General features: G+C 38.6%; 2 protein-coding genes across 8 annotated transcripts; one reads left to right on the top strand and one right to left on the bottom strand.

Moving 5' to 3' along the window:
* The first annotated feature begins 34,465 nt into the window (after window positions 1-34,465).
* Window positions 34,466-50,071, top strand: LOC104101772 (uncharacterized). 7 transcript variants are annotated; one of them, XM_033657526.2, is made up of 3 exons: window positions 34,466-34,592; window positions 35,087-35,413; window positions 49,760-50,071. In XM_033657526.2, exon 2 carries the CDS (start codon window positions 35,109-35,111, stop codon window positions 35,385-35,387), a length of 279 nt encoding a protein of 92 aa, XP_033513417.1. In that variant the 5' UTR covers window positions 34,466-34,592; window positions 35,087-35,108; the 3' UTR covers window positions 35,388-35,413; window positions 49,760-50,071. The 7 variants fall into 7 exon arrangements, with proteins under 7 accessions (XP_033513417.1, XP_018628144.1, XP_033513419.1 ...); XM_018772628.3 differs by having other exon boundaries at window positions 49,755-50,071; XM_033657528.2 differs by lacking the exon at window positions 49,760-50,071 and adding an exon at window positions 48,758-49,174.
* A 217-nt stretch (window positions 50,072-50,288) lies between these two features.
* On the bottom strand, window positions 50,289-52,815 carry LOC104101773 (REF/SRPP-like protein At1g67360). The gene is made up of 3 exons (XM_009609282.4): window positions 52,624-52,815; window positions 52,270-52,500; window positions 50,289-50,983 (listed from the first exon to the last, which is right to left on the bottom strand). Exons 1-3 carry the CDS (start codon window positions 52,636-52,638, stop codon window positions 50,534-50,536), a joined length of 696 nt encoding a protein of 231 aa, XP_009607577.1. The 5' UTR covers window positions 52,639-52,815; the 3' UTR covers window positions 50,289-50,533.
* Between the last annotated feature and the right edge of the window lie 19,274 nt (window positions 52,816-72,089).

The following is a 72,089-nucleotide window of genomic DNA, read 5'->3' as shown; positions in this document are numbered from 1 at the left end:
TTCCTTCCGCTCCTGTGACACTGCAAGTGCGAGTTTCCTTCCGCTCCTACGCCTTCTTTCGCTTCTGCGACCCACGTTTCGCTTTTGTGCTTGCGCAGATGCGGCCAAAACTCCGCACCTGCGGTCCTTCCTCTGGCTGACTTGCTCCACTTCTGCGACCCTTGGCCGCTTCTACGGCCCCACACCTGCGGCCAAAACACAGCAGTTGCGGTTACACCAGGTGACAGCAACTTCAGCATTTCATAAGGCCAAATTCGATCTGTTAAACAATCAGAATCCACCCGAGGCCCCCGGGACCTTAACCAATTATACCAACATGTCCCAAAACACATTACGAACTTAGTCGAGGCCTCAAATTATGATAAACAACATCAAAACTACGAATCACCCTCCAATTCAAACCTAATAAACTTTGAAGCTTCAAACTTCTACCTTCGATGACGAAACCTATCAAATCACGTCCGATTGACCTCAAATTTTGCACACAAGTCCTAATTGACATTATGGACCTACTCCAACTTCCAGAATTGGAATCCGACCCCGATATCAAAAAGTCCACTCCTAGTCAAACTTCTTAGAATTATCCAAATTTCCAACTTTCTCCCAAATGACCCCAAAATGACCTACGGACCTCCAAATCCACTTCAAGACGCGCTCCTAAGACCGCAATCATCAAATGGAGCTATTCCTAGACTCGGAATCTCAAACGGACGTCGATATCATTGAAATACACTTCAACTCAAATTTATGAAATTCTTCCAAAATGCCAACCTTCCACAATAGGTGCTGAAACGCTCCCGGGTCATCCAAAACCCGATTCGGACATACGCCTAAGTCCAAAATTATCATACGAACTTGTTGTAATCTTTAAATCCCGATTTCGAGGTCAAAAATCACACTTTAGTCAATTCCTCCAACTTATTTTCTTTCCAAATAAACTTTGTACTTCCCGAAATTAAATTTCGACCACGCGTATGAGTCATAACACCTAAAGTGAAGCTACTCAGGGTCTCAAGCTGCTGAATGACGTGCTAGAGCTCAAAATGACCGCTCGGGTCATTACATAATTAAGTGAATTTATAATTGAAATTGATTTGAAAATATATTAGGCCAAGCTTTATAACCTTGAATAGTTTGGCGATATATTTGATAAATCATAAAAGTCATGTTTACTTTATGCTCCTACACCTGTGTTGTAAGCACGTGACCCGTAATTCGATAAGTTTCTTCCTTTCCTGTGGATCGGGCTGAACACCTCGGCAGTATATTGAGATGCATCTCTGGTTTGCACCTGTCGACCCTCGACAGTGTACATACCTACGGAAATATTCCCCGCTTCTGCGATACTGCAGGTGCGAGTTTCCTTACGCTCCTGTGACACTGCAGGTGCGAGTTTCCTTCCACTCCTGCGACAAAGCAGGTGCGAGTTTCCTTCCACTCCTGCGACACTGCAGGTGCGAGTTTCCTTCTGCTCCTGCGCCTTCTTTCGCTTCTGCGCCCCACGTTTCGCTTTTGTGCTTGCGCAGATGCGGCCAAAACTCCGCACCTGCGGTCCTTCCCCTGGCTGACTTGCTCCACTTCTGCGACCCTTGGCCGCTTCTACGGCCCCACACCTACGGCCAAAACACAGCAGTTGCGGTTACACCAGGTGACAGCAACTTCAGCATTTCATAAGGCCAAATTCGATCTGTTAAACAATCAGAATCCACCCGAGGACCCCGGGACCTTAACCAATTATACCAACATGTCCCAAAACACATTACGAACTTAGTCGAGGCCTCAAATTATGATAAACAACATCAAAACTACGGATCACCCTCCAATTCAAACCTAATGAACTTTGAAGCTTCAAACTTCTACCTTCGATGACGAAACCTATCAAATCACGTCCGATTGACCTCAAATTTTGCACACAAGTCATAATTGACATTATGGACCTACTCCAACTTCCAGAATTGGAATCCGACCCCGATATCAAAAAGTCCACTCCTAGTCAAATTTCTTAGAATTATCCAAATTTCCAACTTTCTCCCAAATGACCCCAAAATGACCTACGGACCTCCAAATCCACTTCAAGATGCGCTCCTAAGACCGCAATCATCAAATGGAGCTATTCCTAGACTCTGAATCTCAAACGGACGTCAATATCATTGAAATACACTTCAACTCAAATTTATGAAATTCTTCCAAAATGCCAACCTATCCAAAACCTGATTCGGACGTATGCCTAAGTCCAAAATTATCATACGAACTTGTTTAATCTTTAAATCCCGATTTCGAGGTCAAAAATCACACTTTAGTCAATTCCTCCAACTTAAGGCTTCCGAAATTAGTATTTTCTTTTCAAATAAACTTTGTACTTCCCGAAATTAAATTTCGACCACGCGTACGAGTCATAACACCTAAAGTGAAGCTGCTCAGGGTCTTAAGCTGCTAAATGACGTGCTAGAGCTCAAAATGACCGCTTGGGTCGTTACATAATTAAGTGAATTTATAATTGAAATTGATTTGAAAATATATTAGACCAAGCTTTATAACCTTGAGTAGTTTGGCGATATATTTGATAAATCATAAAAGTCATGTTTACTTTATGCTCCTACACATGTGTTATAAGCACGTGACCCGTAATTCGATAAGTTTCTTCCTTTCCTGTGGATCGGGCTGAACACCTCGGCAGTATATTGAGATGCATCTCTGGTTTGCACCTGTCGACCCTCGACAGTGTACATACCACTCTAGATCAGGCAGTAGGACCTCGGCATAATCGTGCGTTATACCGCTAGCAGTCCGGATATTCATGAGATCCCCCTTCTATTGAGGCCTGGCATTTTATATGGTATTCCTTATCCATTTGAGATTGCACTTGATATTTAAGATTTGTTGAGATGGAACATGAGATTTGAGAGATTTATATCGTTAAAATAAATTTTTGGGGGATTATATTAGTTACAATGTTTATCGCACCACTACTTTTGTGCTTCATATCTGTTTTGAGTTATCATAATGATTTATTGGATCACTAGTAAGTGTCGATGTCGACCCCTCGTCACTACTTCTCTAGGGTTAGGCTATATACTTACTGGGTACACATTGATTTATGTACTCATGCTACACTTCTGCACTTAATGTGTAGGATATGACAGGTTCATTTGATGGCCATCTTGGCGCGTAGGCGCAACTGCTAATGAGAATTTGTGGTGATCTACTTTCTATGCTACGCACCGCAGCCCACAGAGTCTTCATCTTGTTTATTTACTTTGTCATGTCTATTGTATATTTCAGATAGATGTTGGATTATTATTGCAATCTTTAGTAGACATTCATGCACTTGTGACACCGGGTTTTAAGATGTTCTATAAGTTGTTTGTGGTTTTGCTTAGCATTTACACACTTTTATCATCTATTCTATTTAAATGGTAAGTTTCCATGATTTAATGCGTTGATTTCTTTGTCTAATAAAATTCATAATTTCAAAAATAATAAAATGCATAATAAAGTTGGTAGTTTACCGTTGGCTTGCCTAACGTCGACGTTGGGTGCCATCACGACCTATAATGGGTTTTGGGTCGTGACATCTTGGTATCAGAGAACTAGGTACACTTAGGTATCATGAGTCATGAGCAAGTCTAGTAGAGTGTTGCGGATCGATACGAAGACCTCTGTACTTATCTTTGAGAGGCTACATGGCTATTAGGAGAACTTCCCTTCCTTGATTCCTCATCGTGAGATATGATTTCGTTGAATATTATGCCTTTGGTTCCTTCATACTCATTCGTACGCGACGTCAAGCACTTTTTATCAGTTGGGCACCGACGAGTTATGAAAATTCTACTGATCCGGTGCAGGATGTTTTTCCCTAAGTATGCAAGCGGACTATTATCGTCACCTTGTGGAGGAGTGTTCTTTCATTTCAGCCTAGTATTGATGTTGCGTACGGTTTTGAGGCTATGCAAAGTGTATTGTGATGTTCATGCGTTGTTATTGTGTAGTGCAATTGTGAATTGTAGGATGCTTACTTATGTGTCACGACAGTGAATGATTTGGGGGGAGGATTAATCGGTTCAAGATTGGGAGATTCAACATTTAATTCCAGTGGAGGAGAGGCAATTAGACTATAGATGTTCAAGCGTTGGTTGATGTAATCACGATATTGGATATTTTCTAATTTAGCGGAACTCTTGTTAATATTGTAGTGTCGTCGTCCTTGTTTGAATATATTGAGGCTCGTTAGTGTGACGGTCTTCTTTGGTTTGCTTTGAGCAGGGTGTTATGGAATGGTACCTATTAGGCAATTATTAAAGATGGTGATGTGTTGCGGCTTCGGGGTCGTACCGGTGCTTCCGGTGTTGAATGGTTCAAGAGGGATGATCTTTATAGAGGCTCACGGTTGGTGGCATTTATCAGTTCGGGTGCTACAGAGATGGATTATGATTTGGGGCAGTATTTGGGCAGCAAAAGATGAGGAAGGACATGGTGGGAGGTGTCTCGCAGACGTTGAATTTCTAGAGGTCGAGTAGTTCGCTTCGAAAGATGGTTAACTTAGAGTGAGAATGTTAGCGTATCATATGGATTTCGTGGTAGGATGGCCATATGCTTCCAGAAAGCTTGGAGCGATTATGGCCATGTTAAACAAGGGACTAAATATGTGTATTTCGTTCGAGATGATGGCTTTGTGCTTCAGAAGTTTGAATATGATGGAAAGAGTTTGCTTGGGATGTAATATGACTTCGAGTTTTGGATGCATCGTTAGACCTTCATTTGATGTTGATAGAAAAGAGCAGGCGCTTGCGACTGCTGGGCAAGTGTGGGCTCACGAGGATTAACTGATGTTGTGATGGATGTAATTAGGGCAATGTCATTGGATGATGTCGACATGGGGTCACACAAGTGGGCTATCTCCTGTGAGGTGTTAGGAGTTGCGTGATTCCTAGTAAAGGTCCTTTGAAGAACTTTACTTTTTGTCCAACATGAAGTATGTACTACGATGTGAGCTGGGATCGCTTTAATAAGATAGTGTAATAGTCAGGAGGTCGAGTGTGTGTTTGGAGATGGTAATTCGAGTTATGTCGTGCAAGTTTAATGAAAGATTTGTGAGGAATTTGGAGGAGCGATGGTGAAAAATCATGGTAACCAAGGAAGAGGAGTCATTGTGAATTATGGATTTATGTATTTGTGGATTGAAGCTAAGTGGGGGAGCATATCGTCTATGGTTGGGTCACGTGATTGTGTTCCTTGGTAGTATCGGGTTATTGGTACATTGGTGGATTAGTTATGATTAAGGAAAGAAAGTCATTTGATTGCTTCTTGTGGGTTATTCGTGTGTTACCGGAGCACTGGTTTCTATCTATATATTCGGGACCAGGCCAAAGTGGGTGACTCTCAACAATGGTTCGAGTGGTTTCAAGAAGTAAAGTACGGTGCCTAAGGATTTTCGCGTTCGTCATATGACTAAGGAATTAGTTTTGCAGTGTAGTGTGAACGAGGCTTGGAGTATTTCGATGAATGTCACCGAGTCTGTGGTGTGATATTAGAGAGATGGAGGAAACAACTTCAGATTCGCAGGAGATCTTTCAGAACGGGTGTATCAGTTAGAGATACTATTGAGTGCATACGGAGGGTATGAGATGGCTGATGGGTATTGAGACGATATGGTCTCGTGATTTGGGTCAATCGAGATAAGTGTTATTTGAGGTCCGTTATGTGTTTGAGTAGAACTATTATTTTGAAGGCAAGTCAAGAGTAAATTGGGAGAAGCTGAGTAAGTTAGTAGAGCTTTGAATCCGTATGGTTGTGGAAATGATCGGTTCGTTCGGGGTAGTAAGGCTATATAGGTAATTTGTGGTTGTATGTGCGGGCTTGACAACTACCGTAATTTGATTGATTTGGAGGTATTTGATTCTGATGGCCTTGATATGTGTAAATGAATCCTAGAAAAGTTATGGCGATTTAGACAATGATTGAGGTTTGCATTTTCTGTGGTTATGGGAATTCGGTTGCGTGTTGCAATTGTTCCTATGAATTGTGTTGAGTGGAAGGGTTCTAGATGATGAAGTGTTTATTCTATTGGTGGTTCAGGAGTTATGATGAAATTCTTGTACTATCGTGTAGCGGCATAATAGGTGCAGTGAGCGGTATAGAAATTGGAAGTTGAGGATCAAGGTTGCGGTTCGGTGTTGATAAGAATGTCACGGGCTCGGAGGAGTGGGGGAGAATTTTAGATGTTCAGAATATGCGGGCACTATTTTCGGGCAGCATGAGGATGGTCCGTTTTGTGGTAGGAGTGTTGGGTATTGAAATGCGGATGCTTGGCTAGTATTATAGAAATAGCATTGTCGATGGCCATTAATGTTCAGATTTTACTACCTGGTGCGGAAGGTTGTGGGAGTATATCCCACCGGAAGATCGTATAAGTGTGACGTGTTAGTCATTCGATTGTTAGAGATTGAAATCAGGTATGGAGATTTTGGTACAATCGCCAATGGGAAAGGTTATGACTGAGAGGCGCTCTATTCCTTGGGTTATAGACTGTGGGAGTTTGTTCCGTATTTGACGACATCTCGTATGTTTCATGAATACGGTCATCATGTTTTATGACTGAGAGGCGCTCTAATGTGAATGTATGCTCTACGTCAGGTCAGATGGGTTCATTCAGCATAGCATTGCTTATGGAGGAGTATTCATGTGTTAGATGTTATTCGTGTCGTCAGCTATTCTATGTAAAACTCTATTATGCCATGTGGGTTGTGAGATGGCTTGATTCTTCCCACATGTGTTGTGATCCCGTGTAGCTTGTCGTGTTATATGAGCAAGATGGCTCTCTAGATCCAGGTCATTTATTGCACCTTAGTCGTGCTTGAGTTTTGTAGCGCATGGTGCTATCCGTCTCCATAGGTTTGTATTTATTCACTTGGTGTGCTTGTGGTCGATATTCGGGTATTTCGTAGGTATGATCATTATCGCCTAATTGGTATTTCCTTATTTATTGTTATGTGTGGATCGGGTGGCACGCCTCCACGGGAATGTTGTTTGGATCGTGTTGCATAACACAATAGTGTCATATTTGGATCGGATTGCACGCTGCAACAGTGTCATATTTGGAACGGGTTGCACGCCGCAACGGTGTCATGTTTGGATCGGGTTGCACGCTGCAACGTTGTCATGTGTGGATCCGGTTGCACGCCGTAATAGCGAGATGTTGAGTATGGTTCCTTATACTTATTTTGTGTTCCTTGCTTCTTATCTCTAATATAGGTTCATAGCATATGTCTGCCCATTTTATTCGTTACGCAGGTTGGATAGTTCTTTACCAGAGTGCGTTCTTCCTTATGGGTCACATTCGAGTTTGTAGCTTGTTGGCGCATTGCCTGGGCAGCTTTTACTGGGTGAGACGAGTTTATTGGACCTAAAATCAGTGCAATCGGATTTATATAAGGCATATTAGAGGGAAAATGTCACTATTCAGTTTCAAATGTGGCAAGAGTTCTTGTTGAGCGGAGGATTTTTGGCGGTCGTTTTCATCGTTGCAGTATCGTGAGGGTTGGATCAGAGCTTATGCACATATGAGGTATACTACGGGCATCAGGTTAGTGAATTTCCAGCTTCTGCGGTTGGAGGATGTTATTATAGGCATATGAATTATGCGGTGCATTGTTTGGTTTCAGCATGGGCGTATGTTCATATTTGGTATAGTGGGTTGATTGCATGGGCGCATGGGAGAATTCTGGATATTGGAATTTGGTTGTAAGGCTTGTGGGCTAAGGTAGCAGGAAGGATCTTCAGTCTGGCTCGAGCTAATGTATTCACATGGGTTGTGGTGGCACGGGTAGGTGCACGAGGTGTTAAATAGTGGTTTTGGGCAATTCCGGAGCGGTTCTTCGCAAGTTCGAGGAAGAACATATGTTTAAGTGGGGGGAATGTAATTAATCCACCGGTCATTTTGCGCTCTAGTGCATCGTTCGGCGGTTTGAGGCCTTGAGTAGCTTCACTTCATGTTTTATGACTTGTCCGCGTAGTTAGAATCAAATTTCGGGAAGTTCGGAGTTGATTCGAATTGAAATTTCTCAATTCGGAAGCTTTAAGTTGGAAGAGTTGACAAAAGATTTGACTTTTGAGTAAATGACCTCGGAATCAGGATTTGAAGGTTCAAATAGGTTCGTATGATAATTTTGGACTTTGGCATATGTTCGGGTTGAGTATCGGGTGGTCTGGAAGCAATTCAATGCTTATTGTGGAAATTTGGCATTTTGAAGGGTTTAGAATTTCTTAAGATTGATTTAAAGTGAACTTTGATTTTATTGATGTTCGTTTGGGATTCCGAGCCTTGGAATAGGTTTGTGATATGTGACTTGCACGTAATGTTTGGCATCATTCCGGAATGTTTAAGTGTAATTTGGACGCGTTCGGCAAAGTTTGAAATTTGAAAGAAGGGTTTTGATCGTCGATTCATAATTTCGATATTTTTTGGTCTGATTTGAGGCCTCGAGCAAGTTTGTATCATATTTTGGGAATGGTTGGTATGATTGGACGGGGTCCCGGGGGCCTAGGTTGTGTTTCGGATGGGCTACGGGTTATTTCTCCATGTTTGAGCTGTTGTTTTTGATATCTGGTGCCTCTTTCTTCGCGATCGCGAAGAAAGGGCCGCGATTGCAAAGAGAAAAGTGTTGTTCCAGGCCATGTGAATGAAGATCGCGGAAGGAAATTCGCGATCGGGTCAAAGGAATTTCTGCTCTCAGTAGTATGACTTTGGGCGCTTATATCTTTCAATCTATAAGGAATTTGGGGATGATTCAAAAACGAAGGTTGTAGCCTTATGAATCTAATATTCGGAAAATAAACCGCTTGTCATTCGGAATTTGGTACAAAAGGTTATTGCCATTATACCAAAGGGTGTTTGTGAAGAGGAAACATAATTTATACATCATGATCGCGAGGTTTTGGCCGCGATCGCGATAAAGGAAATGATGCTGGAGCTTTTGTTAATCGCGATCGCATGGATAATGTCCGCGATCGCGAAGAAGGAGGCATGGCAGGTGTATTAAACATTTAATTTCGGGATTTTGAGCTCATTTCATCACTTTTAAGTTCTTGCAGCTCATGTGAGGTGATTTCGGGTGATTCTTGAAGATCATTTTCGCCATATATCATAAGGTAAGTTATTCCTACTTGTTTCGTGTTAAATACATGGTTGTACATGGATTTTAACATGAACATTTTATAGAAATTATGGAATTTTTTGAAGAAAACCTAGAAATGGTAATTTTAGATTTTGACCACGAAATTCGACATGGAATTAGGAATAAATTATATATTTGAGTTCGTGTTATTATTGGTAATGTTTATCTTCAAAACATTTTGGAATCCGGGCACGTGGGCCCGAGGGTTGGCTTGCTTGACTTTTTGAGCGGAGTTGAAAATTATTATATATTGATTAATTATGAGTATGTGAGTATATGTTTATTGGTTTGAACATTGTTTGACTAGTTTCGGATCAATGGGAATTGGTTTGAGGTGTTAAAGAGGCATTGGAGCCGGTTATGGAACTTCGTTGCAAGGTATGGTTGAAAATTGTTATATGCTACTAGTTGTGGGTTCTACGTACGCACGAGGTAACGAGAGTCCGTATGTAGCTAAAATCATGTTTATATACGGGTAGACGTAGGACTTTATCATGTAATATTTGAATTATTTGAACTCATTTTACTATCTTAATTAAGTGAATTTATAATTAAAATTGATTTGGAAATATATTAGGCTGAGCTTTATCACCTTGAGTTCTTTCGCGAGATTTGAATTATTTGAACTCATTTGTTATGCGCCTGAACCTGTGTTGTAAGCACGTGACTAGTCATTCGATAAGTTTCTTCCTTTCTTGTGGATTGGCTGAACGCCTCAGCAGTATATTGAGATGCATCTCTGGTTTGCATCGGTCGACCCTCGGCAGTGTACACATCACTCTGGATCGGGCAATACGACCTTGGCATAATCGTGTGTTATACCACTAGCAGTCCGGCTGTTCATCAGATCCCCCTTCTATTGAGGCCTAGCATTTTATATGGTATTCCTTATCCGTTTGAGATTGTACTTGATATATCAGGTATGTTGAGATGGCAGATGATATTGGAGAGATTTATATCGTTAGAAGAAATTTTTGGAGGATTATGTTAGTTACAGTTTTTGTCTCACTACTACTGTTATGCTTCATATTTGTTATGAGTTATCATATTGATTTATTGGACCACTAGTAAGTGTCGATGTCGACCCCTCGTCACTACTTCTCTGGGGTTAGGCTAGATACTTACTGGGTATGCGTTGATTTACATACTCATGCTACACTTCTGTACTAAATGTGCAGGATCTGACAGGCTCATTTGGTGGCCATCTTGGCGAGTAGGCGCAACTACTGTGGGGACTTTAAGGTGAGTTTCTTTCTATGCTACGCACCGCAGCCCACAGAGTCTTCATCTTATTTATTTACATTATCCTGTCAAGTTTGTATTCCATACAGATGTTGTATTATTATTGCATTGTTTAGTTGACGCTCATGTACTTGTGACACCGGATTTTGGGATGTTCTAAAAGTTATTTGTGGTTTTGATTAGAATTTACAAACTTATATTATCTATTCTATTTAAATTGTAAATTTCCATGATTTTAATGCGTTGATTTCTTTATCTAATAAAATTCACAATTTCGAAAATAGTAAAATGCATAATTAAGTTGGTAGTTCACCATTGGCTTGCTTAACGGTTACGTTTGGTGACATCACGACCTATAGTGAATTTTGGGTCGTGACACAAAGTTTGCAAAAGGAATCAATACAACTATCCCCAGGACTAGTAGTATATGTAATGAGCCACTAAGATTATATTTAAAAGGAGTTATGAAGAATGTTTACAACATCTATTTGAAATTTACATAAATAGAAACGAAATCCTAAACTACCATTAACAAAAGGTAGCATGAATCCAGTACGCTGGTACCTCTCCAATGTAAGGCTTCGTCTTCCACATCTACTCAGCTCCAGAATCTGCACGTAAGGTGCAGTAGTATAGTACAACCGACCCCATGTACTCAGTAAGTGTCTTGACTAACCTCAGATAAATAATGATGAGGTTTTTAAGCCAAAGATACTCACTTTGCAGAACTTGTGCAGCTCAATAACATATATAATATAGAGAAACTATTCCCAAAAAAATAATTATAGAATAAAGAATATCAGCAGTGAAGATGCACAACTGGGATAGGGTAATAAACAAATTCTATCAATTAGATATGTTCAACAAATAGAAGTTGCACCAACCTCGCTCCCAAAGAGGTATGCACCTTAATATGTGTGCTCAATACTCATACATGGTTGTAAACCTATGCCAACATAATCCATCTGTATCAATTTCCAACTATCACGTTCAAGAGAACCTTTCAAGAATCAAATATATCAATGCATGATGACAACTTCCTTATCACATAAATCCGATATGCTACTGAAAACAGAACAGAACATGAGATTTCAACTCCACATAGGTAAATCTATCTTTACAACTAAATCATCAAATAATGAAAAAGGCATAGATTAGCATTTATATGTAACAATAAAACCATGTATAAATGCATGACAACATAAAAACTTCCACATGTATATTCAAGAATGTCACCCTCGTACCATCACACAGTCACCATCAAGAAAATACACTCAAACCAACACATAACATCATCAATAATGCCACTCTTATTTCGCTGCATGTGCAATATCAAGAAATTCCACCCTTAATGCCATAGGAATCAAACCCAAATGATAAAGATCAAATCTTTAATCAAATACATAAAGTCAACCCAGGTCTGTACCCCGGAACCCGAAATAACTAACAAATATCGAACACTTGTTCCATACGATTCCAAATATACAAGTTTCATCCAAAACCAACTCCAAATCAGGGTTTATATCTCCAATTTTTTCACTTTAGAAAAGTTTTGCCAAAACCCCAATTTTCTCACTTAGATTCAACAATCAAATGTCAAAATCAAACATAGAATCATGAATAATAATCATATCCGAGTCAAGAATACTTACCCAATCCAAGTGGGTGACAATAGACTCAATCTCAGCTCCCAATCTCAAAATATGATAAAATGAGTTCAATGTCCTGATAATTACAACTTAATACACTGCCTAGCAATACACTTCGCCAATGCGAAAGAAGCCTCGCGTTCGCAAAGAACAGGGCTTCCACTGACCAAAATCCTACTTCACGAATGCGTCCTCTCCCTCGCATTCACAATAGCCAATTGATCCCCTCCTTTGCGAACACGAGTTGCACCACTGCGAATGAGAAGGCAAAATTCCCCCTGCCATATCCACACGCGAACGTGATTCACCTGGAACCATAACTACGTGAACATGACTACATTCCGCGAACGCGAAGATAAAGCACCCCCAAAACACTCTTCACAAACGCGTAGGTCTGACCACGAATGCGAATAACACAGACACATGTTGGACACCAGCAACTCCAAACATTAAATTCAATCCAAATTCGTGTCTTGAGAGAGGAAGAAGTGAAGAAATCCTTGTGCTCGTGTTCTTACAATTCCTCCTTAGCCTCCTTAGGTCGAAAATGTATTAGAAAGTCTAGAAACTAATGTTTTTCCATGTATTTATACCAAGTAGGGTCGGGCCGAGACGAAACCACTATCTCTTACCCGAAATAGGACTTTCACTCTGTAAAATTTGCACAGGCGCATCGCATGGGGCGACGCGCCATGCGGGTCATTAGTGGAGAAATCTAGATAGCTAAGTTCTGACGAACAACAAGAAATTGCAAAAGCGCGGCGCTCCACGCACCGCCCCACGCACCTCGACAGTGGAGATTCTCATAGTACGAATCAAATCTCAATTTTTGACGTCCAGACTTGGTCCTTGAGCCCCGAATACCATCCCGGCTTAATTCTTTGGATTTTTACTCAAACTTCAAAGCTCCAAATATCTCGAATTCATTCTATAACATCTACATAGCTCGGAATCACTCCTACAAGGCATAAAACACATAATAAGTGTAAAACACTATCGATTAAAGCTGAAATATGAATAAAGTGTAGTGAATTAGAGTGTAATAAGAGACTAAAATACATAATTATAGCCTTCCTTCACATTGGGTGTGTCATGTCAGTTGAGCAGCTTGTACTGGGTGAGATGGGGTTACTGGACCAATAAATCACTCAAACGGATTGGGATAAGGTATGTTTGGAAGAATAATGTCATCAATCAGCTCAGAATTTTGCAATGGTTCTTTTCGAGCGAGAGTACTCCACGACTTATCGACCTGGAGAGTGGTTATGAGTTTCTACGTGTCTCTTTCATCATTATCTATGTTGTGACAGTTTGAGAACAATGTTTTGCATGATATAAGGTATGTTGTGGTACCGGATTTGGTAATAAGTAGCTATTACAGTCTGAAGATATCACTAAGAGTACATGAGTTATGTAGTACATCATGTGATTATATCTTGAAATATGGCCATGGATTGATACAACTTGTTTAGACTTATACAGTGTATATATGCGAGAATCAGGTCTTATAAGGAATTTCGGATGTTGAAGATTGAGTTCTAAGGTTTATGGACTAAGGTTGAAGAAAGAATCTTTAGTTGGGTTGTGTTGACGGGCTTATTTGAATTTATATAATGTGATATCACCCATAGGTATGCGTATGATTAGTTTATATAGTGATTTTATGACTTTGGAATGACTCTTGGCACGTTCAAGGACGAGCGTATATTTAAGTAGGAGAGAATGTAACAACCCTGCCGGTCCTTTTGGGCACTGGCATTTTGTTTGGTTGTTTGAGGTCTTCTGTAGCTTCATATGATGTATTACGATTTGTGTTCATGGTTGGTTTTTATTTTGGGAAGTTCGGGATTGATTCGGAAGAGTAATTCTCAATTTAGGAGCTTTAAGTTGGAAGAGTTGACCAATGTTTGACTTGAGATTAAACGACCTTGGATTCATGTTTTAATTGTTTCAATAGGTTCGTATGGTGATTTTGGATTTAGGTGTATGTCCAGTCCGGATGAACTCCCTGGGATCCCACCAGACAGGGAGATTGATTTTGGGATTGATGTGATGCCAGACATGCATCCTATATCTATTCCACCCTATAGAATGGCACCGGCAGAATTGAAGGAGGTGAAGGAACAATTGAGAGATTTGTTAGAAAAGGGTTTTATCCGGCCAAGTGTGTCGCCTTGGGGTGCACCGGTTCTTTTGGTAACAAAGAAATATGGGTCACTGAAAATGTGTATTGACTATCGGCAACTTAATAAGGTCACAATCAAGAATAAGTACCCACTGCCAAGGATAGATGATTTGTTTGATCAAAATTACAAGGTGTCAGGTACTTCTCCAAGATTGATTTAAGATCCGGGTATCACCAATTGAAGATCAGGGAGCGGGATATTTCGAAAACAGCTTTTAGAACCCGGTATGGGCACTTTGAATTTTTAGTGATGTCTTTTGGGCTAACGAATGCCCCAGCAGCCTTCATGAATCTTATGAATCAAGTTTTTAAGTTGTTCCTCGACTCTTTTGTGATAGTGTTTATTGACGATATTCTTGTATATTCACGAAGTCGAGAAGACCATGCCGATCATCTCAGGGTAGTTCTGCAAATTCTACATCAGCACCAGTTATATGCAAAGTTTTCAAAGTGTCAATTTTGGCTTGAATCGGTCATATTCTTGGGTCATGTAGTTTCTAGTGAGGGAATTAAGGTTGATCCTCAGAAAATTTTAGCAGTGAAGAATTGGCCGAGGCCTACGACTCTGATTCGCAGTTTCTTAGGCTTAGCTGGATATTACAGAAAGTTTTTGGAGGGGTTTTCTACTCTTGCCTCTCCATCTACTAACATGACGCAGAAGGCAATTAAGTTCCAATGGTCAGATGCTTGTGAAAAGAGTTTCTAGGAATTGAAAGCAAGACTGACTACGGCGCCGATGTTGACTCTACCAAAGGGTATGGATGGATTTTTGGTATATTGTGATGCTTCAAGAATCAGGCTTGGGTGTGTATTAATGCAACATGGGAAGGTGATAGCTTATGCTTCTAGGCAACTAAAGAATCATGAAAAGAACTATCCAACACATGATTTAGAACTTGCGGCAGTGGTATTTGCATTAAAAATTTGGCGTCATTATTTATATGGGGTCCATGTTGATGTATTCACGGACCATAAGAGCCTTCAATATATTTTCAAGCAGAAGGAATTGAATCTGAGGCAGAGAAGATGGCTTGAGTTACTCAAGGACTACGACATCTATATTCTATATCATCCGGGAAAGGCCAATGTTGTGGCTGATGCTCTTAGCCGAAAATCTATGGGTAGTTTGGCTCACTTGGAGGCATATCAGAGGCCATTAGCCAAGGAAGTTCACCAATTGGCTAGTTTGGGAATTCGTCTTGCAGACTCCAGTGAATAAGGGGTAATTATGCAAAATAGGGCTGAATCATCGCTTGTTGTGGAAGTCAAAGAGAAGCAATACAACGATCCATTGTTGGTGTAGTTGAAAGAGGGGATTCATAAACATAAGACCATGGCCTTTTCTCTTGGCATGGATGATGGTACACTAAGGTACCAAGGGTGACTCTATGTTCTAAATGTGGATGGTCTCCGGGAAAGAATTATGACTGAAGCTCACACTTCTAGGTATTCCATGCACCCAGGTTCTACGAAAATGTATCATGATCTTAAGAAAGTCTATTGGTAGAATGATATGAAGAGGAATGTGGTGGATTTTGTGGCAAGATGTCCAAATTGTCAGCAAGTGAAGGCCGAACACCAAAGGCCCTGTGGGTTGGCACAGAACATAGAAATTCCAATGTGGAAGTGGGAAATGATTAATATGGACTTTGTGGTAGGATTACCGCGCACTCCATGTTAGTTTGACTCAATTTGGGTGATTGTGGATCGACTCACGAAATCAGCACACGTTTTGCCGGTTAAGTCTACAAACACAGCAGAGCAGTATGCTCAGTTGTATATCAAAGAAATAGTCAGGTTGCATGGCACCCCAGTTTTCATCATTTCTGATCGGGGAGCACAATTCACTGCTAATTTTTGGAAGAAATTTCAGCAAGGTTTGGGTACTCAAGTGAATCTTAGTACATCCTTTCACTCGCAGACTGACGGGCAGGCAGAGCGGACTATTTAGACGCTTGAGGATATGTTGCGCGCTTGTGTTATAGACTTCAAAGGTAGTTGGGATGATCATTTACCACTCATAGAATTTGCATATAACAATAGCTATCATGCTAGCATTCAAATGGCATCGTTTGAGGCTTTATATGGTAGGAGATGTAGATCTCCCATTGGGTGGTTCAAAATTGGGGAAGCAGAGTTAATAGGGCCAGACCTCGTGCATCAGAATATGGAAAAAGTTAAAATCATTAAGGAGCGGTTGAAGACTGCTCAGAGTCATCAGAAATCCTATTCGGATGTTCGTCGTAGAGATTTGGAGTTCCAAGAAGATGATTGGGTATTCTTGAAAGTTTCTCCCATGAAGGGTATAATGCGATTTGGTAAGAAAGGGAAATTGGGTCCGAGGTATGTCGGATCGTACAAAATTATTCAGAGGATCCGTGAGGTGGCATACAAGCTTGAATTACCACCTGAGATGTCATTAGTACACCCGGTGTTTCATATGTCTATGTTGAAGAAAGTAGTTGGAGATCCGACACTCATTGTTCCGGTTGAGACTATTGAGGTAAATGAGAAATTGACTTACGAAGAGATTTCGGTTTTTATTATTGATCGGCAAGTCCAAAAGTTGAGAAACAAAGAAATTGCATCCGTGAAAGTGCTATGGCGAAATCAACAGGTTGAAGAGGCTACTTGGGAGGCCGAAGAAGAAATGAAGAAAAAATATCCTTATTTATTTGAATAACCATGTAATTATGAGTTGTGCCTTATGAAAATGCTAAGGGTATTCCTATGAAATATGTATGACTTGTACATTTGGTGTTAAGGGTGTTCCGTTCTGGTAATATAATTGCTTGTGAGGCCACAGTTGGTGTTGTTTTGTATCATGTTACGTTGTTGGATTATGTATATGTTGTTAGGATGTGTTTCTGGGGCTCTCTGACATGTGGATAGGCCTAATTACAAGGGAAACTCTGGCAAAAATTTTGGAAATTTAGGGAGTTAGTCAAATTTGGGGCTGCTAGTTTGTGGTATAAAACAAACTAAGTTGCATAAGATGCTAATGACGGATTTTTACCCTCATTCGAGGATGAATGATCCTAAGCGGGGGAGAATGTAATACCCCGGAAAATTTTGAAGTACTTAAGTGGTAAGCCCGGTAAATTTTGCAAAGAAAATAATGTTTCATGGTGTCGGACTAGGCTTACGTGTTTGAGGATTATAGAAATTCTTCGCGGTGAGCTTGCGAGCCATTATGCGGTCCAGAAAAATAATCCCATCATGCGTAATGTTTCATGGGTTGAACAATGCACATGAAAGTAAAGAAAGAATTTTGGCGGAAAAGTGCATTTCTGCGGTCTGTTATGCGACCACAAAATCACTCTGCGGACCGCATAATGGCCGCAGAGGGAGGCAGTTAATTTGGCCAATTGGAAGCAATTATGCGATCGACTATGCGACGGCATAACTGTTATGCGGTGCATTATGCAACCGCATAACGGTTATGCGGACCGCATAGTGACCGCATACACAGACAGTTCTTTTGGATATTTTGTAACCAACTATGCGACCGATATATGGTGCGGTTATGCGATCGCATACCTTGTTCTGGAGCTCCATTTTTGGGTTTTAAAAACCCGATCCTATTTCGTTAAATACACTCTTTGGGTCATTTTTGAGCTATTATCTGACATTTTAGAGTGAGAAAGGGTGCCCAAGAGTGAGAAGGTGTTCTCCAATATTTGTCCTTCAATTCTTGCCCATGTTTTGGAAGATTAAGAAGGGAAACTCACTAGGTCTTCATCCTAGAGGTAAGATTCTACACCCTAACCCTCAATTTCAAATTTTGTGTAGAAATGGATAATAAGCAAGATAATTTCTGGGCAAGAGGATTGGTTATCTTACATGCATGTATTATCAAAGGATGTAGGAAGATTGTTGAGCTAAAAATGGTAAAGATTGGGTTGTGGGATGATGGAATCCTCCATAAAAAGGGCCTTGAAACCTTAATGTACACCTAGTGTTTGATAAAATATTCAAATGAGCTAGAACCATAATCATAATCCTAATTGCGGTTCAATTTGTTATATTTCCAAAATAGATTGAAGTTGCTAAGAATTCCGGAACGTTTTAGAGTTTAAGGAAGCTCAATTGAGGTATGTTGGCTAAACTCTTCTTTAAGAATTGGAATTCTCATTATCCTTATAAGTTTCGAGATGTTGATTATAAATCGAGTATTCCGATAAGTTTTGTGATGAAGATATATGTTCAATTCGTATTTCAAATGCTCTTATCATATTGCATTATAAATTGAGGATGTGTCCCAAACTATGGATTGTGTATCCACATGCTATAACTTCTAGTCGTGATTTATGTGAACGTTATTATGCCAAGTTGTGTAGAGATTGTGATTATGATACACCTCCACCCGCATACATTGGGGTGAGGCAGCATGACCGCTTTGTGTGGGGATTATGGTATAGAGACTGTGATTGTGACACACTTCCACCCGCATATATATTGGGGTGAGGCGGCATGACCGCTTTGTGTAGGGATTATGATATTGTGGGACTGCACCTCCACCCGCTTACATTGGGGTGAGGCGGTACGACCTCTTTGTGTATGGTTTTGGTATTGTTGTGGCACCACCACCCGCATACGTTGGGGTGAGGCGGCATAGCCTCTTTGTGTTGGTATTAGTATCATTGATGCATTTCCACTCGCATACATTGGGGTAAGGCGGCATAGCCACTTTGTGTAGGATCTTGGTACTGTGGTTATACATCCACCCGCATATATTGAGGTGAGGCGGCGGGGCCGCTTGATTAGAGTTGTGGTATTGTACGTAACATCCACCTGCATAAATCGGGTGAGGCGGCGGGGACGCTTTGTGTGGAGATGGTTATAGAGGATCTCATCTTAAATCCTATAAATATTGTTGATAGCTTTTAATAAGCTTGCTATGGTTGAGACGGTTATCTATATTATTCTATTTCCGCACTGGTTCATCATAATTATCTTGTATTTCTAAATTCTTAAATTGGTGTTTAGTTTTCATACTAGTACTATTCGACGGTACTAACGCCCTTTTTGCCGGGGGCGTTGCATCTTTAAATGGATGTAAGTGGTTCCACAACAGGAGACATTGATCAGTGATAACAGTACACCTTCTTCCCAGCTGACTTGGTGAGCCCCACTTCATCCCGGGGTCATGTATCTTTTGTTCTTTATGTATTATGGTTGAGGTATAGCCGGGGCCTTGTTGTCGGCATTATCATTGTACTCTTCTTTATCTATAGAGGGTCCGTAGACATAGTGTGGGTTGTGTATTAGTGCTGGGAAAGACAAACTATGCTATGTTGTGGTTGTATTACTTGTCCATTTGAGACTTTAAAAATGGTGAAACTTATGGTAAGAAATTGGTAATTGCAAACATGACCACTTTATTGTTTAATTAAGGAAAACATATATTCTCTTTATTCATGAATGAGTTTGGGTAGAAGAAATCTAACAGACTTGCTCAGTCGGGTTCACTCGGTTGAGCGCCGGTCGTGCTCCTCGATTTTAGGGCGTGACAATATCTCCATTACTATGAACTTTAAGGTAAAGAGTATATTCATGGAGATAACGAGTAAACCCATTGTCTTGAAAATACTTGTTGATGTAACTACTACATGCCCATGGGGCTTGCTTCAATCCATATAAAGCTTTGTTCAACTTTAACACTTTATCTTCATGGTTTTTCACCACGAAGCCCAATGTTTGTTCAACATAGACGTCTTCTTCAAGATAGCCATTCAAGAAGGCTAACTTGACGTAGTTGATGGATCTTCCACTTCATTTGCACCTCCAAAGAGATCAGCAAATAAATCGTCTCCATGTAGGCAACAGGTGCATAGACTTCTTCATAGTCAATGCCTTGCCTTTGCTTGTGGCCTATAGATGCAAGTTGTGCCTTGTATTTCTAAATATCTCCATCAGAATTTTTCTTTATCTTGTATACCCATTTCACTCAAATTGCTCGATGACCCTTGGAAAGAGTTGTTAATTCCCAAGTATTGTTCTTCTCTATTGACATCTCCTCCTCCATGGATTGTCTCCACCTTTTGTCTGAAATAGCTTCATCAAAGTTTATTGGTTCACTATTAGCAAAGAGACAATATAAAAGATCAAAATTAGTAATTTCTTATGTGCCATCATAGAGCTCTTGAATGCTCCTCATCCTTTGTGGTTGTTCATTTGAACTTTCTTGAGAAGAATGAGATGCATCATTGGTTGGAGAAGAATGTGGAGTTGTATCTCGCACTGGTTCCACAGTCTCTGGTTCTTCTTCATCGCCAAAGTATGGAAAAAAATCATATGAAGTTTCTTCCTGAGATTCCCAATTCCATGTCAATTCTTCATCAAATTCAACATCACAACTTACCACCACATTGTCGCTGCTTGGGTTGTATAACTTGTAGCCTTTTGAACTCGTATCATAGCCAAAAAACACATGCTTGATACTTTGATCGTCAAGTTTCGCTCTCCCTTGTTGTGGCACATAAGCATAGGCTACACTTCAAAAGATTCTCAAGTGCTTGACGTTTGGTTTTCTTCCACTCCATGCTTCTTGAGGGGTTTGATCTCTAACATTTCTTGAGGAGACCTGTTGTTCAAATAAACTGCATAGGAAATAGCTTCGGCCCAAAATTCCTTGGGTATATTTTTAGCTTTCAACATACATCTAGTCATATTAAGAATTGTTCAATTCTCTCTCTCTGCAACTCCATTTTGTTGGGGTGAATAAGGTACCGTTAGAGGACGACGAATTCCATGATACTGACAAAAGTCATTAAATTCTTTTGAAGTGAATTCGCCTCATCTATCAGACCTTAAATCTTTTATTTCATTACCACTTTCTTTTTCCATAAGTACTTTGAAATTTTTAAAAGCAGCAAAAGCTTCAGATTTTTTGTTCAAGAAATAAACTCAAGTCTTTCTACTAAAGTCATCAATGAAGAGCAGAAAGTATTTACTTTTACCAAAGGAAGGTAGATTGATTGGTCTATACATATCAGCGTGAACAAGTTGGAGCGGCTTGGTTGATCTTGACATGGCCTCCTTTGGAAAACTCCTCTTTGCATGTTTTACAAGAAGACAAGCTTCACACAATTGATTGGGATGGTTGATTGATAGTATCCCATGCACCATGTTCTTTTCTCCCATTGATTTGAGCGCTTCAAAATTCAAGTGCCCAAATTGCATGTGCCAACACCATGATTCATTTTGCACATTAGCCTTCAAACACTTTGCATCAATTGTCTTAAGATTCAGAGAAAATAATCTATTCTTTACCATATGCACTTTAGCAATTAGAATTCCACTTGAATCTCTAAGCCAAAGATGCATATTTTTCATGTGGGTATCATATCCTTTTTCAAGAAGTTGGCCCAAACTTAGAATATTACTTTTTAATTTTGGCCCATGATAAACATCTTGAATTAACTTACGGCCATCATTTTTACAGGAGATCAGAATCGTACTTATCTCTTCGATTTGAATCTTTGAGGTATCTCCAAAGGACACATTTCCTCCGTCACGGCCCCAATTTCCTACCTTAGGATGTCGTGATGGCGCCTAATCTCTAAGACTAGGTAAGTCTGACGCATGCTGATTTAATAACATAATTGAACTATTTAATTATTTATCATAAATCATTAAATAACATACATAGGCGCAAGCGGCCAATAGTTATACATTTTCCAAAACCGGTAGTACGGAGTCATAAGTACTACTAAAACACACTAGAATTTCTAAATACAATACTATTTTGAATTACAGTTTAACAGTAGCATAATGAAGTAAGATGGTGACTCTGAGGCCTGTGAACGTCAAGCAGGTATACCTTGAAGTCTCTCACCGCGCAGACGCAACTCTCAACAACACAATCAAAATACCTAGATCTGCACAAAAATGTGCAGAAGCGTAGCATTAGTACACCACAACGGTACCCAGTAAGTACAAGCCTAACCTCGGTAGAGTAATGACGAGGCCAGGTCAAGACACCTACTAGAAATCGAAACATATTCAAGATATACATAAGCTAACAATGGAAAGAACATCAATGTAAGACCAATGGCAGAAAAATTATTGATTTACAAGCAACAATGAAGTAATAGAAACATAAATGGTAGCAAGTAGTAAACGAGTAATAAAGAAACAACATAATCAAAACACCGATGAGATGTAAATGAACTCAAATAAGGAAAAACTGATGACAACTCAAATAATCAAATTGCTTCCAACGCATGGGCTTACAACAAGAATTGCCCCGAGGCACCACACCTCATAAACCACAAGTCATGAACCACAATTTTCAAATCTTACACATATGGCACCTCATGACCACAATAATAATCACCTTCGCACGGCAAAGCCCACACGCTACCATGTACTTTGCAACTGCGATAAATATTAATTTAGATGAACGAAAGATATATTTAGACACCATAAAATATAAGAACAATATTGAATAAGGTAAGATGTCAAATGAAATAATGAGTTTATTTTAGAAATGAAGTAAAGTAAAATAATATACAATTTGTACGAAACAGAGTATATGATGGGTTTAATTTAGAAATCAATAAAATTGAGTAAAAGTGTCATTTTTAACAAAGCAAAACAAAAGTTAAATTAACGAATTAAATATAGAATATGTTAAAGAAAAATACGATAATAATTTTAAGTAAGGTAAACATCTAACAGGGTGATGAGTATAATTTGAGAACTCAATTATAGTGAAAGTGCAATAACCATTTAGAATAATAAGACACTGAGTGAGATAACGAGTTCTATTTTAAGAGGCACATAGAATAAAGCATGTTAATAATTCTTTTATTTAAACCATTATGTTACCAACAACTCAACAGAATATGATATAGTGACTCCACGCAATTAAATTCACATTGACAATCAATTCACCAAGTTATAACGGAGGCACATAATGGCATGTTAAAGTAACACAATAAATCACGTAGAATGCATGGCTCACACAAAAAACCACAATCGTTCCAACACCAAGATAACAACAAATAACCAAATACAATCAAAATGTGGATGAACGAAAGGAAGAACAATGACCGTTCAAATCAACAAGTTGTGCCAACATGGAATGTACAATGAAAATCACAACTGAGGTAGCGCCTCAGATTCACATTTTACAATTTCAATCACAATCTTTTCTTATACCACCGCGTGAGCCTTACATTTAGTTTTGAAAATTATTTTTTTCGAAATAGCTACATGCGTTTTAGCCCACCTTATCTCACCGCGTGGCTTCAATTAGTTCCCCTACTAGCAACACGCATATCAAGTCCACCTTATCTCACCGCATGCGTATCAACCCCTAGCCTTATACCACCGCATGCGTATCAATATCACAACATAATCACAACTCGTACCACAAGTGCCCATATGCCACAACTTGCCGCAAAGTCAACAACACCAATATTTTCACAACAAATAGCCCATGGCTCAACCACAATATGTACAAGAATTTCACTAATACCAAAATGAATGAGAATGCTCAACAAGGAAAGGTATCTCAATAATTAACAATTTCGCTTCAATGTGATAACAGCTATTACAACTTCAACACCAATAACTCAACAAGATGATATTTCACGAAATAACAACTTCAATTAAAAGTGATTCGACAGTTAAGAGGTAACATGACAATAAGGAATGCAATAACTTCAACTAAATCATATAAGAGCAAAATAACAAGTAAGAGGTAGAACAAGTGCTAATAACGTCAAATAGAGCATGTAAAGGTAGATTAACAATGAGAGATATAACATGTTATGACAATTCAATTAAAAGTATGGAAAGAGTCTATATAATTTAAACCGGTCAAATACCACACATTGCTTGTGTACCCACTCGTCACCTTGCGTACACATCTTTTACATAACACAAATAACATAATCAACCCAAATCCTAAGGGGTAGTTTCCCCCACACAAAGTTAGGCAAGATACATACCTCAACTAGGCCAACTCAACACTCCGAAATAGTTTTTTCCCTAAAATTCGCCTTCACGCGGCTCAAATCTAATAAAATGACTTAATAACATCAAACAATGCAAGAGAACCCAATTACAATAAATAAAGCTATGATTTTTACATTTTCCCCAAAAGTCAACGTCGGGCTCGCTTTGGATTCTGAATCTAAGCTTACCCGAGCGAAACCCAAACCAATACAAGCTCACACGAGTGAAACCCAACTCAATCGAAGTCTGATAGCTCAACTAATTCGCCTCACCTTGGGGTGCTCCGGTCTTGTTTGTAAAGAAGACGGATGATTCTATGCGCATGTGCATTGATTATCGCCAGTTGAACAAGGTTACAGTGAAGAACAGGTTACATAGCCATGCATTGATGACCTATTTGATCAGCTACAGGGTGCCAGAGTGTTCTCCAATATTGACTTGTGTTCAGGCTATCATCAGTTGAAGATTCAGGAGCCAGATATCCCGAAGACTGCTTTCAGGACTCGGTATGGTCATTATGAGTTCCTTGTGATTTTGTTTGGGCTGACCAACGTCCCAGCAGCATTCATGCAATTGATGAACAGTATATTCTGGTCCTATCTTGACTCATTCGTCATTGTGTTTATTGACAACATTTTGGTATACTCCCGAAGCCGGGAGGATCATGAGCAGTACTTGAGGACCGTGATTTAGACCTTGGTAGAAAAGAAGTTATATGCAAAATTTTTAAAGTGTGAGTTCTGGCTTGATTCGGTGTTCTTTGTGAGGTCTATACCGACCACCGAAGTCCTGTTCTATCCCTTTTTATATTTTTCCTTTTTTACTAGACACAGTTGCGTAGGAATGATTTTGGTATTGTTATAGAGCTTGTGACTTGTATTATGCCGAGTTTTGGGCTATTGTATACACTTTGAGCTGTATAGGTTTTCCATTTTATATATGTTGTTGAGTTTTGAGATTTTAGATTATTGTTTTCATTCACTTCCGCATGGTTGTTAGGCTTACCTAGTCTTAGAGACTAGGTACCGTCACGACATCCTACGTAGGGAAATTGGGGTTGTGACAACCTCTCACCGTTTTATTGATATCACAACCCAAAATTCACTAGCCGTGATGGTACCTAACCCAATCCGTTAGGTCAACCAATTAACAATTAACACAATTCTAATAAAATAAAGGTGATCAACAAATGGTATATCTGGATTCCATACAATATCCCAAGGACTGGTAGTATAAGTCATGAGCTACTAAGACTGGATATTTTTGCAAAAACTGATATGAAATAAATACAACTGTTGTTTGAAATGTACATAAACAGAATTCAACTCTAAAACTACCCAGGGATAAGTGGTAGCTACATCCGGAAGGCACGAACATCTTTAGAGTCGGCTTCCGTCATCCATCGCATCTCCACTCCAAAATCTGCATGCAAGGTGCAGAAGTGTAGTATGAGTACAACAGACCCCATGTACTCAATAAGTATCTTGACTAACCTCGGTGAAGTAGTAACGAGGCTTTTAGTTAAAAGATACTCACCGATATAGCTTGTGCAGCAGACTAGCAATAGAACAATACTAGAACATAACAGAAAGAGTACAAGAAATAAATATGCGAAGCAGTAAATGATTACTAGAAGAAATCCCGATCAATATTCTTCAATAGCACGACCAATCCTTTCCTTAGAGCGATAACCAACAAACCACGGTAGTAAATCCATAACTTTCATAGTGTGAGAAATGTACTCAAGATATCAAGTCAAATGGCATGGCAATACCCTTCGTGCATTTATCTCATCCTCACCAAACATACGTATAACAGTAATAATCAGGTGAAAGAAATGCCAATAACAGTAATGGTAAAGTGGGAAATATACAGGTAGCAATAACGAACAAGGCAGTACATATGGACAACAGTAACTGACTAGGTAGAAGGCATAGAAGTAATGACAGCAATTAGGAAAGAAAAACATAAATTTCACTAACTAACATGGTAGAAGGCCTAGATATAGATATAACAAACAAGAGGGAAAGCATGATCTTTATGAGCTAACAAATAGAAAGCATGAATAACTAGCATGGTAGAAGGCTTATACGAAAGTGCAACAAATGAGAAATGACATAGATGTAGGTATGACAAACAAGAAGGAAAGCATGATATTTGCAAGTTAAATAGATAGAAGGCATGGATAATACAACAACAATTAAGGTAAAGGACAAAGATAGAACAACAACGACAAGTCATATAGAAAATATAGATGCAACAGTAACAGCTCAAGATAAAGGCATGAATGTATACATGAATGTTCCTTTTCCTTTAAAGTCCCATCAAAATCTACCGAAGACTTCTTGGGGTTTTGATTCAGATGGAGTTGGGATTTTTGAATCTGATAGAGTTGGGTTCACTTCTGGCATATTTGGAGAGGATGATTCCGGGTGAGACATGGTTGATTTTGGTTTAGAAGAAAAGAATCATTTTTTAATGGGTGTGAGAGAAGGAAATAGTTTTTTGGGGCAACGAGTCTCTTCAAAAAAGGTGTAACGTTTTGGACTTCAAAAGTTAGAACAGAGGCATGAATAGCTTAATGGCATAGTGATCAAGCAGTTTAAAAAACATATAAGCATTGAAGAAACTACTAACCTGGGTCATAGGAACCAGGTTCCTTGACGATTTTTGAAATTATGAGCAAAAACTCCTAGAAGTACAATGTTACTCTTACTTGTTTTGTCCTGAAACTGTTATGTGTGCATACCTGTAGTAGTATAAAATTGAGTTAGATGCCACCAAAAACACTTTTTAGCATTGTACATTTCCTTCTTAACATAGCCAATCATTAAGAAACCAGGTCCTTAGTTGAGCTTGATTAACCCCAACTCCAGATGATTTCTTTCAAAATGTTCCCTGCTCAGCACCTTGGTGAAGATATCTACTACCTGATCCTCAGTCTTGTAGAACATCATACAAACCTTTTCAATATTATCCATTAAGAAATTATGTCTCATATCAATGTGCTTTGTCCTCTTGTGCTGCACCGGGTTCTTTGCCATGTTGAGAGCACTTGTGTTATCACACAACAATGGCACACAATCCGTAAATACATCAAGCCTTCAATTTGTTGCTTGATCCACAACAGTTGAGCACAACAGAATGCAGCAGCTACATATTCAGCTTTAGACGTAAAAAGAGCCATAGAGTTTTGTTTCTTTGTACCCCATGAGATAAAACATGACCCCAGGACATGTTCCATTCTAGATGTACTCTTCATATCTATCAGATATCCAGTATAATCAGCATCAACATATCCAACCAAGTTAAAATTATCTCATGAGGGATAGAAGAAGACCAGGTCCTGCGTTCCCTTAAGATACCTCAGGATTCTCTTGACAGCCTTCAAATGAGATTCTTTTGGGCTTGATTGAAACCTAGCACACAATCCAACACTAAAGACAATATCAGGTTTGCTAGCAGTCAAGTACAGAAGATACCCAATAATACCCCTATGCATAGTTTCATTGACAGGAGAACCAGGTTCATCCATGTCTAGTCGAGTAGTAGCGGCAATAGGTGTATCAATGATCTTAGAATTCTCCATCTCAAATCTTTTCAGCAGCTCCTTGATTTACTTCTATTGACTGATCATAGTGCCTTTTTGAAGTTTGCTTTATTTCTTGTTGTGTTTCCAAATTCATCAAGTTTGTTTCTGAACACCCACCTGGTTCTAATCACTGTTCTGTCTGAAGGCCTAAGGACCAGGTTCCATACTTTGTTTCTTTCGAACTGATGGAGTTCTTCTTGCATAGAAGCTATCTAATCAGCATCTTTCATTGCTTACTTGATGTTCTTAGTCTCAATTTGAGATAAGAAGGCTGAGAAGACAAGCATGTTCCTCGCCCTAGATCTAGTTTGAATACCAGAGTATAAGGGAGTGATTACATTTTGAAGGGGATGTGAGCTCTTGTGCTTCCAGTTGAATAATTGAACTTCAGGATTCGAGGGACCAGGCTCCTCTATATTTGAACCATCACCAACATCAACATAAGTATGACTTTCACTCCTTTGTCCTGTATTAGGAGTACTTGATACATCATTAGCAACCCTATGTTTAGCTTCAGTTGTGATAATAAAGGGACCAGGTTCCTCAGTGCCTTCTGGAGATTCTGCTGCATCTTCTTCATCACTTGACTTGACTCATAAAATCAGTCTTTGCATTGGCAATATCTATAGCTTTACCATGAGCTTTTGAGGATTCTCCACCATCATCTTCCCTATTATATGACCCTTTCCCATTTGATTCATGAGATTCATCAGAGATCACATGCACATTTTCTTCTACATATTGGGTTCTTTTATTGTAGACTTTGTATGCCTTTCTTTGAGAGGAGTAACCAAGAAAAATTCCTTCACCACTTTTGCATCAAATTTTCCCAAAGCCTTCTTACCATTGTTGATAAACGAAGTGTTTGCATCCAAAGGCTCTTAGGTAAGCCAGCTTGGGTTTTCTCTCATTGAGCAATTCATAGGGAGTCTTCTCGAGCAGGGACCTCATCATGCACCTATTAATCAAGTAGCATGTAGTGTTGAGTACTTCAGTCTACGAACCAGGTCCTTCATAACCAACTAGTTCAGCAAAGAAAAAACTTGCATGCCCCAGTCATTTGTGCCATAACTCAGCACCATCATCAATGGCACTTAGGCATGTTAGATCACCACCATTTAGTGAATCAAGGTCTGCAACATAGATGTTCTTGAACCTTTTGGCTATCAACACCACTTCACTAGTTTTGAGATTGGTGACAGTGCAAGATTTGGACGAGAACTTCATTTCATTTCCCTTGTCACAAATTTGAGACACACTCAACATGCTATATTTCAAGCCATTCACATAGTACACATTTTTAATTGCATGGGAGTGTGTTTTGCCAATTTTGCCAACACCAAGGATATATCCCTTCTTGTCATTTCCAAAGGACACACTCCCACCTTAGAAGTCCCTGAGTAAGAGGAAATCATCCATTCTTTCAGTCATATGCTTCGAGCAGCCACTATCCATATACCATTTTTTATTGCCTCCTCTCACTCTAGCCTGCACACAAAATCACTCATTAGACTTAGGAACCCAAGCCAGCTTGGGTCCCTTATAATGATAGAATGGGAGGATCAAACTTCTTTTGCCCATGCAGGCGACACATATTTTCTTCTTAGAGAACCAGGTTCTTCAACAATAGGCCCTTTTTCAAAAAAAATTTTTATCTTTTGTAGAGATTGAATTTTATCTTTACAAGAGTCCTTGTAATGACCAGTTTGACCACAGTGAGTACACAGCTAATTATCAGCCACAGTTACATACTTGCTATGAACACTAGCCTCGAATTATCGGATGAAAAATGAGAAGCTGCTCTCATCCAATTGGCCGCCCAAAAGCAGCGAATCGAAAGATACTATAATCGAAGAACCAAGCTTCGCCATTTTAAACTCGGGGACTTAGTGCTAAGGAAAGTCACCCTTAGTACCTGAAATCCAATCGAAGGAAAACTAGGACCCAACTGGGAAGGACCGTATTAGGTTCTCGAAAACGTCGGAAAAGGATCATACAAGCTCGGTATTGTAAACGAAAAACAACTATCAAGCAATTAGAATGTGTCGCACCTAAAGCAATACTACTTTCTTGCTTGAACCAAGGTTTTCTCCTTCATACTTTGAAGTTGGTTTTCGGCCGATGATAATTGGGCTCGAGCAGCTTCTTTCTCTGCAGCAAAGCGATCCATACCTTCTTTCCATTTCAAAGACTCTGCTTTTATTTCATCGACCTCCTCACGGAGTTTCCCGATCATCTCAATTTTCTGCTGCAGCTGTGAGACCAAAAAATTAGCCATCGTTCCGGTATCGAGCCCATAGGCTTTTAAAAGTATCATTAGCTTCTCGGACAGATCGGACTGATCTTGGTAAGCCTTGGCCAACTCAGCTCGGAGGTCTTTTATTTCCTCTCCCCTTTGCCCTAAAAGGAGCTTAAGGGAGTTCCTCTCCTCTGTAACCCGATGAAGGTCGGCCTCATATTGACACAGCTTAGTTCAGGACTGAGAACATGCTTCTCGATGAACTGTCGCGGCCTGCAAAGAAAGAAGAAACGAAGTTAGAAAAGAAAAGCAAACATAAAGGTAATGCCCTATAATTTAAGGCTTACCTGATTCAAAGCCTGCTGCACTCCGTGAAAAAGATTCGATGCGACACTTATACCAGTAGCGTCCTCGACACCGATAAACAGGTCACGAAAAGGATCCTCTTCATCATGAGGCCTGTCTAATTCGAGGGCCCCCAAAGCTTGGGCTTCCCGAATCGCCCCTGTATAAAAAGCAGGGAAGGTGGGCGAGTCTTCGATTGCTACTGCCCCAAGTGAATCACTTGGAGCATTCTCTTCGGTTCGAAGAGATTCGGGGAGAGCCTCTTTAGACATATCCCCCATCCGTTGGCTTCGATGGGAAGCATCTTCAATCTCCAATAACTCGGGGACTCTGCCCAAATCTTTCTCCGATATATCCTCAGTTCGAGGCGGAGCCTTATGAACCACCATCTGTGGAACGTCGGTGGTCTTCTTCGTTTGGGCCAGCAGCGCGGACCCATCATTTTCTTCTTCTTATTCTTCTTCTTCTTCTTCTTCTTCTTCTTCTTCTTCCCTCAAACGCAGAACTGATTCTACGTTCAAAGGAATGATATTTTTGTTCGGCTTAAGAGCCGTCTTCTTCTTCAATTTTTGATCTTCGAGGACGGGGGCTCTTTTCCTCTTATTATCTTTCACCGGCTTTGGGACAGAGGCCGAAGCCTCTTCCTCGATGGACGAGGGCCTCAAAACCGCATCTTTGCCCACACCTACATATGGGAAATTTTATTAAAGTATATGGAAAGCATCTCGTTCGAACTACCAAAAAGTACGAGAAAGGGGCTTACCATGATTTTTGGCCTTCTATCGGCCCTTTGACAAATCACGCCATGAGCGCTCGACGTATGTGGATGTCGAAGCCAGAGCTCGTACCCAGTTTTTAAGATCGGGAACTGCTCCGGGCATCCAGGGAACCGCTGCATCACAAAAAGAGGAATATCGGTGAGAAGAGAAATGAAAGGGCAAAATAGAAGGAAGTAACAGCAGAATTACACTTACGTTTCATATTCCACTCCTCGGAAAAAGGCATCTTTTCAGTCGGAATCAGGTCCGAAGTCCTTACTCGAACAAACCTGCCCATCCAGCCTCGATCCCTATCCTCGTCAATGCTTGAGAATAGAGCCTTAGTATCCTGACACTGAAGTTTTATTAACCCTCCTCAAAAAAGGCGAGGACGGTACAATCGGATGAGATGGTCGAGGGTGAACAACATCCCCTCGATTTTGTTCACAAAATATCGAATCAAAATAATGATCAGCCAAAAAGAAGGATGGACCTGGCCTAGGGTTATTTGGTATTGACGGCAGAAGTCAATAATAATAGAGTCGAGGGGACCTAATGTGAAAGGGTAAGTATACACACTTAAAAACCCTTTCACGTAAGTGGTGATATCTTCGTTGGAAGAAGGGATTATTATTTCTTTATTCTCCCAATTACAATCTTTCTTTATCTGTTTGAGGTGCCTCTTGGTTATCGAACACATGTACCTCGATACTGGCTCATATCGGCCGGGAACCGATGAGCCTTTATCGACCTTAAAATCAGAGGTAGGAACACGCACCCCAGGAACGCACTCCTCAGGCCGTGGCTCTACCGGTATTTCGTCAGCGGTAGACTGTGAAGATGAATCTTTCTCTTTCTGAGGAATAGTTTGTGATATTTTCACCATTTTTGAATTTAAAGGTCGAGAATATAAGAAAGTGACAAAGATTTGGTAATTTTGAAGAAAGGGCTTTTGCAAAGAGGAATCACAGATTTACGAATAAACTCAGAGGATACGAAAAAAAAACTTGGAAAATTTGGAAGATTGAAGATGTAAAAGTGGTAAATAGTGATAGGAAGGGCTATTTATAGATTAAAACAATGGCGGTTCAGTGTCAGCGGTGGCTGACCACCATCTGACATGCATTAAATGCCTTGAAAAACTAAATCGACTGGACAACTATCACGTGCGTTATGATCGAGCCCAATGTGAACGTCACCTTATAATCCAATCGAGCTTTTAAGAAATCATATCGTTTCTCACCACATCCTTCCCGAGAAATGAGGGGACTATCTGTATATGGTCGAAACAGATTTCGGCCTTCGAACGATTGATCGGGGTCAAAACATAATGGACCAAAGAAAGACTTCGTAATATCGAGATGGGTTCCGAAGGTGGTACAAACAAGCTTCAGATTTCGGGTATAGATCAAACACCGAGTTCGAAGTCATTATCGAGCTCGGATCCGAATCGAACTATGATGAGATGATTTCGGGCTTAAGGGGCAGAGGCCAACTGGGATTGAGTCCGAATCATCACCTGATCCCGAGTCCATATCGAGTTCTAGAAGCAATACCAACCAGCACCGAGGCCGATCGAGCTCGAGCTCACAGACAAGAGCCGTTGCAAACACACTAAGGGAGAGAATCTCGGCAAAAATTAGGGAAAAGCTAATTTATCATGGGTTCTCCACTATGTATTTTTAGTTATATCTAAAGTAGGATCCTCCACTATAAAGGGGATGGCTACATTTATGTAGAAGGCAGTTTTTTAGCTTATATTATAATTCAAACACCATATTCTCCTATATTCAAGAGTTACTCTTTTAAGCTTCATAAATTGATTCATTTTGCTTAGTCCTAAAAATCATCTTTTTTGCAACCTTGTTTATTTTTCATTCTTTGCAATCCATATTTGATATTTCTATTTATCCTTATGATTTATATTAAGCTATATCACATATCCTTAGAACTACGTACAAATTCAACTCCATCTATTTTTCGGGTAAATAAGTATATTTAAAAGTTGGCTAAGGAATTTTCAGAAACCACTATTATTTAGTGGCTATTAGCTTCCTATAGCTACCATATATATAATTACTTCATATATCTACTATTTAGTTGTTACGCGACTGTATTCGCTGTATTCGCGCTGCTGTATTCATGAATAAAGTAGCGGAATTCGCCTAAAAAATAGGGGAGTCTAGCTGTGCAACTGTATTCGTGCTACTGTATTCATGAATACAGTAGCGAAATTTGCCTAAAAAATAGGGGAATCCAGTTGTTTGATAACGGAAAGAGGATCAATTAGCATGTATTATTCCTAATTTAACTCAACAAAATTAATTCTACATAAATTTCGCTGATACGCGACTGTATTCGCTGTATTCGCGCTACTACTATGTTCATGAATACAGTAACGAAATTCGCCTAAAAAATAGGGGAATCCACCTGTTTAATAACGAAAAGAGGATCAATTAGCGTGTATCACTCCTAATTTAACTCAACAAAAGCAATTCTACATAAATTTCACTCCTACTGTGCTGTATTCCATGTATTCGCGTGACTCTATTTATAAATAGAGTGAGGTAATCAAGAAATTTGGTGTATACCGTTCTATTCAATTCGATTGTATACATTATAGTCAATTCACAGATATTTATTATTCACTATTATGCATTATATTCAATTCACCGTATTGAAACAACAAAAAATCACAAAACACAGTGATATTCGGCTGTATTCAAAAAAATACAGACCTTCAAAATACATAAATACATGCGAAAAAAATAATGTATTTATTCAAAATATAACGTATTTGAGTGTATTTGTATCATTGTATGTGATTAAAATAGAAAAGAAGAGAAGAAAATTCACCGAAGATGGCATTTTTCGAACAAACAAAATACTGTATACATTGTATTAAAATTAAAAATGGAGACGAACAAAACCCCGGCCCTCAAATCTTCTCCGGCGAAGCCATGGCCAGATCTGTTCCCCTAAGAGGATGAGCCAATAGTGGATGATGACGATTCTGACACTGACGACGATCACTATGATGATGCCGATGATTCTGCTGATTTGATGGAGAAAGAGAGATGATTAAGAATCTTGCTGATAGAGATAGAAGGAAGAGAGAGAGAAAGAATATAATTGGCGTATTTTATGCCTCAATGGTAGATATAAATAAATATCTATTTTGCTATAAAATAGAAAAGGTAGTTATAAGTAATAATATTTTGAAATTATTTTGGTTTATAATAAATAGGGTGTAATAGTTTGATTCTTTGGTAAAATTTTCTAACTTTAATTGCTAGGCCCAAAGTGGCTACGCCAGCAAATTTAACCAAACTAACCTCAATCCAAGTCCAATTAAGAAATGACCAGCATACCGGGCAACTCTATAGAGTTATATCCAAATCGCAGCCTCGTCGATTTTCTGAATCAGAGACCAGCAAAAGGTACCGTATCATACTCTATGCTCTCTCAGTCTCATCTGCTCCATAGATGAATCACATTCCAGTTTTCGAATCTAGAATTTACCTTCAGTGAATTTATAGATAATGTTAAATCTAATTAATCAATCAATCAACATGTCTTAATCCAAAATTAAGTTGAGCCTTAGCTGTATGAATTACATATATTCAATTCGTTTATTCGAACTAATTTTAGGTATATATCTATTTATATTTTAAGTTTATACCTATAGATATGGTTGGAGTTTAATGCAGTGGGATTTGGACTGCACTGTGCCCTAGCTTAGATTGCTTTTGATCCTACCTGGTGTTTGATTTGGGATTTTTAATTTTCTTATAATGGAGAAATTCGAGGGCCAATGATGCATGGTTTAAAACTCGGTGGATGATGGGCCTGCCCCTCTACCCTTCTCCACTTAAATACCATACAATGCTTTTGTTTGCTGCAGAGTTGATTTGGGATTTTTAATTGAAAACAGTTTTCATAGGGACAAGAAAAGGATGGGATTCATAATGGAATTTGCGGAGAACTTGATATTGAGATTAATGGAGGATCCAGTGGAGAGGGATAGGAAGTTTAGGGAGCACGTGTATGCCACGAAAGAGAGGACCAAGAAGACATTGGAGATGTGGAGCTATCCAATGCGTCCCTATGGTTTCTGGACATTTGATAGGCACAACGCTCAGTTATTTTGGGACCCTCAAATCAGCCAAGTCCCCGGCCGTCGTGATCCGTATGATGACCTCCTTCAGGACGGTTCTTCCTCCTCTTCCACCTAAGCTGCCTCCTTCGTCAACTGACTTTGGTGAGCTTTTGATTCGTTACCTGTTGCAGCTTTTTTCTTATGGTATCCTGGCTTTGGGAATATGTTTAAATACAGAACTTCATGATTGGGCAATTTTAATTGATATTTTCAACAGTTTTTTGGCACATTTGTGTGAAGGTTATGCTAATCTGATATATGGTAATATATTTCTTGTTATAACAAGTACTATATATATATATATACATGCACACACATACACACGCACACATTATATTTAAAAAGTTCAGAAATTTCTCACTTTAATATGTAAAGGGAAACGGAGAAGAAGATGTGCGCATGAAATTCTGGAGGAAATTAGGAACTGTGGTCTGCTATAAAATTGTAGGAGGGAAATAGAAGGTTTGTGTTGAGATGCACAAAGATAATAAAGGGAAACGGGGAAAAAGATGCAATAACGAACAAAGTATGCATTGACCGGTGGATTGTTTAAAATTTTATGCTATATTAAATATCTTGAGAAAATCAACAATATAAATATTAAACTGGCTTTGAGATAGAAAGATAAGTAATATAGTCGGTTTAGCCTTCTTGAGCCACATTACCTCTGACTCTACAAGGACCTGTCCTCTTGAGCGGGAGGTATAGGAGGAAGGACTGACGAACTTCTTACTTGTGTTTGGTTAACTTCCTTACTGAACTCACAAGTAAGCTAATCCGGCCTATATTAGTTTTCTATCTCAAGCTTGCTTGAGTAAATTGTTTATCTTTCAAAAATTTTAATAGAATATAAATTATCCATTTTTGCATCTTACCTCAAACAAACTGTGTTCCTCATTGTATCATTTTTCCAATTTTTCGCTACCATCTTCTTGCAGGATGAGACTAGCTCCAGTAAATAAATGTCCAGTAATATCCAATGGCCCATTTGAATCTCGCTAGTTCTCCAGGGAATACCTAATGGCTTGGATGTACTCGAGCTTTGGGGTAGTCCAAGGTAGAAAAGTTAAAAAGAAAATATTAACCAGTTAAATTTTGGCTGCAACCAGTAGACTTTCGCCATCTCCAACCACTTTACAGCTGTAAAACAATGAAGAGATACCTTGTACTCTAACACAGATCCTTCAAACATATGAAATAAAAGGGAGAAGAAGCTTAATTTCTTCTTGAGTCTTCTGCCCAGTAATATGTCACAAGTTTAAATAAGTAATATGGCCCATACATACCATCTTTAACTAATTAAACGGTAATACAATAACTAACTTATTTGTTTTCAGATTAGCACTATCGTGTAAGAAAAAGGCTATATCATCTAATTTGAATGGATGAGTAGCACTTCTATGCATGCTTAAGCAAATTCAATTATTTATTTTATGAAGTAAGGGTGTTTTATTAATCGCATCAACCAGATGCATAAGCAAAAATTAGAAGAAGAAGATTAAGTCTGCTCATGTACAAAAGAATAGGCTATAACTAGATAGCTGACACAATCCAAAAAATGTTCAATACTAGTTATAAGGCTTGATTTAACTAATTAAACAGATTAAGTAAGCATTTGGATTTTAGAGAGCGACTTGGATCGGAGTTGAGATTCTATCGCAGCATACTTTCTGTCCAAATGCATAAAAAAAAAAACTAGATTTTCTTGATGGCTTTTTCTATTCTCCATGAACACCAACTGTCATAGGCATACTTTATTCTGTTAGGCATGACTCGAGCTAGTCCAAAATTTGAGAAAACCATGCTCCAAAGATGTGCCGCAACTGTACAGTGGAGGAGCAGTTGTTTGACACTTTCAGAATTAGGTTGACACATATGGCACCTATTCACGTCTGGATACTTCTCCTGCTAAGGTTGTCCTGTGTTAGGCATGCTTCATAAAAGCTGTTCAACTGAAGCATATCGCTTTTTTAGCAGTTTAGTCCTCCAGATGAGCTTTCATGGCCATATGTCCATCATCTATTTGCTTGAGCAAAAATGTGTATACCCTTTTTTTTTTTTATAAGAGTATGTCCCCTCCCTTGAGCTTCTACATATCAATCTGTCCCTTTCCTGTGAGTTGAGTAAAGCATTCAGTCCCCAGTCCTGAATGTTTCTTCTTAGATGCAAACTTTATGTGTTATGCTCTCTGTTCTGAGCGTAGTACAGTCGCTTATAGAAAAAGGCTTGGATATTCATCTTTCAATGTGAGACTGCCCATCCACTTGTCCTTCCAAAATGGTACGTGCGCTCCATTCCCTACCTTGAAGCAAGGCAAACCAACTATTGTTATAACACAACCAATAGACATACAGAATGAGAATTATCACATTATTTTAATCTGGGTTGATTAATCAGTTAATCTTGATTTCCTCTCGATTTCCTTAGTTTCCCCAAACCCAAAAAAGAGAAACAAAAAAAGAATTGAGGAAATGCTGTGCATCCACAAACCGATAAGACCATATAGACACAGAAGGGGAAAACAAATTATGTTCATATCCACAAACCATTACGACCACAATGGTCTTAAAGTCTTAGCACACTTTATGTTCTTGAAATTAAGTAAACAACATTCAATGAGAAACCAAATTGACATAAATCAAATCAAAACGCATTAATGTCCTGAAACTTTTGTGCTCCTTGATTTCGGGGAAGGCTTGACTGCCAAAAGCATATTTTCTCAATACAACAGTGGTTAAATTACTTTATATAACACGAACCTGATAATAAAAAAGAGAATAAGAATTTTGCATATGTAGAAGAGCATTATAAAACAAAAGTTTCTACACAGATAATACAAATAAAGTTAATTGAAAAAAGAATTATACACTCGACAAAGCATTTCTTTACATAAAAGGAGTTGCACTATATTACCTTCAGCTATTGAGTAAAGTTGAGATATGCAATCAAAATAGAAAATAACTTTGAATGATGGGATAAGCTAGCATAGGACATACTTTGAGCGGCACTTAAATCAGAGTAAAAGATGATTTCCTTTGACGTTGAATTCTATCAATAAAATAAATGAAATTTAATTGCTTATAGATTAATGAAGTTAGGCTATTTTGAGATATTCTACTCATGGACCTAAAAATAATAGATGATGTCCTTGATTGAAATAATTGACATTATCAAATGGAGCTTTATCATTAGTCATTGTAGATTCATTTTTGTTAACATAACTTTACTTCTTTCCTCGAGCTTTCTTGCACTTCGGAAACATCTCAAGAGAACTTTTTGTCCTCCTTTTTATACGACCTAGCCCATCTTTCTTTTTCAAACTTTTGGCTTGTGTGATAACATCTTTATCACTGTTTTTCTTGGAATGCCTCTTATTGAACTACTACCACAAATAGATGGAGGTGTCACCTCTTGCTTTGTTTCAATTTTGAACTTTGCTCATTTGCACATGTTACTGCTAGCATATAGCCTTCATCCACTTCAGAAGCTTTTGCCTCTATTCTAAGTTCTAACAAATAGAGGACAAATAATTTTGTAACAATTTATATTTGGTCAACTTCAAATAATTTTCATGAAGATTATATTCATCAAACATAGTATTCCAAGCATCTATAACTTTTTTCTCATCCACATACTCATACATGCACTTTCTAAAATCACCATGAAAAGAGGCATACCTTTTATATATTTGGTTGAGGTGTTTAGTTGCATTTTTCTCTATGTGCTAGATACACAACCCGTGATGAACTTGAGGCATGACAACTGAAATAGCCTTACTCATTGCAACTTCTTGATCTTTACAAATTGTTTGTGTTTTTTTTTTCCAGACATCGCCGTAAGAAACGTATCAAACAATCATTGAAATTATTCACAAGTCTCAGGGTCCTTTTCATTTTGCACCCCTAATGTGTGCTCTTTTTTTATTTTATTTTAATTTGCACCCTATCCTTTTTTTTTTTAATGATTTGCACCCTAGTCTATTTATCTCCTTGTAAAACTATAAAAATACTTTTCTTTAATATTTTTCGCAAGGGCAAAGTAAGCAAAATACAAATAAGAGAAAAAAAAAGCATACCACATAAAATAAATGAACTCAAATATGAATAAAAGGACTTTATCTCGTTTTCCAGAAAACTAAACTATCACGGTAAGCTCAAATTTTAGTCAAAGAGTATGTGTCGTGTCCTCTTGACTCTAGTTGAGCCTAATGGTTAGACAAACACAGTGTCTGTGGTTCCTGTGTGTTTTTAATTGGCTCTCTAAGATTATGAGCCCTCTTTGTTTTGGAGTGGAAACAGGAGATGGCTATGTTTAGTTAGGTATTGGTGTCGGAAGTTTCTGTTCGGAACTCAAATTATATCTCTCTTTTAAATGGAATGGGGGTAGTTCTTTGTGATGTTTCTTTAAAGAATGGGTATATATATTTTGTCATGTGATAATTTACTCTGAATTTCTAAAGCTTTCAGTTCTCCTTCTTCATTCAATCATTCTGTCTATCCTTGATATTAAGCTGATGATTTGGTGATGTTGCAAGTGTTATATTGCCTCCGTTAAATTTACTCATGGAAAGCTCAAACCTAATTTTATTCAGGCTAAGATGGTAGATGGCTGAGAGAGCTTTGAGCCAATTTAGCTTCCTACATACAAAGATATACTCCCTCCGTTTCAATTTATGTGAACCCATTTGACTGGGCATGGAGTTTAAGAAAAGAGAGAAGACTTTTGAATTTGTGGTGTAAAATGTGCCAAATGAGGCACATATATTTTGTGTGGCTATAAATCATTGCATAGAGGTAAATTGTTTCCAAATAGGTTAATGGGTCATTCTTTTTTGGCACGGACTAAAAAGGAAATAGGTTCACATAAATTGAAACGGAAGGAGTATATTTTTTTTGATTAAAATCAAAATTGTATTAATCAAAAATAAATCTGTTCAAAGCCAAGTAGTTGCTGACCAACTACTATCCAAAATATGAGTCTAGTCCTAGATTACACATTTCATCCATGCCTACTACAAATCTAGGACTTGCTTAAAAAACGGAAACAGGAACTAAGCAAATCAAACTAAGCAAATCAATCTAAACTGTGTAATGTCTGCTGCCATGATGGATGCAGAACGTGAAGGACAATCTCTCTGCAGATTACGTGCTCCTCAAAAGTGCCCTGCTGGAATCTAATCATGTTCCTTTCCCTCCATATACTATATAGTAGCATAGCAAATACATAGCTAGCAATGGCACCTCGCCCTGTCTTCTTTCTAGCCACAACATGCCCAAGCTCCTCTTTCCAGCCATTTATGTTCCTTTTCATGTCTAGCCACACCAGTAGTCTAGTCACACTCTTCTTGTTACTGAGCATTCCAGTGTTTCAGTAGTGGCTTTGCAGAAAGCACAATCTTGAGGCACCTGCACTCCTATTTTATTTTGTCTATCCACTGTAGCTAGTCTTTCATGTGCAGCCAGCCATAAGATGAATTTGAATCTGGGGTGGATGCTTGTCTGTAAGACTATGCTCTTCCAAAGGACTTTCTGATATTGGGGCATCAGCATGAGGTAGGCCTGCTTAATCGAAAAGTGTTCGTGCACCTGCAATATCTTCAGTCTATCAATCAAGGAGCCCTGCATGGATTGACTCTGCAGGGTCTCTCTAGTCTCTAAGATTTTCCTAATCACCCAAGCTGCAGCCTTTGGTGTAGGCATGTGCTCCAAATTCTGTTTTTTGATGTAGTAGTTATGTACCCATTTTATCCACAAGCAGTCTATTTTCATTGCAACAACCCATAATTGTTTGATTACAAAAGCTTTGTTCCAAGTGCATAAGTTTATGACATTTAGGCCACCTGCAGTTTGGGGCATACAAACTTTTTTTCCAGGATACCAGTGCTTTCTTTGTGATGGATGCCTCACCATTCCATAAGAATGATCTGCACACTGTTTCAATCATCTTCATAACCTTCTTGGGTAGGAGGAATATTTGTGCCCTGTAGGTTTGAATACCAAACAGCACTAATTTGATCAGTTGTAGTCAGCCAAAGTAAGAAAGCAGCCTTGCAGACCAACAACTGATTCTTGCTGTGATCTTCTCAATTAGGGGTAGACATTGATGAACAATTATTTTTTTAGAGAACAGTGGTACTCCCAGATATCTGAAAGGAAGAGTACCTTCTTCAAACCCCAGTAGGTTCAAGATAGTCTCCTTTTCATATGCATCCACCCCAGCCAGGTAAATAAAGCTTTTATCAGTGTTAGCTTGTAGTCCAGAAGCTGCAGAAAATCTCTAAAAAAAACCCTTGGAGGAGTTTGATGGATTCAATGTCTGCTCTACAGAACATGAGTAAATCATCAGCAAAGCAAATATGGATTATGCCCAGCTTCCTGCAACTAGGATAGAAGTTGAAATCACCATTCTCTGCCAGCTGCATCACTTCTCTTTGCAGTTACTCCATACCAATGACAAAGAGGTAAGGGGACATGGGATCCCCTTGTCTGATCCATCTTTTTCCTTGGAATGGTTTTGTAAGGCCTCCATTTAGCACTAAGGAATATGAGACAGTTACAACACATTCCATTATCCATTCAATGAATTTGAAAGGGAACCCAAGATCACTAAGCATTCTTCTCTAGAATCTCCGGTCTATAGTATCATAGGCTTTTCTTAAATCAACTTTCATAACACATCTAGGAGATACACCTTTTCTGTTGTACCCTTTGAACAACTCATGGCTGAAAGTATGTCGTCAATGATACTTCTTCCTTCTATAAAAGCAGATTGTGAGTGCCCTATTATATTACCAATCACCTTCTTGATTCTCAATTGTAACACCTTGGCAATGATTTTGTACAAGGTAGTACAATATGCAATAGGTCTATAGTCTTTGACTTGAGATAGTGAGCTAACTTTAGGTATCAGTGTAATAGCTGTGCAGTTCACCTTTCTCAAAAGTTTTCCTTTTTCAAAGAAGCTTTGTACTGCAGCATACACCTCATTCTTCATTAAGTCCCAGTTTTTTGTAAAAAACTCTATAGGATATCCATCAATCCCTGGAGCTTTGTCTGGTGGCATGTATTTGATGGCTATGTCTATCTCTACTGTTGTCACTGGTTGTACCAATGTAGTTTTCTGATCCATATTCAACACTGGTCCTTTTTTGATAACTTCAAAACTGGTCCTACATATGCTAACCATAGCATCTACACCCTGGCTCTGATTCCATACCCTTTGTAGCTAAGTTACTCGGACTCAAGTACGGGTGTCCGACACGGGTACGGATCCAAAGGTCGGATCCTTCATGATCTAAATTTTAGGATTCGAGGATACAGATCTAGGTAGGGGTACGGGTGCGAAGATTCGGCAAAAAATAAATTAAAAATCTAAAAATATAGCTATAAAGATATGCATAATTATGAGATATTATATGAAAAACTTACATATAACTTGTGCCTCGTAGAGTGTAGTAACTGAGTCTTATGTTTCAAGTTGTAGGCAGGCATGTGGACACTCTCCAAAATGGCATGATTCATCAATTTTCCTAGGTAGAATCAAATGATTGACACTACAGAATCCCTAATATAATAGTGTGTATATCTTGTCGGTCAAAATAGTTAGATAAAGTCAATCGTTAGTTCCAATCAAACATATAATTAGATTTCAAATATTTCGATAGTTCATAACTTGTACTGATAGGAAGAATAAAACAATCTAACAAGAAGAGTTTCCTACTCTAGTCGATTAATGTGATTTGTTGGAAAGCTATATAACCTTAACCATGAATAATTAATTATATTTCAAGTATTTTGATAGCTCAATATTAATTGGTAGTCCTAATCAAATATACTATAAGAATACAAGTCTTTGAATAATTCTAATTACTTTAACTAAAATAAATTAAGTGTTCTTAAATTCTCTAATTCTTGATTTCGTTTCTAAAATTCGCAATTATTCCTTTTTGTCATTTTTCTAAATTATTTTAGTTCATTATCAATTCATATGATTTATAATTAGCCTTAAAATATGTGTCACAGTATAGCATATAACGGAGAACAAAAGGGTCAATTTTATTATGTACAATTTATAAATTTGCATGGGCTTCGCGCAATCATAATTTGTCAAAAGATTAACATGCTAATAATTAATTTAGAAATTATACCTCTTTTGTACAAGAAAGAAAACATTTATAAATAGTATTATTAGGTTAATTAATAAAATTTGTTTATTTGGAGCATATAATTATTTGTAATATATATGAAGTTTACTCAAATGAAAAATGTGTGCCTTTAAAGCATAAAAAGGAAACTCTAGTTTACAATTAAATAGTTGATTAAAACTCTAATTATTTTTGGTACAATTAAAACTCTAATTTTCATAAACTTAAAACTCTTGAACATAATATATGTAATGTTTATCTCATAAACCAACGTGGCAGAATATGTGTAAAGATGGTCAATTCCTAATTAGTCTCTTAAGTCTTCTTCTTCATCGTTCCTCTACAACCACGTCTTCTTCTAAATCTTCTTCCCCAGCAAAACCTTTTCCATGTCTCTGTTTTTTCTCAGTACAACACGACCCAATATGCCTCAGTCCAGTAGTCCACCACCCATCTTCAGCTTCTCTGCCCTAAAAAAAACACAGAAGCTCTTGATTTCAGAAACCTGCAGCATGAACAAGAAGATTGACCAAGACAAAAGCTTCAAAGGAAACAAAAGGACTAGTATAAATTACTACATAGCAGCGGAATTGAAGGTATTTCGTTTCCCATCTCTTCAAATCTTTACTTAGGGAAATCAATTCTCAAAATTTTCCCCAAAATTTTGGTCAACACACCCGATCTCGTCTGACTGGATCCGACACAGATCCCACACCCTTACCCGTGTCAGTGTCATGTCGACACGGGTACGACGCCCAAATTGCTGAGTCCGAGTAACTTAGCTTTGTAGTATTGTATGAAACTCAGGTTGTTCCATTATATTAGTAAACAATTTAAATGGTTTTGGGTGTAATCTCCTCTGCTGTCCACACCTCAGTAGTATAGGAGAGTAGTAGTATAGGAGAGTGATCAGATACTCCTGGATTAAGAAAGTCTGCCTCCACATGTCCATATTGCTGTAACCAGGGAAGGTTGCCTAAAGCCCAATCTATCTTACTATAGAATCTGCTGATAACATGTTGCTTGTTACACCATGTAAAATGCCATCCAACTGATCTTATTGGAGTCAGCTGCAAACTATTAAGCATTCCCTGGAAACCTTGGATCTCTGTAGATGTTGCCCAATTCTATCCTCAGTAGAGAGAACATTGTTGAAGTCTCCACAGAGAATCCATGGTACACTTATAGGTGCACCAACCTGCTGCAGTTCAGCCCACAATTCCTCCATGTGCTGCAGTATATTCTTTGCATAGACCACAGTGAGGACTGTACTAAAATGGCTAGTGATATCTAATGTACTGTTCCTTTATTGCTAATATCTGTACATTGATATGATCCTTCCATAAGAGCCAAATTCTGCCATTTACTGTTGTGTTCTAATTACAGCAATGGTTCCATCCTTTAGCTACTTTCTGAAGAATCTGTCTTGCTTTACTTTCTTTAACTTTAGTTTCCACACAACCCATGATATCTACTTTATGTCTTGCTAGAAAGAGCTTCAACTCTTTCTGTTTTGAGAGCTTGTTCAGCCCTCTAATATTCCAAGTGCATACAATCATGGAGGATCTGCCATCCTCTGTGCACATACAGGCCCTCCCCTTATAGTGCTAGGCTCCTCAATTCTTAAGGAAGCAAATCTGTTGGCATTCTGCAGTATCATAGGATCATGCATTCTGCTATTGGGATCTCTATGTGTGGTATCTTGTGCAGCTATGGTTTTGCCTTTTGTCCCTTTGCTATTCTGCCTTACCCCACTCTGTTGTTCAGGAGAAGCTTCTTCTGCAGGCAGGGAGACATGTTGCTGTGCCACAACCTGGCTAGTTCCAGAATCAGATCCTCCCAGCTGTTTTTCCTATTCTTTGCCTGGCACCTTTGCTTGCCAGACTGGCCCCTTCTTTCTATTTTTTCTCCTTTACCTTTTAGCCACTTCCTGGTAAGGTTCTTCCTTAGTCTCTGCAGTAATCCTTCTGCAATTGTCTGAATCATGGCCAAATTTTATGCATTCTACACATCTTTGGTCTCCAATCATATGTCACCTGTTGTTGAAATACACCAAAGGGTGTATCAATTTCAATACACTCTTGTAGGGGCTGTATCAATTTCAATACACTCTTGTAGGGGCTGAGACACATCTGCTTCAACCAATACTCTAGCATATGAGATCTTCTCCAATTCTGCAGTAAATTTGTCTGTATACAGTGGTTTTCCTACTCCACTAGCCAGTTTGCTTAAAGCTTCACGGGACCAATATCCCACTGGTAGACCTGGAAACTTCACCCACACTGGAATGGTGCTAAGGCACTCCGGAATATAAAGATATATTTAGAAATATATTATTTGTATTTTACCTTTTTTACTCTCGTGGAAAATATATAAAAAGGAACAGTTTTATGTTTTGCAAGGAAATAAATAGACTAGAGTGTAAATCGTTAAAAAAAAAAAATAGAACAGTAAAAAATAGAGCACACACTAGGGGTGCAAAATGCAAAGGACTCGATGTCTCTTCCAAATATAGTCCTTCTATGATAATTATTTCATCCGACAAAACTAGCCAAATGCCTTTGCTCTCTATTCATTAAGTTGTATCAAATGAAAGTACATCTCCAAAAATCTCATCTATCATCATTTTTGAACCTACGAAAACAAAGTTTGTGATCAATATCAAGGTCCAACTGCACCACCAAAAAAGAAAAAAGGATCTTCAATTCGCTTCTTCTCAAAGTATCCTAACAATGCTCCTGGACAAAAAGGAAAAAAATAAACCCAAAAAAAAGCCCTATATGCGACATATTCTAATATGAGAAATTACTTTACTAGTCTAACATAAATAAGAAATTATAATACATATTATGGCTAAGTGTATATACTTGCTTCCTATTGTTTCATAGCCTTTTGTCGCTAGGTATGAAGATAGTTCTTCTAGTCAAGCTTAGTGTAACCTGAAGTTTTTTGACCATTCGCTTGAAAACTCATAAAATTAGAAGTACCTTTTGAAAATAATCCAGAATCCTCTACTTATTCAATTTCATGAGCTTGACTTCACTTAGCTTTCTATGAGACGGCAACATGTGAGCCATTGATAGGACAATAAGAGGGTGACTATGTTTTGGCTCAACCTTAGTAATATGATACTTTCCCATGAAATGACGAGTAATAATAATGTGAGCAGGGCATCCTGTTCTTGTTTCTTTTCGTCGATTTATTACTTGATTCCTTCGTTTATCATTACTACGAAAACTTTGGAACATATAATCTCTCACTAAGTTGCTCGGACATGGGTGCGGAGGTCCGACACGAGTGCGGATCTTAAGGTCGGATCCTTTGAGATGTAAATTCTAAGATTCAGATATGGATCTTAATACGGATATGGGTGCGGGGATCTGGCTAAAAACAATTTAAAAAAATAAAAAAATAAAAAAATCTCTAAATTATGAAAATTTTTGTGGAATACTTCCGTATAGTTGTGAAGTGTGGATTTCTTTTTTATTCTCAAGTTGTAGATAAGCAAAGGATTGATTTCCTAGATAAGGTATGCTATTTTCTTCAAGTTTACCCTAGTTTTGGTTCTGATTTCGGGAATCAAGTTGTATCTTGTCTCGAATTTTTCCGTCCGTTGTGGTCAAAGTACCCAGAATTGTTTGACCAAATCCGGTACGGATCCCATACCTACACCTATACTAGTGTCGTGTCGACACGAGTGCAGTTCCTAAACTGCCAGTGTCGAAGCAACTTAGATCTCTCATGATGTTACATAACCTAATTAGAGTTGACAAGAACATCAAACATCTTTTGCTTTCTTAGGGAAAAGAATAAAAACCATTTATCGTCACGTGATGGTTTTTAGAATATGGCCGAGTATTATGAAAGATATGAATACATATCTCTAATGATACATATGATTATTGCAGGGTTGACAAGAACATCAAACATCTTTTGCTTTCTTAGGGAAAAGAATAAAAACCATTTATCGTCACGTGATGGTTTTTAGAATATGGCCGAGTATTATGAAAGATATGAATACATATCTCTAATGATACATATGATTATTGCAGGAGGAATGAGATCATAAAATTAGTTTTGGCAGGTTACAGTGATTTTCACTACTAGAAATTCAGCAAAAACCGACCAAGGTTGACCGACCAACTTTTGTCGGTCAAAAAATCGGCCAAAAAACCGACCAAAGTTGGTCGGTTTTTCAAAATATTTTATTTTTTAATATTGTTTTACGAAACCGATCAACTTTGGTCGGTTTTCTTTGGCGCAAAAATGCGGGAAACTATTTTTGAGTCCCGCGAAATTTATTTTTCAAGAAACCGATCAACTTTGGTCGGTTTTTCAATTAAAATAAATAAAAATTAATATTAAAAAAACCGACCAAAATTTGTCGGTTAATTCGGCCGGTCATTTTAAAAAACGACCAACTTTGGTCAGTAGTTTTATTTTTTAATAAAACCGACCAACTTTGGTCGGTTATTTTCGTGCAAAAATATAATTAAATAGTATAAATCAAATAAAAGACAGTCTTAAAACAAAATGCACCAATGGTTTAGTGGTAGAATAGTATCCTGCCACAGTACAAACCCCGGTTAGATTCCCAGATGTTGAATCTTTTGATTGCATAATTAAAAAACCGACCAACTTTGGTCGGTTTTTTTTGTAAAAGTTTTTTCTTTGAATTTAATTGACCGACCAAAGTTGGTCGGTAATTTCCGACCAACTTTGGTCGGTATGCCTTTCCGACCGTCAAAATACCGTCCACACATAAATGGTCGTGTTTTGGTCGGTAATTGGCCATAATCGACCAACTTTGGTCGGTTTTTTTGGTCGGTGTTTAGCGGATTTCTAGTAGTGTTTGACCTAGCCATTACCTGCCATGTATTCTTTTTTGACTCTTTTGTGATGTCAGGGTCTATTTTCAAGAATTATAGCTATAAGGTGCCTGGATAAAGGGTGAAGTCTACCAATTGCAGTCAAAATTTAACTATGGTTAATATTTTTTTGATTTTTTCTACCTTATTAACTATGGTTAATATTCTTTTGACTTTTGAATATTACTGGAAATTTAGTAGCCGGGGCTAATTACAGAACTCTTAGTTATTTTATTTAAGACATGAGAAGTATAATTTCAAGAGCTTTTGAACTTTGCAAATTTCGTGCTTTCTGGTTGGAAGTCATGATTTAATGATTTCAGGTAACATGAGCCTTAATTAATCTGATCCTTTTACTAGTTTATTTCCCTTCAATTATGAAGAGTAGAGTTTCATGAGAGACAAGTGTGACTTCTACCCTTTTTTTTTGGTTAGGTCAAAATGCTCACTGTATATTTCCATTAAATATGGATGGATGGAAATTCAGGCAGACCAGCCGAATAGGAAAATTTTAGGTCAAAACCAAAATGGTTATAGACAAGGTGCATTTGAAGGGCTGTTGAGTATCATATAGAGAAAAGAGAAGTCTATCTGTCTATGGTGCAACGTCTGCAATGTACCTCCATAATAGGGTGGAGGATGATATTGCTATTTGTACAAAAGGGATCTCTAAGAGTTAGCTAGTGGACCGAGTCAGCTTTCTCAGTTTCTGTTTGTACTTCAATTTCCAATCGAATGTGGCTCTACATGACTTAGTTTGTTGCCACATTTCTTACATGAGTCAACTTTTGCATCAGTTTGTACAGAAATTTTCGTATCAACGGAACGTAGCTCTATGCTAGCTAGTGTATAGCCATATTGCTTGCCTTTGCTGTATGCGTCATTCGTCATTCGCCCCCAAAACTCCCGTTTGTGGGAATAGAACAGAAACTCCATTGGTTGGTTTTTTTGTATATTGTTGAGTGAAATGAACAAGCGAATTGGTTGGCCAGAAAATATGCATGACAAACAGGCAAAGTACGCGTTGATCTCTTTTGTAATGACATTAGTCTCTAGGTCATCTGCACTCACCTCAGCTATTTTACATGGTACACTAGCTACCTTTTACTAGATAGAAAGCGATCACCTACGTTTTACATGTAAGTCTCCCAGATTCGTTATTCTAACTTTATTGACCGTTAGATCAAACCTTGGGAGTAAGAGTTCACCTTGATCATATTAGGGAGAAAACTGTGTCGCTTTTTTCTTTTCTTTTTTTGATAAAGGCAAAAAGTATATTGCTTCCGCTCATTAAATTTATTTGGTGAAAACTGTCATGTCAAAGAACATGGATTTTCTTGCTACATAATAGATTAACCGAGGTATTGATTTGTGAATCCCGGTGGATGACTTAAAATGTTGAAGCTCACATCTGATCTTGGTTTACATGCAGTGTAGTCGGGAGGAACTGCCAAAGGTCAAAGCTTTTCTACAGCAACTGCTTATGTAGTGCTTTGTTTCTGAACATTGTAGCTGGTTATGGGCTGGGATAATTTGTATAAATCTCAATAGTTCAGCTATGTTGAGAGGGAACCTGTTGAAATAAGGTTTGTGGAGTTCAGAATTTCATTTACCACCCCGAGTCTCCCCTGATTTAAGTTGTATCCGCTGTAACAGTTAAATGTAACAGCAGCCATTTGAATGTAGCAGCAGACACTGGAAAATAAAAGATCAGGCCACGGTCAACAGAAGAGCCAAACTGCTTGCAAATGTATCGCCATTATCATACATCCCTTGATTGTGAGTTTAACAGTGTATAGCAAGGGAGATAGCATTTCACCTAGCAATAACTAACAAATTGAATACGCAACGAAGCTGGAAGTTCTCTCACAAGAATTTAATAGAGAGCAAGTGTGATAGTGCAATGAGATGCCAATACATCCAGTGAAAACTAAATCAAAATAATAACGTGAATACCCAAATGAACTAGCAGAATTCAAGCTTCATCATGCATGGACAGGACATTGCATAGGCACGCACGCCATTACAGCATCAACAAAATCATTCAGAAGAATACAAAGCACAAAACCTTAACATGTAAGATGCTACAGAAGTGGTATCGGGCGATCTATACAATGGATACCCCCAAACTTCCCAATCTCACCCAAACTAAGTCTTACAAGCACAATAAAACATTGGGTAAACAGATATACTAAGATAATCATTCTAATCTCATTCGGATTTACTTGAACTGGAATTAGGAACATCGTCTTTCTCATCCGCGGCAGACTCAACCTGTTTATATGCCTTTGAGATTTCTTCAACTGGTATCAAAGGAATGTAGCTGACAACAATATAACCTTTCTTCTTCTTCAAGTCAGCAACTAGCTGATTATACTTCTCAGACCAGTAAGCAGCTGTAGGAGCAGCCATCTGTGCGATTCCATGCAACGGCGCACAATGATTTACATGATACCAGAGTACTGCCACTTGACTAGTAGCCAATTGCTTGGACAATGCACCAGCATGATTGATAGCTGCACAAGGACCAGCAACTCGTACTTCCTTGAACAAGGCTTGTGCTACTTCTGATGCCTTCTGAAACATGGACTGGGCTTTGCTGACAACCTTCTTGGCAAAGGGAGGAGCATGCTCATCAAATTTTGCTGCTCCATCATCCACCTAACAGCCAGAGTTGTTCGTTGTGTTAACAACAATAATGAGGAAGTCAAACCACAAATGCCCATTTCATTTTCTTTTCACTAGACTCCATAATATCTTTATCAGAATTTGAGAGCAATGAAATTGCCGTTAGAAACAATGCAGATTGCAGGAAACTAACTTCATGTGAGACAGCCAGATGTAAAAATTTAACTTGCAGTCCGAATAGCTCATAATAATCACATGGCTTAAGTAAAAATCAATTGCAGTCTTGCCAGGCACCATATTTAGCAGTATTAAGGCAAGTGTTCCAGAAGAAAGCACGAGCTCCTACATGTACAACTCCTTCTAATTCAATTACACCAGCAAGTCCTATCAGGTTCTTATCCCATACTCTTAATAGCTAACTTTAAGTTAATCAACTACTTTGAGTGTATTGTTCCAACTTTACAGAGATGTCCCCAAAGGGGAAACTATTAACATAATAATAAGCGCATGTCTGGAAGGAAAACAAAATACTAGTGATATATAAGAAAGGTAACTGTTAAAAACTTATTCCAACCATAGCAGTCACGGTAACACTTGATTGGACAATCTCTATTTTCTCCTTGATCAGAATAGAGGATGTGAACATAAGCGAATTATAACTACTAGCACATGCCACGAACACATCTTCATTTCTATAAGGCAGTTCATCCATCACCACAGAAAAAGGTAAGGCCCCTTAACTGCTGTATAAGGTATGTAAATCATCATCACGAGGGCTTGCATGGAGGCGGCATTGCGACCACGGGCTTGGACGTCACTTCAACATTTCTCCGCTTTTTCAAGGCCCGAGTGAAGGCATATATGTCGAATGGATTCATAATAAACAAAGGCGATTGAAAAATATTAAAAAAAAGGGGGGCTTACTTGTGACGATGTCGGGCAGGGTGTCATAGAAAGATGTTTGGGGTAGTGGCTGTAAAGCCCTAAACACCAAAAGTCAAAAGGAGAAATCCCTTGATCAGGTCTTGAATGAGACCGAAGGTAAGGAGACCCCCCTAATGAAAAATGCTCAGCTTAGGGATCAGATATAGATATCGGAAGATCAGGCCCATCACTTCTTCTTGACTTCGATTTACAGGGTCTATTTATTACAAAGGGTGAACATATCCTCTCTCTAAAACATTAACATAGGTCCTCACGCAGATATATCACGTATTATCATCAATTCATCATCACCGTTCACATAATACACAGCATCATAACAACAAAATAATCAATGAAAGCAACAATTTAACAGGACATAAGAAAAGATTCAATACCTTCTGGTCTAGGAAAATAAGGACTTCATCAGGAACACCTTTAAGCCTCTCGTAAACAGGCCTTACCACGGTAGTTACCGCGTTCTCTACAGTACCCAGAGTCGATCTCAAAGGCCCCGAGTTCTGCTTCGCGTATTCATACAGATTTGACACCAAAACCGCAGTGTTTATAGCCAACACCCTAACAAACCCAAGATGTTTCAAATTCTCCTCACTTTTCTCCATCTCAACCTACAGATCATAAATCAGACAATCATTAATTACTAATTAAACCCAAAAAATCACAAATTGATTGGATGAACATCATAATATGAATTAACATTAAAGTTGATTAGATCGAGAGATTAAACAAACCTTATCAGTAGCCATATTTTTTATCAGCTTGTAAGGAACTTTGATCTGCTTCAGCTATTGATGTTGTAAAATGACAAGGTTGTTGGTAATAAAGGAAGATGCGGGAATATTTAGCTGATAATCTAAGGGCTGTGAAAGAGTCACGTGTCGTAGGGTAAGGGATCACGAGAGATTCCTTAGTCGAGAATCAATGAAGCGTTTGAGGAAATGCGTATTTCTAGCTACTAGCTATGCGCAGAAGTTTCGCGAAGGACACGTGGCATTCTGTTTGAGAGCAGTGCGAACTATCTCGACGCACACTCTTCTCTTACCATTTTTTTTTTGGATTTTTTTAATGCTATACAATATTTGAAACTTATTTATTAAAATTATTCTAATTTTATATATTACCCGCCATAAATAAAGATTATTTATAAATTATATACAATTTATTATTAGTGTCTTAAATTAGGGGACTTAATTACACTATTTTCTTTTTTTTTTTTCTCCTCTCCTCTTTCCCTATTCACTGTCGCCTCTCTCCATATACAAATTTATTATTATTGCCTTAAATTAGGGGATTCAATTATACATTTTTTCTTTTTTCTCTCCTCTCCTCTTTTCCTATTCTCTGACACCTCTCTCCATATACAATAGTTTGAGGGAGTCAATACATAAATAATCTAATTACCAGACGTGATGCCGACAATTTGGATTCAGCGCTCATTCTATTCACACTTTAAATTAATTTTCTGATCTCATATAATCCTGTAGAGTGGCATCTCTCAAGAAGTGATGTTCTGGATTCAACCCATTGACCAACAATTTGTGTTTGTCCCTCAGCGCCAAACCAAAACAGTAGAGACTTTGACGATATATAACACCTAAACCAGATAAGTTACATGTCGGAATATTCAAATTTGATACAAATTTGATATATCTACAACATATAAACTAAAAATAAATTTTGTACAACTAATTATATAGTATACAACTTATGTTTAACTTATCTACAACTTTCATACATCATTTTTAACTTATATACAACTTTTATTTATTATTTTTACCCAGTTAAATACAACTAAACATCAAAAAATTTAAATACAATTTTCATACAAATTTTATACAATATATCTTCTGTATATATTTTGTAAAAGCTTTGTATATATTTTGTATGTGGTGTGTTCTTCTTTTTCTCTGTAATTTTAATCAAAATTTCCTCTCTTAATACAATTTTGATATATATCAACAACTTTATATGAAAAGATAGTATTTATAAGTTAAATACAAACTTCATACAACGATTCATACATTATACAACTATTTTTCAACTTTCATACAACATTCAAATTAAAAAAATCTATAACTATAACAGAATACAACTTAAATACAATTTACATACAATTATAATGCAACTTTAATACAATTTCGTAAATATATTGTATGTCATTTGTTCTTCTTTTTCTTCGAGTTTCAAATCTGAAATTCATCCAGAATTAAGTCTAATCTTCACCAAACACCCTCAAAATTGAGATATAAACGTCAAACAATATTCCCAATTATTTGCAACAATACCCAATCCAAATAAATAATAATTTTTGAGAACCCAAATTCGAATTCAAAGCTTCAAAGCTTTTTAATGGCTGTCAATAGTGGAGAGTCAAACACCTTCGAAATTTATTGATTGACAATTTCAATTTGAACAGCAATTGTGCAACATGAAATGAAATTGCTAAGTTAAAACTCTATAGTAAAATGATTGAAACTCATTGATGAATTCCATTAAAACTATATGAACATTAAAGGAAGAAAAATTGGGGAAAGAACATAGACGGAGAGGGGGGAGAGAGAGAGAGAGAGGGAGGGAGAGAGAGAGAGAGAGAGAGAGAGAGAGAGAGAGAGAGAGAGAGAGAGAGAGAGAGAGCGCATGAGAGAGAACAAGGATGCGAAATAACTTATTCCTTATTCAATTCCTAATATAAAGGAATACTCGTTTTAAACTAATTTATATATAATTGGTAAATTATATATGGCCATGTAATTAAGTTAAAACTTGATTAGGGAGGGTAATAAAGTTTCGTATGTAGTATACGAAAGTAAAAATTCCTTTTTTTTCCTCATCGAGTGTGCATGACCGCTTTGAGGCCCAAAGAAACTAGTGGAAATGACACCAGGTAGTAAGTATAATATTTAAAATATATATACGATTTACAATGTATTTAAAGAGTAACCAATTCGTTCAAATTTCAGGACACGACGTCCTAACGTTAAAATCTCAAAGTTCAAATTTCAGGATATCGTGTCCTAAAGTTCGAATATTGTATCCTGAAATTAGATTTTATGTCCTGAATTTTATATTAGCAATTTAGAAATTCAGGACACTTAATCCTGAATTTCAAATTAATAGCTCAAAAAGTGAACCTTGGTGTAACTGGTAAAGTTGCTGTCATGTGACCAGGAGGTCACGGATTCAAACTGTGAAAACAACTTCTTGTAGAAAATGCAAGGTAAAGCTGCGTACAATAGACCCTTGTAGTTTGGCACTTCCACGGATCCCGCACATAGCGGGAGCTTAGTGCACCAGACTGTCCTTTTTAGCTCAAAAAGATAGGACATTGAGTCCTGAATGCTAAATTAGCAGTTCAAAAATTTAGGATACAAAAAATCAGGATATTTAATCCTGAAATTTGAGCAAATTGACTGATCTTTTAAAGACATTGTAAATTATGGATACCAGTCTTAAAATGGCTACTAATGGACTTCGCCCAAAAAACTCCACTTTGGAAATAAAGCATTTATTAGGGTGTTTCATTTTCAAGATCTCTAATTGAAACTAAAGTAGGCACTAAACAGCAATCATAATATTTGGTGACTGTCCTTTTAGCTTTGTGAGCATAGAATAGCACACAAACAAAGAACTTAATTTTGGATTTTACGTGACAATCTTAGAGCTAAGGCAAAAGAAGAGAATGTACAAATTATTGTTCCTCCTTGCTCTATGAATAGCTGCTTGCTAATTAGTCTTTAGCAATTACTACAAAACAATCCAATATTTAATTTTTTTTCCCTCCTATACAAGCTTTTCTTTTTTCCTTAAAAATGGATTAACATTTTCTACTAATTAGACAAAGAAGGTGGGAATATTGAACTTGTTCATGGGCACATGACAACCAGCAAACTCTTTTTTTTTTTTTTTTTTTTTTTTTCTGGTCTCATTTTGTTCTAATCGACTGCTACTGCTAATTATTGGAAAACGCAAATGACTCAAACAAAGGGAACATTTTAGTTTAAATCCAAAAACTATCAAAATTTATTTCGAATTAATACACCAATGAGCTAGGAGTTGGTTCAACAGGGAAGGCAGATGAAGAGTAGCATTTGAATCTCGTTCTTCACACATATATTAGAGCGTGTTAATACTACAGATGTGGCACCAGTATCTGGGAAGGATGAAATACTATCTTGAATTTTATGTGTCCAATTTAGTCACAAAATAGAAACAGATAGTACTTCCTTTGATTTCTGCCGTGGTCTCAAACGTAAAAAGTAATGATCATTACCATGTGCAAATTCCAAACCAAGAAAATCAAGCGATACAATCATTTCATACATGATCAACGTGGAGATGGAATTTGGATAAAACTGCATAGATTTATTTATCTAGCACAGATAACAACATTGTCTATTATACGTGTGTTTACCCTTAAAAATGGGTAACAATTAAATTTATACGCGGTTCTAAAAATATGTGGACTAATTCAATACAAGTGATTAATAATATTAGATGAGCAAATTAAAGATAGAATAAATAGCCAAACCAGTAGTAGTATTGAGTCCGGACTCGGTTATGAGCTTAACAATTAGCTTGCCTTCGGTTCGGAGCCAAACACTTATGATGAACTATGACCAAAATTAAGGACTTTGAATCACTTTTAGGAGCAAAGAAAATAAATATATATTGTCTTGATATGCGTGTTACAATATGTCTATTGAATAATAAGCTTCCCCTTTATATAATAGGGGACTTTTACCCTAAGAACAATTCTAAGAAAGGTAAAAATCTTCCTTTTCGCTAATCACTGATCTGCTGCCGATATGGGTCGAGATTTATGCCATGATATCCGGTTGGGCAAGGATATCACGATCCTTTGTTAATCGTGTTCGGTCATGTGGTAATATTTTTCGAGGTCTTGGAACTCGAACCGGATCCGGGGGGCGGGTGTCGATGGCTCCGAGGGCAGGTGTTTTGTTCGGGCCTTGATACGAGAGACTCCTGGCTTCGATTTCGATTCCTTGTAGTTACGTCCTTGCTTCGTTTACCCCACCGGGAAATCGGGGTACTCATTAGCCTCGGTTTTACCCGTATACAGATAGTTCCCTCGTTTCTCAGAGAGTAGGTGTCACGACCCAAATCGATAGGCCGCAACGGGCACCCGATGCCTTACCCAATCAAGTATCAACGTAACGTATTTTTCTTATCATACCATCATGGGTAAATGGGCCAGAAGGGACGCCATAATATAACAAGAATAAAACATAAGGGAATACTCGACATAGGACGACCCAACATGATATACAAACTTATACATATGACATACGAGCCTATATGATCGAAATGATCATTTGTACACTCAAAACATAGGCCAACAAGGCCGTACAATCATCCATATACATGACATATGTCTACAAGCTTCTAAGAGTGCATAAACGTCATAAAGGCCGGGACAGGGCTCCGCCATACCAATCTATACAAGTCCAAAGCATACTGACCAAATAGGCAACTCCGGAGCAAGTGGAGTGCACCAACACCTTTTGCTGAGCTGATAGCCTACTAGGAGAACTGTCAACCCGTCTATCGGGACCTGCAGGCATGAAATGCAGCGTCCCCAAGCAAAAGAGACGTCAGTACAAATAAAGTCCCGAGTATGTAAGACATGAAAGCAGTATATAAAAGACATGAAAGAAACATGGAGTAAAGAACTTAAACTGTAAGTCTGAATAGCTCTGTGAATCATGAAACATTTATAATGTCATGCATATGCACATAAATGTCATATCATGCATAGGTATATGCGTAGATAACATCATCAAGCCTCTGAGGGCATCCCATCATATCATCTCGGCCTCTGTGGGCAAAATTATCAATGTATATCAGCTGATCAGGTGGTGGTGCGTGTATAACGCCATAATTTCTCCATACCCCATATACATATAATATACACGTATATAATGCCATCTGGTCATGAGTCAACGTATATGTATAAATAAATACAATGCATAAGAAGTAAGTCAATAAGATCTCTCGAGATGTCATAAGATCAATATGTCTTCGTTTAATATCATGAAATAAACTTTATGAACTTACGTATTTTCTGAGACCCATGAACAGACGATATAATAATATGACACATGGGTAATCAAAAACATAGGCACCCCTAGTACTTCTAAGAATAGAGTCATTTGTGAAAGTTTCGTGTTTGCTCGTTTCGTTTGTATCATATGGATCATGCCAAAAGGAAAGAAGGGATAGCCTTAACATACCTTAACTCCGTTAATTCCTTAATACCTTCCAACTAATTCTTCAAACAACTCAACTCAATCTACCATAGCATAAGGAGATTCAAAATCTGTGCTGAGTAAATGCTAAGTCCGCAACTTTAACTAGTAGCTCGTTTATGTAAATTTGGGCAGCATCTCCACTGTAACAAGAGCCTTCTCCAATACCATATACCAATAACAACAACCAGATCAATCCAGCAACATATAAGTATCAATAACAAGACACCATATAACAACAACAAGTCACAACTACTTCACGACAAGCAACAAGCTTCGATTGGAACCCGTATACCCCATATCACCCCTTATAGACTTCTTACTTTAACTTAACAGTATCATTAACATGATAATAAAGTAATTCACCAATGACTCCAGCCTATACCATATTTTTGTAACAAAAAAAGAATTCACAACTCCAACTATCTTCAATTAGAAACTTTATTCACTAGTTCATGTCTAGTCCATTCATTTAACTTAATCAACATCACGATAACCTTAAGCACATGCAAGAACACAATATACATACCTCCTACAGTAGCATCAAGTAAAAATTCAAGTTATATTTAGCTTACAACATCCCTCAATGGCAATACAACACCATAGAAGTGACTTAAGCTAATCTTCACTTCCCATCTCAAGTTTCATATGTTTCTTTCATCAATTCACTTGATCAACATATATACATGCATAACAACATAAACCAAATCATAATCAATTTATTTTCCCTAATTTTAAGCCATAACAATATATATATATATATATATATATATATATATATATATATATATATATATATATATATATATATATATATATATATATATATATATTTAAAACAACCCAACAAAAGATAACAATATATCTTCCCCTTTCAAGTGCTATCTTGTAATCTTTCAATCCAACACCACAACTAACATGTAATTAATCTTATACACCATCAAAAGGATGTTAAACATACCTTAGGCAGTAGATATATTTTGAACCCCAAGCTTAACTTAGCTCATTATCATCCTTATTCACATCACAACACCATAGAGGGGTTATTCTTCACATTTGGCTAACTTTGATGTTGGATCATTGTGTGTTTTTTTTTGGAATTTGTTTGGAGCCTTTCAGGAACTGTTTAGGAGGGTTTGGAGAGTGTGAGGATGGGAGGAGGTCAGAAAATGAGAAAATATCATCCCAAAAATGAGATAAAAATAAGTGAAGGTCGGCCACCGACCAAGTGGGTCCCATAGAAGCTTCATGTGCAGTCTCGCAAAAATGTGAATATCTCTCTACTCCGATGTCGTATTGACAAATCGTTTAATGTGTTAGAAATTAGACTCGTAGATATTCAATTTGGTAGGTGGATCATCTAGTAATTCCAAGTATAATGGGAGAAAAACTTAGCTACATTTGACCTAAACTTCAGCACATTTATGAATGTAACTTGTGATGACCTTTGCCAACTTTTGTTCCACAACTCGCTTGACTTCAGAACTCAATATACGACTATCATATGACTGTAATAACTCATAACATAACCTCCTTATCATGTTAAGAACCCTAGTCTCACCCCAAAAGTACATGTTATAACATTCCCAACTTGTCGACTTCCAACGAAACTTATTTTCTTCAATTCGCTTAGCTTCTAAGCCTTCCAAACCTTTTGGTAGTTGTTATTTATGATCTTAAAGATTTGTAACCCCCAAGAAAATATGATTAACTTACTTTATGTACTCTCAAATACGATCTCCTTTATGTACTCTCACGTACGAAAATATGAGGTGTAACATCATTCCCCCTTTGGAACATTCGTACTCGAATGTAGACTGATGAGCTTATCAGTTTCATAACCTATAGCTCTTACGAATAATACTTTAATATTGTCCTTTCCATCTAGGCAACTATTCTGTGAGTAAATCCAAAGGCTAGGGCATTCCCCTCTTTAGGCCTCTTTCTTATACCACGACTTGTGATCGGAATTATTCCAATCTCGTAACCGTTGCTACCTTCTGTAATGCATCCTGTACGACTCTGACCTTGTATGTGTGATCTCGTCCAATTTCACACCTCAATTCAAGGTTATGAAAACGGTCGATGCATTAATAATACCCAATAAAAGTCGGGGTCGAATTTCGTAGGGAGCTGTAGATGGGAGTTAGTAGTATATATCGTAGCGTATGAATTTGAATATCTAAATTTACTCTTCCGCAAAATTTAGTTGTTCTGAAGTCTAATTTGAACTATGAATTGCAAGTTGAGAAATAAAACTAGGAGATTGTTTTTGTTGTTTTTCAAATGTTGTAAAAAGCATAGGGCTATGACCTTCACCTAGGTGTTTTCCTAATGGGATATATATTTTAAAGCTTGTTTTATTGGTCGGGGTGTATTATAGCTATCAACACTTAATTACCCACTCAATACCTCTCGGTCAGAGAGTGATTTTGCCCAATTTGGCTTTCTCAAGTCCAAATGAGTATTGAACAAAACGGTTGATAAAAGCTCAAGTCGGGTTGTTACTAGCTCTAGGTTCAACCCTTTAATTGGGCTTATCAATCTCTCGATTGATCCAATTTCTTGTTAGCCAAGTTTTCCTAGACTAAGTCTCTCTTTCTCAAGTAGAGACCAAGTCAAATAGGCATGAACTAATATTTGCAAACATTAATTCCACAAATAAAAGCAAGAACAAGGCTAAGTAATAAACACCCAACCATAAATAAGTATTAAATTAAATATCCGTTAAGTTTACACACTAGGGTTGGGTCACAACCCTAGTGAAAATCTAGCTACTCATGCTTGAAATGGAAGAAATAGAAGAAGAAATGATAATTAAACTCATATTGCTAATTAAAATGATAAAATCTATGTTCAAATAGCTCAAAATATGAAAAACTACTAATAAGAGTAAAAAGAAATGTCTACTGTAGCAGCTGATGTCAAAAGTGAACCTAAAAATGTGAAACTCGTCTATTTATACATGGCTGGAAATTTCGGACAAAAATGCCCTTCGGGAGGTTGTGCGGACGCACAATTCCATGTGCGGTCCACACTTTTCTTAAGCTTGACAGGATTGGAAGTCTGCGGCCGCATAATTCTAGTCTGCAGCCGCAATACACTCTTTCTGCAGTCCGCATCGTGCTCTTCTACGGTCCGCACAATGGTAACTGCGGCCGCACAACTCTTCTTCTGCGGCCGCACAATTCTTGTGTGGTTCGCACTTCTGGGGCCCTTGAACTGCATCTTCTCTAAACTTTGCTCCTGGACCAGCTTTTGCAACCGCACAATTTATGTGCGTACCGCACTTTTCACGAAACTCTGATGGTTTTTCCTTCACAACCTGCGGCCGCAGATGGTATTCTGTGGTCCGCACTTCTGAGTTTCTGTGCCTTTTATGTCTTTGAGTTCAGATTACTCCTTCTTGAGTTGGATTTCATCTCAGGAGTTCATCTTCCAATATTCTTGCAATTAAGCACATTTCATTAGTTTTTGGGAACACAATTAAACGCTTTTGGATTAAAACAAAAGCTAAAAGACGCTAATAAGTAGTCAAAATCCCCACTTATCAACTCCCTCAAACTTAAGTTTTTGCTTGTCCTCAAGCCAATAAAGTAGTTCCCACCTCCACAAGTTAAGATCTAATCCAGCTAGTCAAAAGTGAGTCTTTTACACATCAATTGGGACCAATAATTATCCACACCACTTATGAATTATCAACAAGGCAACAAGTTAAATTTTCATGCACAAATAGTTCTAATATGACATTTGAGCATCAAGAGTTGACTTTATTCATCAAGGAAGCTCGCTCTTTTATGTAGGTCATTGTGGATCCCAAACTCCTCCTCCTCTACTCTCCGTTTGCCTATCTCGCTTAAGAATTTAGCACTCAATCCAAATATTTGCGAAAGGTTCAATCATCTCTCTCAAAAGAATGTCGCAAGTACGACTTTAAGTACCATAGGCTTGCCCCTCATGTAGATCACCACTAATGTAAGCTCACTCGGCTTGAAATCACATAGGGCTTTTTCGGAATGCAATGGCTTTTGGACTAATGTTGGATATGCTATGATAGAACGGGTTCATCTTTCCTTAAGCACTCCATTTTCTTTTCTAGGCTCATGCTTTGCCAACTCTTTGAGGCATTTTCTTTTCCTTGGGGGAACTAGAGAGACTTAAAATCATTCTTTCTTGATCATGAAATTCATTTTCTCCCTCTTTGATTTCTCCATGCTTTGCATCATTACTTTTCTTTGAATCCCTTCATCTCCTCAACTTATTCACTTTCTTTTTTGCATTTTTCTTTTTGTTCTTTCCTTTTCTTGCCTTTCCTTCTTGTCATTTCTTTTCTATTTTTGTGACTTGATACCTCTTTTAAGTTCCTCGTCTCTCCCCCAAACTTATGTTTTTAGCCAATTGTTTCACAAGAGTATTAAGGAAAGTTCGGGTGCCAAGAGAGGGTCACGACAAAACGGGTAAAGGCTTGTAACATGGTTATCAAAATAAGAAAGGTTTTAGGCTCAAATGGGTTGACTTAGGATAACAACATTGGTGGGTAATGAAAAATTTCAAGCGGGTCAAGGAGAGCCTACAATCACTTCTCAAGCCAAGCAAAACTTAAAATTTCGCCTAGAAACACATTCGGGGAAAGTTCTAGACCATTAGCACGGGTACTTGGACTTGCAACAATAACATCTCACCTCTCACGCAGCTGGATTGTTAAAGAGGATAGAGTCGAGGGCCCACCACTACTATATTCAAGATTGAAAATCACTATGGTTCGATTAAACCACTCGATGATTGCCTAAGTCAACACAAGAGTCACATGGTCACTAACTAGAGCTATTTTTTTCCAAAAACCTTGTTTTAAACCATAAACACGTAGTTAAGTGTGTTGGTACCAAGTGAAGCATGTTTGACTCTTCGAGCATGACACAATTAGGTCTTTTTATTCATTACTACTACTATTATTACCTAAACACCAAAAGCGGACTCAATCCCTTAAGAAGGTTGTCACACCATCCATCATTGGGAAGAGTCACCCGGTTCACATAAAAACTACCTTTGGAAAGAACCGTGGCATTAAGAAAACCAAAGGTTTATTATCCACTAAAACATAGAAAGAAGCTATTAAATAAAAAAGAAGCTACTAATTCAAAAATAAAACAAACATAAAGATAAAGAAGCTACAAAGCAAAAGAAAAACTATTAAAAATGTAATGAATATACATAATGAGAGATAAGAGAGAATATATACATAATGAGAAAGAAGAAGAAAATAGTAATAAGTAAATTACAGGCCAAATGTCTCATAGTTATCAAAATACATAATCATCAAAATGTGTCAAAGAAACTCCACCCACCCGAATAAAAATAAGCATTGTCCCCAATGCTTAACAAGATAAGAATAAAGGAAGGGTGAGAGTGAAGAAAACTCCCTATGGCTCTGTGGCCATCTCAGTGTCCCCAACAGTGGCACCGACCTTAGCCTCATCCAATTGGATCTTATCATCCTTAAGTTCGGGAGTGGCTGGGTTGGTGAACATCTGACGGACTGCCTCAACAGTGTCAGCAGTAGTGTCTGGCTCCTCAGACTGGCCAGCTGGTGCTGTAGGATCTGGGCTTGGGTGGTGCGGGTCTATCAGCATATCAAATGGAATGTCTCCGGCTGCTGCAAGCTTGGTAACCTAGCTCCGAAGCTCGTCCACTGACTTCTTAAAGGCTTGCCACTTTCTCATCTTCTTTACCTCTTTACCCAACTCTTCAATCCCTGCCCCATGCTGTACCATAGTGACCATAATAGTGTTCTAATTTTACAGGATCTTCTTCAAGGTTTCTTCAATTATGGAGGGAATCTGGGATGCCGGAATAGATGACTATGCTGCAACATGACCGGATATGTCAGACATCTTTGCTGTAGCTATCTGCATCCAGTTGTTGAGGCTCGCCAGTGTCTGGGAGACTCGCAGCGCAGAAAGTGGAGCACATGGCATAGGCACCGACTTCAAAGCCGAGATGGAAGGCACTGAGGCTGAAGGTGGAGGCATGGCAGCTCTACTGGTTGAAGGCTCTACTGAAGTGGATGAAATATTAGCTGTCTCTGTACCCACCACCGATGGCTCATCAGACTGGCCTACGGTGGTAGTCGACTGACCCTTTCTCTTCGGGTTGTATGCATCCATCAGAGAATACCAAGAGAAGGGCTTCTTTGCCCGAACCTTCATGTCAAAATCTCCGGGCTCTACCCGTGAATCCGTAAGGTACTCAGTGAAGGTGTTGGCATATGGGTAGGAGGTATCAGCTTGCCTGGCAAACACAAACATGTTGGCCAACATCACGGCACCCATATTGATCGGGTACCCGGCCATAATGGAGGCGACTAGAATTGCCCGCAGAATAGGGAGGTTAGTTTCATTCTGGCACGGGTCTAGTCTGCTGCATACGAAGGTCTGCCATCCCTTCGCCTCGAAGTTTAGGGTATTTCGCTGAATAAGAACCCCTGCTGTGATCCATGGTAGAGGTGGCCCCAGGGCTGCAAGAATCTCAGCTAGCCATGGGCGAGCTGCATCACCCATCGCCAGCTTCTCCAAGTACTGTGCCGGCTCAACATCCTCAAACCCCAAATAGGTGTTTAGTGTGTGTTGGTCAAATCTCACCTTCAGATTCCTCACTTTTGTCACTTTGGTCCCTTTCTTTATGTGTGCCACATTGGCATAGAACTCTCGGACCAGATACTCCTTGGCGTCAACTACACTCTGGATGAACCATATCCACCCCTTCCTCTCTCGGAACTATCTCAATATTGCTGGATTATACTTGTCAAGATCTTTGAGTTGGACTTGTCGCTCAAGAGTGAGCGATCTCACAGGCCACCACCCATGGAAGCTGGTGAAGGCAGCTAGACTTACAAAACGGTCCTCCCATACCTCTTTCTTTTTCGAACTCTCTAGGCTGGCAACTATAGTATCACTCCCTCGGATATCATCCGGAATATCGTCCACAGTAGCCGCTGGTGCCTCAGGGACAGGTGTAGAAGAGGGCTCTGAAGCCTGACTGGCACTCTCCAAATCCTCGGAGGTGCTATGTGAGGAGGAAGGTTCGTCCTGGAGTTGATACCTTCCCCGTGGTAGTGTTTGGACAACATGCTGCTCTTGCACTGAGTCGCCCTCCGATGCTTCCCGAGATGGGGCATATGAACTAGATTCAGAGGGCTCTGGATTTCTTCCTCTGCTGGGTGTAGCTTTCTTGGTGATAATCTTTTGGAGGGCGAGAGGTAAAGTGCTTTTGCCTCGACCTATGGAAGGTTCACCCCTCCCCTTTGAAGTATCACCGCGGCCTCGAGATCTAACCATTTTCTGTAACAAGCAGCAACAATAGTCAGTTGTAGTTCAATTGCAAACAGACAGTAAACACACAGTGTAGAACATGCTTGCAGGGTGGGGAAGTGCGGTCCGCACAATTGCAAGTGCGGCAGGATGGGCTGTGCGGACCGCATAATTTGAACTTACGGATGCAACAATGAATCTACGGTCCGCACAATTATTAGTGCGACTGCAGATTTGAAGTGCGGTCTGCACTTTTATTATCGTGGCTGCACATCAGACACACCAAAATGTCAACTCTCTGACGACAGAGATTGGGCTGTTTTGCGGACGCACTTACTTTTCTGCGGCCGCGATGGGATTTCTACAATCCGCACAATTTCAAGTGCGGCCGCAGAATTAGCCTTGACTAAAGAACCCTAATCTCAACTTCTGCGAACCGCACAATTTCTTGTGTGGACGTAGATTTCAAACAATTACGAGCAGACTTTCTAGGGTTGTTCAATATTTGCAAAAATTCGACATGGTATTAACAATTAAGCACGAAAATCAATTCACCCATTCCCCATAGAGCAATTATCAGTTGACCCAACACAGTTTACACCCCACATAGTAGTAAAATTGAAATATATTGACAAATGGCCTAAAACTACCTAACAAATTGTAAATTAAACTAAAAATTAAAAAATTCTATGAGTAATTGAGGCATACCAGATAGGAAGTAATGCAGATGAGTGATCACAGATGTGGATTGAGTGTGGTAGATGATTGAACAGACGATTCAAAGTTTTAGAGTTTAGAGTGCTCAGAGAGGGAAAAAATATACAGTAACCCTAAGGTTACTATTCACAAAGACGGGCTGACTAAGGGACAACGGTAAAGAGTGCGGTCGTAGAATTTCTTTTGTGGTCCGGACTCTGTTACCTGGGGACTCAAATGCCCTTGATGATCTGCAGTCCGTAAAATTTGTGGTGCGACCACAGATTATTGATGCGGGCCGCAGATTTTGAAGTGCGGCCACACTTTGGCCATTTCTCTGACAGACCAAACTTCAGAGAGTTCGCATTTTCATTTCCAATTTGTGCGGTCCGCACTATAATTGTGCTGCCGCAGTTCCCTTCTACTGTAGCAATCACAATTATGCGATCCGCACAACACACATGCAGTCTGCACTTTTTCCATACTTAGCAAATATTTTTTGCACAGTTCATGTAAATCACACTCATTCCTGCAACATACTTCAAATCCAGTTATCACACAAATAACACCTATCTACAAAAGAAGAAAAGAAAAAGAAAAAGAAAACATGGGTTGCTTCCCAAGAAGCGCCTAATTTAACGTCGCGGCACGATGCCGATTACCATCATTTCAAATGAATAACTGCCACCACGTGGCCATCATCAACTTGTCCCAAATAATGCTTCACCCGGTGACCATTGACTCAGAATACCTCATCATGTTTATTCTTCAAGTCTAATGCACCAAAAGGTGTCACACCCACAATTTCAAAGGGACCACTCCATTTAGATTTCAGCTTTCCGGAAAACATCTTCAATCGTGAGTTGAACAACAAAACAAGATCGCCCACCTTGAACTACTTGTTTCGGATGTATTTGTCATGAAGGTGCTTCATATTCTCTTTGTACAAGGACGAACTTGCATAAGCATGGTATCGGAACTCATCTAATTCATTCAAATGTGCAACCCACAAGTTAGCGGCTGTATCCCAATCAAGATTCAACTTCTTTAAAGCCCACATGTCTTTGTGCTCAAGTTCTACCGGAAGATGACAAGCTTTGCCAAACACCAACAGGTATGGAGACATCCCGATAGGAGTTTTGAAAGCAGTCTGATAAGCCCATAGTGCATCATCAAGCTTCTTTGACCAATTTGCAAAAATCGATCTCGTCTAATTTCACACCTCAATTCAAGGTTATGAAAATGGTCGATGAAATAATAGTACCCAACAAGAGTCGGGGTCGAATTCCGTAGGGAGCTATAGATGGGAGTTAGTAGTATATATCATAGCGTGTGAATTTGAATATCTAAATTTACTCTTCTGCAAAATCTGTTGTTTTAAAAACTAATTTAAACTACGATTGCAAGTTGAGAAATAAAACTAGGAGATTATTTTTCAAATGTTGTAAAAAGCTTAGGGCTATGACCTCCACCAAGGTGTTTGCCTAATGTGATATAAACTTTAAAGCTTGTTTTATTGGTCGGGGTGTATTATAGCTATCAACTCTCAATTGGCAACTCAATACCTCTCGGTCAGAGAGTAATTTTGCCCAATTTGGCTTTCTCAAGTCCAAATGGGTATTAAACAAAATGGTTGATAAAAGCTCAAGTTGGGTTGTTACTATCTCTAGGTTCAACCCTTTAATTGAGCTTACCAACCTCTCGATTGACCCAATTTCTTATTAGCCAAGTTTTCCTAGACTAAGTCTCTCTTTCTCAAGTAGATACCGAGTCAAATAGGCATGAACTAATGTTTGCAACCATTAATTCCACAAATAAAAGCAAGAACAAGGCTAAATAATAAACATCCAACCATAAACAAGCATTAAATTAAACACCCATTAAGTTTACACACTAGGGTTGGGTCACAACCCTAGTGAAAATCTAGCTATTCATGCTTGAAATGGAAGAAATAGAATAAGAAATGATAATTAAACTCATATTGCTAATTAAAATGATAAAATCTATGTTCAAATAGCTCAAAATATGAAAAACTACTAAAAAGAGTAAAATGAAACGTCTACTGTAGCAGCTGGTGCCTCAGGGACAGGTGTAGAAGCGGGCTCTAAAGCCTGACTGGCACTCTTCGAACCCTCGGAGGTGCTATGTGAAAGGGAAGGCTCGTCCCGGAGTTGATACCTTCCCTGCGGCAGTGTTTGGACAACATGCTGCTCTTGCACTGAGTCGCCCTTTGATGCTTCCCGAGATGGGGCATATGAACTAGATTCGGAGGGCTCTGGATTTCTTCCTCTGCTGGCTATAGCTTTCTTGGTGATAATCTTTTGGAGGGCGAGGGGTAAAGTGCTTTTGCCTCGACCACTGGAAGGTTCACCCCTCCCCTTTGAAGTATCACCGCGGCCTCGAGATCTAACCATTTTCTGTAACAAGCAACAACAACAGTCAGTTGTAGTTCAATTGCAAACAGACAGTAAACACACAGTGTAGAAATGCTTGCAGGGTGGGGAAGTGTGGTCCACACAATTACAAGTGCAACCGCAGGCTGGGCTGTGCGATCCGCACAATTTGAACTTGCGGCCGCAGCAATGAATCGGCGGTCCGCACAATTATTAGTGCGATCGTATATTTGAAGTGCGGTCTGCATTTTTATCATCGCGACCGCACATCAGACTCACCAAAATGTCAACTCTCTGAAGACAGAGATTGGGCTATTTTGCGGCCACACTTACTTTTCTACGGCCGCGATGGAATTTTTGCTGTTCGCACAATTTCAAGTGCGGCCGCAGAATCAGCCTTGACTAAAGAACCCTAATCTCAACTTCTGCGGACCGCATAATTTTTTGTGCGGCCGCAGATTTCAAACAATTACGAGCAGACTTTCTAGGGTTGTTCAATATTTGCACAAATTTGACATGGTATTAGCAATTAAGCACGAAAATCAATTCACTCATTCCCCATAGAGCAAATATCAGTTGACCCAACACAGTTTACACCCCACATGGTAGTAAAATTGAAATCTATTGACAAACGGCCTAAAACTACCTTACAAATTGTAAATTAAACTAAAAATTGAAAAATTCTATGAGTAATTGAAGCATAACAGATATGAAGTAATGCAGATGAGTGATCACATATGTGGATTGAGTGTGGCAGGTGATTGTACAGACGATTTCAAAGTTTTAGAGTTTAGAGTGCCGAGAGAGGGGAAACGTTGTACAGTAACCCTAAGGTTACTATTTATAAAGACGAGCTGACTAAGGGACAATAGTTTATAATGCGGCCTCAGAATTCCTTCCGCGGTCCACACTCTGTTTCCTAGGGACTCAAATACCCTTGATGATCTGCAATCCGCAGAATTTGTGGTGCGGCCGCAGATTTTTGATACGGACCACAGATTTTGAAGTGCGGCCACACTTTGGCCATTTCTCTAACAGACCAAACTTTAGAGAGTTTGCATTTTCCATTTCCAATTTGTGCAACCCGCACTGTAATTGTGCGGCAGAAGTTCCCTTCTGCTGTAGCAATCATAATTGTGCAGTCCGCACAACACACATGCGGTCCGCACTTTTTTCATACTTAGCCAATTTTCTGATCACAGTTCCTGTAAATCACACTCATTCCTGCAACACACTTCAAATACAATTAGCACACAAATAACACCTATCTACAAAAGAAGAAAAGAAAAAGAAAACATGGATTGCCTCCCAAGAAGCGCCTGATTTAACGTCGCGGCATGACGCAAATTACCATCATTTCAAATGAATAACTGCCACCACGTGGCCATCATCAACTTGTCCCAAATAATGATTCACCCAGTGACCATTGACTCGGAATACCTCATCATTTTTGTTCTTCAAGTCCAATGCACCAAAAGGTGTCACTCCCATAATTTCAAAGGGACCACTCCATTTAGATTTCAGCTTTCCGGGAAACATCTTCAATCGTGAATTGAACAACAAAACAAGATCGCCCACCTTGAAATTTTTATTTCGGATGTATTTTTCATGAAGGTGGTTCATCTTCTCTTTGTACAAGGACGAACTTGCATAAGCATGGTATCGGAACTCATCCAATTCATTCAAATGTGCGGCTGCATCCCAATCAAGATTCAACTTCTTTAAAGCCCACATGGCTTTGTGCTCAAGTTCTACCGGAAGATGACAAACTTTGACAAAAACCAACCGGTATGGAGACATCCCAATAGGAGTTTTGAAAGCAGTCCAATAAGCCCATAGTGCATCATCAAGCTTCTTTGACCAATCCGTCCGGTTAGCATTCACTGGTTTGGACAAGATGCTCTTTATCTCCTGGTTGGAGACTTCCACTTGACCGCTAGCTTGTGGATGATAGGGAGTCATAACTTTATGAGTGACACCATACTTTCCAAGCAAAGTGTCAAAAGCCCTGTTGCAAAAATGCGACCCCCCATCGCTTATAATAGCCCGGGAGTACCAAATATTGTGAAAATATTCTTCTTCAGGAATTTCACAACACTTCTTGCTTCATTGTTGGGTAGAGCAATGGCCTCAACCCATTTAGACACATAATCAACCACGACCAAGATGTAGGTGTTTTCACAAGAACCACAAAAGGACCCATGAAGTCAATACCCCACACATCAAAGATATCAATTTCCAAAAGTGTATTGAGAGGCATTTCATTCTTCTTCGAGATTCCACCGGCCCGTTGGCATTCTTCACATCTTTTCACCATATCACTTGCATCTTTGTAAAGGGTGGGCCAATAGAAACCGCAACTTATCCTCGATCTCCACCTCTGCAAGTCATAACTAACCCACAAGTATACCTCAGACCAAAACTAAAATTTAACATATATGTATGAAATTGAATTGTCAATAGCAGGCTCCCCCACTTGGCTCAAAGCCATACAACAAAACACTCCATAACTCACAATATCATACTTTATTACTTCCATAATACCGCAGTCAGTTCAAAGAAAATTCTTCTCAAGCTTACGCAACACTCACCATAAAATACCTCAATCATCTGCTAAGTTCGCATTTATTCTCGTGACAGTCAAGTCAACTTTCTCAACAGGATTCAAATTTAAATCTCAACACATACGCCTAGCTGGTAGAAAAGAAACTCTCCACTCAACATCATAAGGAATACACCTACGTAGATTACTCCGCAGGAGATAACCCACCTGCTTAGCCTCAAATTAACATATAGCTATACCCTTTCGCAGCCACAATTACCACAGAATCACTTAATATTTCTGAGTTTGAACTCATCAATACGACATGAAGATCTACTTCGCTCCACAATTAAACACCATGATAGATCCCTTAACGCACTCACAACTCAAGAATGTGCGTCACATCAATACATGAATCAAGTACCCAATAGCAAACTATGAGTCACAAGTAAATTTTATTTGTCTCATTCAATCCATCTGAACACATCCCGCATTCACATCATACTTATCATATAGTCATTCAACTGCTTATCGAACCATAAATTCCACTCATAGGAATACTACCGAACGCATAAGTCCAATTGCACTGGTTCTCATAATCGAAACTACCGAGCATAAGATGCGGTCTAACTTCGGCCTCAAGTCCTCCAGACTGGCCCATCAAGAAAACACAGAATACTCATCTCGAACCTCGTTCATGGAATCACAAGCCACCGATACACAGCTAATACTGAGCGCTCACATGCTTACACGAATGCGTAGAAGGAATTTGTCATACCCCAAACCTGGGGGGGCGAGACCGACACCCAGTGCCTCACCTATCCTTGCGTACCAGCTTGCAACTAAGGGACTCTGAATATATGATATCATACTTTGTCTATGGGACATATTGCAAAACAACTACGAATGCTGGCTAGATATTAATATAAAACTGGGCCGACAAGGCCGTCATAATTATTACAGCTGACAAACCAACCAAATATACATACAAGG

The sequence above is a fragment of the Nicotiana tomentosiformis genome, chromosome 12, assembly GCF_000390325.3.
Source record: "Nicotiana tomentosiformis chromosome 12, ASM39032v3, whole genome shotgun sequence".
NCBI lineage: Eukaryota > Viridiplantae > Streptophyta > Magnoliopsida > Solanales > Solanaceae > Nicotiana > Nicotiana tomentosiformis.
This window is presented reverse-complemented; position numbering and strand designations above follow the sequence as displayed.

What these genes read in the sequence shown, in the direction of transcription:
- LOC104101772 (XM_033657526.2), top strand. Translation starts at nt 35,109, where the DNA reads ATGGGATTCATAATGGAATTTGCGGAGAACTTGATATTGAGATTAATG.
- LOC104101773 (XM_009609282.4), bottom strand. An exon ending in TTATTTTCCTAGACCAGAAG is followed by an intron (nt 50,984 to 52,269) that starts GTATTGAATCTT and finishes TCTGGCTGTTAG; the next exon opens with GTGGATGATGGAGCAGCAAA.